The 72089-nt window shown below is 27.3% G+C and overlaps 5 protein-coding genes across 5 annotated transcripts in view; 2 read left to right on the top strand and 3 right to left on the bottom strand.

Moving 5' to 3' along the window:
• The window catches only part of LOC100202378 (uncharacterized), a 6701-nt gene extending 2525 nt beyond the window's left edge, over positions 1-4176 (bottom strand). The window contains exons 1-3 of the mRNA XM_065807472.1: positions 4083-4176; positions 3377-3479; positions 1561-1887 (exon numbers count right to left, since the gene is read on the bottom strand). Coding sequence (XP_065663544.1) covers positions 1561-1887; positions 3377-3479; positions 4083-4148 — 496 coding nt within the window. The 5' untranslated portion in view covers positions 4149-4176. The remainder of the gene's footprint in view (positions 1-1560; positions 1888-3376; positions 3480-4082) is intronic.
• Positions 4177-5651: 1475 nt separating this feature from the next.
• LOC136086208 (protein FAM200B-like) lies at positions 5652-6116 on the top strand. The gene has a single exon (XM_065808492.1). It carries the CDS (start codon positions 5652-5654, stop codon positions 6114-6116), a length of 465 nt encoding a protein of 154 aa, XP_065664564.1.
• Positions 6117-6477: 361 nt separating this feature from the next.
• Positions 6478-7374, top strand: LOC136086207 (SCAN domain-containing protein 3-like). The gene is made up of 2 exons (XM_065808491.1): positions 6478-6693; positions 6769-7374. Exons 1-2 carry the CDS (start codon positions 6478-6480, stop codon positions 7372-7374), a joined length of 822 nt encoding a protein of 273 aa, XP_065664563.1.
• A 15109-nt stretch (positions 7375-22483) lies between these two features.
• On the bottom strand, positions 22484-46900 carry LOC101240416 (NFATC2-interacting protein). The gene is made up of 6 exons (XM_065807471.1): positions 46595-46900; positions 45806-45877; positions 45594-45735; positions 38955-39099; positions 28333-28439; positions 22484-22999 (listed from the first exon to the last, which is right to left on the bottom strand). The coding sequence occupies exons 1-6, from the start codon at positions 46813-46815 to the stop codon at positions 22838-22840; spliced, it is 849 nt and encodes a 282-aa protein (XP_065663543.1). The 5' UTR covers positions 46816-46900; the 3' UTR covers positions 22484-22837.
• A 409-nt stretch (positions 46901-47309) lies between these two features.
• Positions 47310-57864, bottom strand: LOC100210170 (malate dehydrogenase, mitochondrial). Its single transcript, XM_065807470.1, has 10 exons — positions 57691-57864; positions 55895-56018; positions 54035-54166; positions 50494-50563; positions 50350-50389; positions 50189-50253; positions 48208-48445; positions 47832-47984; positions 47613-47681; positions 47310-47533 (listed from the first exon to the last, which is right to left on the bottom strand). Exons 1-10 carry the CDS (start codon positions 57763-57765, stop codon positions 47471-47473), a joined length of 1029 nt encoding a protein of 342 aa, XP_065663542.1. The 5' UTR covers positions 57766-57864; the 3' UTR covers positions 47310-47470.
• Between the last annotated feature and the right edge of the window lie 14225 nt (positions 57865-72089).

Raw genomic sequence — 72089 nt, 5'->3', positions numbered from 1 at the left:
ATCAATGAGATGGTAGTCAACATCAATGAGATGGTAGCCAACATCAATGAGATGATAGCCAACATCTGTGAGTTGGTATCCAACATTGGTCTGGTATCAATTTTGTAAGCAATAAAGAGCTTATAGAAATTTTTCTCGACTTTAAAGTCTGTCATGTTAAAATTACAGGAAAAACCTTATTTTTATACTTGGGGTACAACAACAGTATGAAAATTCCTTATCTACTATAATTCATTGTATTCATTGTTGTCTTGTCTGCTATTTACTGTTACAATTTACTGGGAATTGTAAAATGATAAAAATATTGTAAGAACTGGTTTGTAAATTCTAAAAACTTTAGAGTAAATAAAATCACAACTTCTTTCAATATTGTCTTTTAATAAGTCAGAATTATTAAACAACTGACAGATTTTTTGTTGAATAAAGCAAAAGATTTTTTGTTTGAAGCAAAAAATTACTTAGAATAAACAAATTTTGAATAGGTTCAAATAACTGAATGGTATAAGTAGTAACATGACTTACTTCATTGTTGTAACAAAAAACTGTAATAACCAAAAATTTGTTTTCCCTTAGGTTGTTTGTTCATTTATGAAGTTGATTTAGAAGTACACTGGATGTTTTCATTCAGTATACAAAAAATATTTTTTCAGAACTTTTGAGAAATTTTTCATGTGGTTTCCTAAAATAAGCACATAAAAAATTCTTCTTTAACTTAAAAATTTGCAATAAAAAGGGATTTGATTCCAAAAGAATCCAAAAGAAAACAAAAAAACAACAGAATCATTAAATGATTTTAATTATGAATTACAAGGTGCCAAACCTTTTTTAACTAAAAACCTTTAAAAAGATAAATTAGCTAACATAAATAATGAACAAGAATATTTTTTTTAAAATTCAAAACTAAAAAACAATTTTTTTTTCTTCTCAACAATCAGCCACATTAAATTATTATGTTAAACTAATTTGCTTACATCTAGTTTATCAACGTTGCAGTTCATTCAACACAAATTGGTAAATTTGGAGCAAATTTTGAAAACTAATAAAACTTAAAAAAATTTTTGAAATTTTTTTTATATATATATTTAATTTTTCGCCTACTTTAAAATCTGTAAAATCACTTTCTGTTTTGTATTTTTTACTAAAATTATTAGACATTTTAGATTATATAATTTTGAACAGAATATTATTTTTTATCATTCATTATGCATGGAACACTACATATGTTTGCCAGTATGTTAAAGATTTTGTGAATATATATATTACCCCGTTAACAAAAATAATTGTTTTTGGGGTAAGCAATCTAAAAATATAGTCAGTCTCATATTAGAAAATTTAGTTGTTTTTGGGATCAACAAAAATGGTCGATTTCATATTAGAAAAAACTATTGCTTTTGGTATCAGCAAAATATAATCAGTCTCATATTAGAAATTTTTTTTGGAGATAAGCAACCTATGGTCAGTCTCATATAAGCAATCTTTGGTCAATTTCATATCAGAATCCATGGTCAGTTTCATATTAAAAAAAGAAAACTACTTATTAAGGTTGAAAAATTTTTTTACTTGTGTACCAAATTCCAGTACTTCCACTCAGTTCAGGATGATAAAACACTGATAAATTCATATTAGGAGAATCTACCCAATCATTAACAGTTTTAACAAATTCGTTACCACTTGGACAACATGCTCGAAAGGTTACCTCAGCACCTGGCAAAACTAACATGGATGACCATGTAAACGAGCGGGTTCTCACTTCTCCTCCAGTATTTTTTCCCCAATTCAAGAAATCATTTGGTCTTAACCTCATGAAACTGCCATTAGAAGAGCAGTTATTATAATTAAATTTAGCAAATAAAACAGCAGGATATTCTAGTGTAGGCTGAGGTAAATCTGTTAAAAATAAAGAAAAAACACATATAAAAATAAAGAAGCAACATATATAAAAAAATATCATAAAGATGTAAAGCAACAGTAACTCTCCTAAAAAAACTTGAAACTTTATTTTTTTAGTAAAAAAAAATGAGTAAATTAATTATTTTCTGTTAAGTTGTTAACCACAAACCAAAGCTAAAAAACTGTCTTTGTTTTTATTTTTCAGAAAAAATAATTAATTTCAATTAAATAAAACAAACTAAAAAACTTATAATAGTTTATTTATTTCAGGTAAACAAAAAAAAAACTGAAAAACTTGATTTTCGCAAATGTCTTGTCAAAAAAATAAATAATAAATTTTCAAAATTGTTTTGCATTCACATCTTTTTTAATAAACTCTACTCAAGTAAACTAATTTAGAAATTTATCTAATCAAAAATTTATTTATAACAATAAAAAAAATGGGGCCAAACTGAAGCCTCAAAAATTTTACCAGTGTAATAAAAAGTCTAATGCATATGAAATATTAAAAATGTAACATAACTCAAGTTAATATGCTTAAAAAATAAATTGTATCAATATTTGTCTTCTCTAAAAATTTATTTTTAAAGCTATATGAATAAAAAAATATTTTAAATACTTAAAAATCAATATATATAACTTTATATAGAAGGTATAGATTTTAAAGAAAATATGATTCTATAATTTAAAAAACTTTTCCAGGTGAACTATATGAAGAGAATTGTAATAACAAAAAGTGTTTTTTTTGTTTTAACAAAAAAATGTTTTTTGTAATTTGTTGTTTGTAATGTATTTGCAATATATTAAAATTAAACATCTCTCTTATCATACCTCTTTAAGACTTGATCGAAGAAGTCATTCTATACAAAACATAAATAACAGTAGCCTAATTTTTCTATATTTTTTCATTGCATTTAGATCTGAATAGAATAGATCATTATCAGACATAAAATAATGCTATAGTAAAACTGTTACAAAATAAATCATAATAAAATATCTTTAAATAGTTTGATATGAAGCTCTTTTACAGAAATACTTTTCAAACTCTTATTAGTATAATGGTGTACATTTGTACTTTAGCATTGAATAAAGAAAAACTGTCATAAAATTTCCTAGGCAAGAACTTAAGATCTACAAAGTCCTGGTAAAAATATTAGTGTTGTAGAGGTAGAGCATTTGCTTTGTAAGAGAGATATTCAGAATTCAATCCCTACCACACCCTCTGCACAGAAGCCTTGTTTAACAAGGTTTGTGTTTCGGAGTAGGGAGGGTGTTGTAAACAGCAATAAAAAATATAAAAAAATTTAAGTAGCCTCCTCATTTTAACATTAAAAATAGATAAATAAAGACTAAACGATTTTTGAGTCCTTCTTGAAACTTCCAATCCCTAATTTAATTATTTATTTTCAAAATATTGAAAAATAATAATAATTTTAAAAATATAGTCATGTGTATTAAGTTTTAAATCATATACATAATAACTTACCAGTTGTGTCGCAAAGATAAGTTGTATTATCTGCATAAGTAATAGTTGATCTCCGAACTCTTATGTTTGTAGTTGCAAATGAAGCATCCAAATCAGAAAAGCTCTAAAACACACTTATAAAATATATTACTATATATAAATTAGCATAAACTTATCAACCTCGTTTTATTCCCTTTTAACATTTTATGCAATTCATCATTGTCTACCACACAGAGACTGTAACTTCAATTGTTATTTATAACAAATTTTGTAAAGTATAAAGTTGGATTGTTAATTAAAGAAACGGACATATCTTCCAAAAGCTTATTATAAAAACTTGTTGTTGCATTTTTGGTGATACTCATAATAAAATTATCTTAAATCACACGTGTATAGTTTAGATTCATTTTGTGGTTTACCTTTTTTCTATTACTCTTTTCTTTTTTTATACAGACATATATTATTGCCTCTGCATAATTAGGTCAGCACTATATTAATACATAATATGCTTCCTTTATCTTTTACTCCAAAGCATTATTGTTCCACAAAAAAAAAACTAAATGAATAAAGGTTTTTTGAGCAGAAAACATCAATTGCAGTAAAACACTTTTTTGACACTTTTTTGTTGTTTTATAATTTAGTGAACTTTTCAGTCTTTTTTATTATAAAGGAGATTTATTTTATCATAACCACTTGTGTTGTATACATGTATTTATAATTAACTTACTTGTATATCAACCCAACATAAAACGTTGTAATAAAAGCTGATGCAAGCAAGAAATCTTTTCAACATTTGAAAAAATATTATCCTAAGATATATATATATATATATATATATATATATATATATATATATATATATATATATATATATATATATATATATATATATATATATATACATATAATATATGTATATATATATATATATATATATATATATATATATATATATATATATATATATATATATATATATATATATATATATATATATATATATATATATATATATATATATATATATATATATATATGCGTATATCTGAGAACATAATTTATCTCTATATATAAATTACAAATTCAATAATTCAAATTTAAAGTTTTTTCTCGGCATCATCCCAACGTAAACATACTTTGTTGCTATGAAAAAAAAGTTGTCATAAAATATAGCAGAAGAGCCGTAAAACTAAAGATGCGAATCTGTAAACGTTGAGCCGGTGTAATATGAGATTTTTACACCCAAGTTTTTTTTTACTCCCCAGTAAAAATCTTATATTAAATTTTTGCTCACTAGTGAAAATCTCATATTAAATTTGTATTCCCATTATGAGATTTTTTTCCCATAAAATATTTTCCGGCAAAATGTATTTTTGCAACCAAACCAAGTTGTATTTTGTGAATACCTTTAAACCAGTGATTCCCAACGTGGGGCGTAGGAAATTTTCAGGGGGCAATTCGATTGTTCGGGGGCAATAGAAAAAAAAGGACTTTTTCACTCTAGATTTAACCACATATTTAAATCCCCAGGAAACATCCATTATGAAATGCATCATGCAAAATTTTTTCGCTGGAATGCATTCGGAAAACTAAGATTTGCTTCAGCAAACTAGGATTCGGAAAACTAGGATTTGATTCGGAAAACTAGAATTTAGACTAGGATTATCAGTTGCTTGCATCGTTTTGTCAATGTGCGTTACCGTTAATTGTGTGCTTATAAAAGCAGTGCTGTGCTTACTAGAAATAAAAGCAGTTGTTCGAAATTATCGTTGTTTTCAAATTTTTAATACATTTTATAAATAAATATAAGTGATTTTTAAATATAATTGGTAAGTAAATATAATTGTAGATATATTTAATTAATTGTTTAGAATTTAGATGCCTCATAGAAAAATAAATAAATAAGTAATGATTGTTATGAAGACAATTCCCTCTGGACAATCATTTTAAACGCTAGTTCAGAATAACGATTAGCGATTGCGGAATAAGCAATTTCCTTTGGAGAATTGTACGAAAACTTATTGCGAAAGTATTCTTTTGAGAGACTAATTCCATTCGAGGAATTCTCACTTAAAAGCCATAGCGCTAAACATAATAACAGTTGGAATAACAAGTCGAGAAGACTACACACAGTTTATTATATAACTAGTTGTTTATAATTTAATATTCAAATATAGAAATAAATATAATACAAAAAACAACGTGGATTCTCTTTCAATAATAAATAAGAATACGAAACATTACAAAATATTTATTTTTAATTTCCTAATTGATTTTAAAATTCATTTTTTAGCCCATGAGTAGTACAAGCAAGAAAATAATTCGGCAGTACTCGGAAGAGTATTTAAAATTTGGTTTCATACCTGCTGTCCATGATGCACGGTTACCTTTTTGTCTATTATGCCAACAATGCTTGAGTAATGAATCAATGAAACGAGGTCGTCTTGAAGCATATTTGAAGGCAAAACATAAAGATCAAATTAATTCAAATTTGAATTACTTTCAAATTTTAAAGAAAAATTATGAAAAAAGAGCAACTTTAAAGTCTCTCTTTACTGCTCATAATGTTAATATTAATCGCACTCTTGAGGCTAGCTATCAAATTTCATTACTCGTTGCTAAATCTGGGAGAAATCATACAATAGAAGAGCAGTTAATAAACACTTCAATACCAAGATTTGTTAAAACTGTTTTTGGAGAAGATGACCAAGACGTGAAAACCATGCCACAAAGTAACAATACTGTCAGCAGAAGTAAGTAAGAATACTATCAGCAGCACTAGGTAACAATACAGTCAGAGTCGACGAAATGAGTAAAGATGTTGAAATACAACTTATCGAAAAATTAAAAACAAGACTTTTTTCGGTGCAAATGGACGAATCAACATTGAGAGACAGCGAAGCAGTATTACTTACATATGTCAGATACATTGATAATAATGATTTTGCTGAAGAAATGTTATTTTGCAAATCATTAAAAAGCAGCACTACCGCTAAAGATATATATAGTACTCTAAAAAGTTATTTAGATACAAATAAAATACCGATGAAAAATATAACGTCCTGTGCTGCTGATGGTGTTTCTAATATAATGGGCAAAAAAAAAATGGTTGCTTAAAACTGATGAAAGATGAAAACCCAGATATGATTCTTGTGCACTGTGTTATTCACAGGGAAAACTTGGTAGCTAAAAATCTTTCTCCTGTTCTAAATAAAATAATGAGCTTGTTTGTAAAATGCATTAATTCTATTAAAGCAAGTGCAAAACAAGAGCGCATTTTTAAACTATTTTGTGAAGAAAACAACAAAGCCCATGTGAGACTTTTACTTCACACAGAGGTAAGATGACTTTCGAAAGGGAACTGTTTAAAAAGATTAATGGAACTGTTTGATCTGTTAACAATCGATTTTAAGGCATATTTGAGTTATTTAACCGATGTTTTCGAAAAACTAAATATACTGAATAAAGAACTTCAAGGAACTAATAAAACTCTTGTCGATGCAAAAGCGAAGATATTTGGTTTTATAACGTCTATTGAACTATTTGAAAAAGACGCTTACCAAAAACAATTTGAAAAGTTTCATCGGCTTCAAAAATGTGAAGTAACTGATACCGCTATACTTAATATTGTCGAGCATCTGAAAAATTTATCAGCTGATTTAAAAAGAAGATTTTCCAATTTGAAAAAAATTGATTTCCCAACTTGGTTGATGCAGCCAATGTTAGTTAATTTATCTCATATTTCAAACATGCAGTACCAAGAAGAATTAGCAGAAATGCAGAATGACAAGCCCGTTAAAACTTTATTTAATATAAAAGGATCGATGACATGGTTTTTTGAAGAGACCAAAATTAAATATCCAAGCACAACAGAATGTGTAAGAAAACTATTATTACCGTTTCCTTCTTCATATTTAGCCGAATGCAGATTTAGTGCCATAAATGATTTGTTACTTAAAAAAAGAAATTGTTTGGATATAACACAACGGGGAGATCTAAGAAAATTGGGGAGAAGCTAAAAATAATTGGAACCCAGTATAAAATCTTTTTGTAACCAGTATCAAGCACAAGGATCTCACTAAATTTCATTTATGTTAGACTTGAATACCTGATGTATTTTATTTTATTTATTTATATATTGTTTATAATATTTTGTTTACTTGAATTTTTTTGTTTAATAAATAACTTTTTGTGATTTCTTCCTGCAGTATATCATTTATGCTACTTATGAAAAATTTATAATATTCAAAATTCATATCTAACATGGGGGGACATTTTAAGTTTTTATAAGCTTTGGTGGGGCATGGCACTAAAAAGGTTGAGAAACACTGGTTTGCATAGTTTTTTTATATGTATTTATATATATTCTTTCTATGGAGTTTCAAACAAAGAGTTAGTTTAAAGTGTCCAACGGCGGTATTTTGTTTATTAATTATGCCTAACATTTTGTCAATCGATTTAATTGCTACAGAAATTTTAATTTTGTAGCGATTTAAAACTCGCTTCTTCATAACTGCTTTTCGAAAAGCTACAACCTTCAAAATTTTAAGAAATATTGTCAAAATACAACAAAGTCGTAAAATACATTTTGCCGGAAAATATTTTATGAGAGTAAAAATCTCATAATGGAAGTAAAAGTTTAATATGACATTTTTACTATATTGATTAGTAATGACAAATCCAATAACATGGTTAGAATTTTGTATTTATTCATTGAAAATAAGTTCAAGAGAAATAGGGTTGAGCGATAAATAAACTGTGCAAAAAGTCGAATCTTTATAATCTTAAATCGTTGTAATTTCAAATTAGTAATACTATTTTTTTAATTTAGAATTGTTAGTTGTGGTTTCTTGATGACAAGACCACATGGTCTTCTGCAAGTTTCTTTATTTTGACAACGTTCCTTTTTTATATTTATCATTTGTGCTAAATTTATTATTTGCACTGAAAAATGTTCTTATTACATGTACGATATTTTATTTTATACATTGTAAACAAATCAGTTTTATACATTGTAAACAAATCAATTTACATTTATGATCACGTAATTGTAAAGTTTTAACAAAATAACAAAAGAAAAAAAAAAAAGTATTCAAAAACATTTTTAAATATATTTTTTTTAGATCTGGTAATTTATTTACTACAGGATTTCATGTCGGCACTACTTAACCAACGTCAAGTACAGTCCGCACCAAACGAATAGTACAAGCAATAATTTAGTAAGAAAAATAGGCGTATGAACGTATTAAATTTAACACAATAATTAATACATATTTAACATAATTTAACACAAGAAATAAAATACAAAAAAAGGACAATAATATTCCGTGACGTTACTGTATTGTTTTCCATTTGCATATACGCGACGAGACAAGTACTCCTAAATGTTTTCAATTGGGTTCAAGTCTGGTGTCAGCGCTGGATGATCAAACAATTGGATGTCATGTTCTGTTACAAATTCCATCACGGTCTTTGCCGTATGTATTGAGGCGTTATCTTGCAAAAGGTATACTTGGTATGCCATAATTGGCATGCTGCTAAGGCATTAATTAATCATAAAGTGTAACATTATAGTCTTCCGCTGTTTGTTTTCCTTCTAAGAAATTTAAATCAGATAATCCAGCCTTGGAAAATGCACCCCAAATCATGACACCACTACCACCATTTTGTCTGGACAAGAAAGTCTCGGGCTCTTTTCGTTAATCATTCCAATAATATTGATATCCGTCCGGACTATCAAGATTAAATTTATTCTCATCAGACCAAATAATTTAGTCCCAATCAGGTGAACAAGACAAATGTTTGTTCGCATACGTCATACGTTTCTCCATGAGATGTTTCTGCATCGCTGGCACTGACGTTTCCCATACTTCAAATGTTTGGCTTCATGTAATGTTCTTTGTATCGTACGCAATGACACATCAATATCCAGCTGGGCGTGTATCAATCGGGTACTACAGCTGGTATTTGAAGCCACTTGTAGTATGTGACGTTTGTCACACTTGGTTAATTTCGAAGCATTTTCATTGAATTTTATTTTCAAATAAGTTTCAGGATCCTTCAAAATTTTCTCGATCACTTTCCGACTTTGCTGTATATGTTTCAATATCTCAGACGTTGATACATTGGCAGCCTTGAATGCTTTGATCATAGCGACTTCTTCAACATTTAACTTAGTTCCACGTCCCATAGAAGTCCTCTGTAACACATATGATTAGTTCACATATGATGGCCCTTTGGTCTACGTTAATATATGTATCACTTACCTAATGTTAGCAATTCGTCTGTTGCAGTCAAATGTTAAATGACTAACGTGTGCTATCCGTTTGTCACCAGAAAATATCATATGGTCTACCATATTTTGACGTGGAAAAACATTTGGCACCAAAAGCGTTTCTTATTACTTCTCTAATTATGACTATTTTTAGATATTTTAATGTTTAAAACAGTATAAAATAAATAAAATGTATTATATTTTAATGTGTGCTATTTATTTGGCGCGAACTGTAGGCAAAACTCTGCTTTTGTTTTTTTGCATCCTGTTACAAAAGGGTTAATAATTAATTGTTTATAAAAGCATCGCATTATAAGAGCATAGCACTAAACAATAATATTTTAAAGAATGTAGCAATTAAACTTTAAGTAAATTTATGAATTAATAACTTTTTAGTTTTCGACGTTGTTTTTAACAAAAAAAAATTTTATAGCTTATTTATTAAATTTTCATTAATATTTTAGATTAATCATAGAAAGAAAGTCGTTTAGAGATACAAATTTAGTTTATCAGCAGCAGACGAAGATTTTGTTAAAGGCAAACTATTAAAAAAAAAATTAGTAGATACAGATAACTCCCATATTCAACCTCCACAAAGAATAGCAGTTACTTCTTAAAGCAAAGGAGGAATCTGCAGCATTTTTTTATTGTAACTAATAGTATCAGGAGTTTTTCCGTAGGTTCATTTAATCTTAAGACAGCTACTGCATGTATATAAGAACGAAGAAATATAATCTAAAAAGTTGTTCTTTTTTGACTTTTTTTCTTTTTCTTTTGCGGAACATCTGACTGATGTTCCGCAAACGAACGTTTCTGTCAGTAATTTTGCTCAGCCTGTATTTTTATTGTGACTTATATGTATTGTTTTACACCAAATTAAAGTACCTTCTCCTAAATTATTTGTTTGAAAGCTGCAAGATTTAAACTCCCATTTTTCAATAGCTGTTTTGTTAGGCAAAGTACAACTAGTTTAGTGTTTTCTTTGTGTAACACGTAGCTTGAAAAAACCTATAACTTGTTTAACTATATATGTTAACTATAAATTTTAACAATAAACGACTATATATGTTAACCAATATGTTAACTATATATGTTAACTATATATGTTAACAATATATTTTAACTATAAACAACTATAAATGTTAACTAATATGTTAACTATATATGTTAGCTTGAAAAAACCTAAAACTTATTATTATTATAGGATGCATACTGTGTTCCAAGTAAATATTGCGTTTCCTACTACTACATTATTGCGCAGTAAGTAGTCAAAACATTTTCTAGTGATATCAAAATTCTAAATCAGCTAAAAGTTATAAAACAAAGAAAGAAAAATACAGAAATACAAAAATACAAAAATTTTTCGCTACTTATTGAAACAATAGATGTATTTGTTATAAATTTATTTAAAAATAGATGTTTTTATCGTAGAAGAAATTAGAGTTTTATATTGTTAAGGGCTTCGTGATAAGTTCATTACGATCTTCTTAAAGTCCTGCCCGTATAATATTATAAATCTTATTGAAAGAAAAATTATGCGGCAAATAAAATAAATAAATAAAAATAAAAACATAGAAAAAAATTTATTTGCAAAATAAAAATACGCAATTATTTCGTCAAAGTTAAACAATTTTGCAGAACCAAAATTTTTAAACACATTCGGTCAAATCTAATTTTTTTTATTTAGAGAAAAAATTTTTAAATAGTAAACTCTACATGAAAAAAAATTAAAAGACCCTTATCTCTCTATATGTCTTAATGTAAAAGGTCCAATTTTTCCTAAATTTCAAAAAAAATTATACTTGTTTGATCTTTAGTGTGTATTTTAAATGCCCTCGAACATCGATAATATGCTCCTGAACGTGATAATCGTCAAAAGCCGTGGCGCAGTGGCTAGAGTTCTTGCTCGAGATCAAGAGGTCCCATATTCGATGCCGACTCTAGAGAGATAAGCAATAAATGTAAAAAAAAGAGACGTGAACTTTCGGTTAAATGTTGCTCCACGGTGCTCTGCCATTAAACTGTTAGGACTTCTTTGAGTACCTTACCCAGCTAGCACACATACATTAATAAAACTTTAAAACAATGTTGCGCGTTGAGTTGGGCCAACATTGACCACCAACGTTGTTTTTATATCATTTTGATCACAAATGCGACGTCGCCAACAACCAAAAAACAGCGTTGGTATAACGTTGAATTTTAAGTCGTTATATTTTAACATTAAATTTTAACGTTGTATTTGAGTAGCCGAGGTGAAGTTGTAGCGTACTTGCTTCAGAAACAAAGGATCCGGGGTTGAAGCCTTACCGCAAGGCGATTTTCGCAACATTGGCGTGAACTTCCTATTAAATGCTCATTCGCGGTGCTCTGTGATAAAACCGTAAGGACTTCTTGGAGCACCTAAATAAAATTAAAAAAAAAAGTCGGTTTTGCGTAGTATTTTACGTTGATTCAACGTTTTACTTTACAACGTTGAACTTTGTATTTAAAAGACTAGTACCTACTGCGCTCAGCTGATCTCAAAAAATTTGGTTGCAAATTTTTATCTATATATGAGATTGTAATTTAAAGTAGATCACATGTGCGGCCTAGTGTTTTTCAGCTTGTGTAAAGGTAAGTGTTAAAAAAAATGCTGCGCATTTTAAGGGGTTTTATTAAAAAACACTTTGAAAAAAAGCAAGCATAAAAAAATAAATTTTCATATTTCTTCTTCTTATTTCAATGTTTGATGTCATTGGACTAATATAAACCTTTAAGAAATTAAAATGTTGTAAAATTGTCTTGCTGCCCACATATTTCATTTTTATATGATTTTTACATCTTCACCAATATTTGAAAAATAAAATATTGCCATTTTTGTCGTAAAATTGATATACTGAGCTCAAAAATCACAGAAAAGAAATTTGTATCAGTTTTAGAGTGCTGGGGATCTCTAGATTACATTTACAAAAAGAAACTACTTCAATTTAAAATTTGATTTTGAAGGGTTTGCTCACCTCTGGCCCACTGTGCATTGTATAGAATCCAACGTTAATTCATACACATTAAATTAGCGTTGGATTATAAACATTGGATCAATGTTAATTCGCATACATTGGATCAATATGGGGTTATACACTTTTATTGAACTTCGATCCATATACATTGATCAACGTTGTATTTAGATCGAAAAAACAACCAACCTTTGCGATGTTTTTACATACGTTGGACCAATGTAGTTTTGCCAACTATTTTTAATAAAACTAACATTAGATTAACGTTGTAAAAGAACTGTCAATAATTAAAAAATTTTTTTTTGTGTGTGCAGGATTTAGCCATAATATTAATACTTTATTTGAAAACAAAAGAACAACGTTCTAACTGCATAATGTGCAATTTATTTTTTTTACAAATTAAAGTGAGTTTTTTGCAAAATATTAAAATCGGACAACATAGTAATAAAGCATTGTAAGTAACATCTTAAATAGTTTACATGAGTTTTTTTTCAGTATTTAGTAATTTTCAGATCCAAAGATATTAAGAAAACCTGAATACAAAAAATCGCCGTGAATTTGTTGCTTCTTGTAACTAGTTTAGTTACAATAGGTGGTGATGGTAGGATTTTTTATGCTTGCCAATCAGATATATTACTTGAATTAAAATCTTCAGTTGTAAGGTCTATCTGATTTTTAGACTAATTGACGAAGAATACTGCTGGACAACTTGGCATAGCAATGGCATGGTATGATGCACTAAATGCACAAAATGGCGAAGATAAAACAGAGGGGTATGGAAATAATTGAGTAGAAAAGTGAGAACACAAATAGTCTACATAATATTTTTATAAGAGTATTTTGATGTGCCTGTAACCATTAGTCACACGCTGAACTAAAAATTTTATTAAATAAGCCAAACTGATCTGTTAAGTGGTTGGAGTTCGTGTCAATGTCAAGTGTTACTTTCCTTAACTTTATCAATTAATTAAAAATTCATATATATAAAAAAGTATCTCAAAAAAGCCAAAAAAGGCTAAAAAGTAGCAAAAATTTCTGCACTCGCATTAGTCTTATTAAAAATATAATCAATAGACAACAATGTGTTAACGATTAACAACTTAAAACAACTAAAAACCAAATGTTGGGTCCGTCAATGATCTATTCTAGCTCCTTTTCTATTTTTAATTTATGTCAACAACTTTTCTCAAGTCACCTCAATGTTAGATTGCATTATTTTTGCAGATGACACCAATATGTTTTAGCATTCTAGCTCCATCAGTTTTTAGCCTAGGTTAATGACATTTTATAACCACAAGCTTAGAACTTAACACATGGTTTAGCAAACAAATTTTATTAACTCAAACAAAACTAAATACATCTTTATTTACTCTAACCAAAAAAGAAGAAGCTTACCTGTATCATCCTTACCAACTCTTAGTATAAAGAACACAATCATTAAACAAACCCAATCATCTAAATTTCTTTGTGAGCTTATTGACAAGAACATATCATAGAACTCTCACATAAGTTCCAATAATACAAAAATTTCAAAAAACATTGATCTACTCTATCAACCAAGCCCTTAACTATTTTTCAAAAATTTAAAACTTCTTTATTTTTCCTTTATACACAGCTATATCTACCATACGCCAATATAGCATAAACATGTACCCACACAATTAAGTTAAGTTCTCTCTATAAAGGGGAGAAACTTGCTTAAAGAATTATATTAATTATATTATAAACTTGCTCAAATAATTATAAAGGTAAACTTACTCACATAAACCATGTACTAAAACCGGTTAATGCTGAATGATAAATGCATTGACCAATTCAATGTATATCAAAATTGGTGATGCGCCGGGTACTTCGTTCGGACCCAGGGACCTGGTAATTCGACTGTTTTACCGGGTACCCGTAACCGGCCATTTTGTAGCAGTACCCGGCGCCGGGTATCTAAAAAGAAATTTTCAATAAAAACAACCTTAAGTGCAGTAGATATTTGTTTAGTTTAGTTTTGAGTTAGTTTAAACTTTAACCAATAAATTTCTTGATATAAGTCTATGAGTGTATGAGTGCAGTAGATAACCAAAACGCCTTATTTACTCAATATAGATATGTTTCACTTAAAATATTTTCAAAAATATATTTTTGAAAAACAATCAGAACATATTGCAAAAAGGACGGATATTTGAGTAGCTTCTTTTTCTTGTGTGAAAGAATTTTTCGAAGTTGATAGAGTTACCTTTAATTTTAAAGCTCTTGATATTTTTGGCATTAACAACCTCATATGGCAAGTTATTCCAAATATTAACAAACCCGAGGGAAAAAGAGAATTTACGGACACCGAGTTTACACATTAGTTTGAGTAACTTGAATTTTTGACCTCGAGTGTAAATATAGTCGTTTATTAAAAAGAAACTTGATACGCAAACTTAATTAGCGCAAATTAACCTGCGTTATTTTGTCAAAACAATTAGAGATTTATTAGAGATTTATTAATTAGAAATTTCACAAGCTTTTATTCCATCTTTTTATTATGGACCCTGGGCTGGGTACCCGGATTAGGATTCGGTATTTTCTGCCGGGTACCCAGAATCGGGGACTCGGCATAAACTGGTTCCCGCACATCTCTAATCAAAATATGTTGTTTATGTTCAAACATAAAATGGGAACTGTCTTAAGTTGATTTATAAATAATTTTTTTAAAACTAATATAAATAAATTTATCACTAGAGCAACTGAAAACTTTATAAAAACATTATAGAAACTATATATATGGATATACACTTATCTCATAAAATTAATAAAAAAAAGGTTTCTCGATGACAAGACTTCACACAGGTTTCTGAGAGTTTCCCTTGGCTACATAACAAAGGTCTAATATTTTACTCTTATCTTGTTTTCTCAAAACATAAATTGTAACACTATTTTACTTTATTATATTATTTTGTATATAAAATTTATCTTAATATTATTTTAGTTAAATTTAAAGTATTTTGAATGTATTTTTAATAAAAGTAAAAAATTGTAGAAACTTTGTAGTTGTAAAATAGGAAAAAAATGATTTTATATCTGTGATTAACATCATGAGCAAAATTTTAAATTTTCTGAAGACATGGCGGTTAATAAAATTATTTGGATTCTGAAAAATCAACTGTGGATCTTGTTTTGTCTTGGAAAACAGCATTGAAATGTTTAACTATTTATATAATTGTTATTATAGATTATATCAGCATTATTAATAGTAACGTTTATTAGTAATTGTAACGGGATCTAAACTCGAATGCCTCCTCGAGCAACAGAGTCATGCAGCAAGAATTATTTATTTTCAAAATCACTTCACAAATGCTAAACCTCTTCTAAGAAGCATGAGAACTCTTAATATTTATGAAATAAACACTCTCAAAGTCACACAATTTGTGTTTCAACATCAATTTAAAAAAAACTCAAAACATCAAACCAATACAATACTCGATCTACAGGAAGATTTGTAAAACTTTTCCGTCAAAAAACAGGAAGATTTGTAAAACTTTTCCGTCTTTTTTATATCAAAACTTACAAGATTTCTTATCGTGGCCCAATTCTATGGAACCATTTTACAAGCTTTAGTCGTAAACTTAGAGAAGCCAATACCGCTCAAAAGTTCAAAAGGAACATAATTTAACTTATTGCCAATCAAAACTCTTTACTTGATTTTTTCTAACAATACACTTTTATCCTCTTTTTATTTACTAAAAGTTACTGATGATAAGGTTTTTTCTTCTTCAGGTTCTGTGGTCTTGTAACTACTTTATATGATGAAATGTATTTGTATTTAACATTTTTGACGAAAATCACCTGGAATTGTAAATAGTTGGTGGCAAAAATAAATAAATAAAATAAACGTAATAAAAAAAAGTTCGTTTTGCACCTTTAAAAAATTAAGCATACAAATTAAAGCTAAAACTGCCGAAAACTTAAAAACTTTTTCCAATGGCCAATTTTTAAAATGTTGGAACTTTGTCTCTAAACCTTTCATCAGCAGTAACATCGTTAATAAAAATGTTTATGGCCTGATCTGATCGAAAACGTTTTTCTATTTTTTTCTTTTGAAAAAAAAACATTGTATTTTGGCCTTTTCTTTATGTTTCATAAAATTAGAAAAAGATTATTTTATCAGTAACTCAAAATGTTTTATTTTCTCACAACTTAAAAAAAACAAAAAAAACACAACCCTTGGTAATAAACAAATTATTGTTTTACAATTACGATCAATTAATGATGAATTGATTTTAATTTTGATATTTATGATTTTTCAACCAATTTGTTTTAATAAAATTTTCAAACTGAACTTAAATCTTCTATAAATAAAAAACTCTTAGCTGTATTGAAAAAGTTTCAATTGTACAAATAGATGCAAAAGCATTTGGTGAAAATTTGATGCGAAATTGACTTAAGGTTATTAAGATAACGAAAGTTTATAAGAGATTAATAATATATAAATAATTAGATTAACATTAAATAGATTAACACTTAATATATAAATATACCCACAATTTTGTCAAATATTTTCTGTCAAATACTCAATTTAAAAACTATTTTTCATATAAACCAAGATCATATCAGGGGCAGATCCAGTATTTTTTTGTGTTTGAGCTAACTTCCAGACACGAAGCAAATTCCAAAACATTAATATGTCTATACTTATGTTAAATAAGGATGGTTTGCAAAAAATTGCAATGATTGGATTCTGGGAACAAAAAACCCTAAAATTTTTGCCACTTGACCTAAACGTGAGAGTTGTGAGTGAGAGAGCATGTCGATAAAATATTTTTTTTACTATTTTCAACTAAATATATATTTATTGTTAAACTTTAAGTTTTATAGTATAATCTCTAAGCATTAAAAAATTATGACCATATAAAGTTTAAACTCCCTCTATTTGAGAGGATTATTTGAGAGGTATCTTCTTGATCATTCTATTCCTAGTCTTTTTTTTTTTTGCACCCGCAAGCTTTCGATGTCCGATTTTAATATTCTGCAAAAAGTAGGCGCCTTTGTTCGTGTTGAACACCTTCAAGGAGTAGATATACTAGGAATCATATTCATATTTAAAATTTAAAGTATGCTTCATTTTCATTAAAGTTTGAAACAACATCATAAACTCCTAACTCCAATTGGGTTAACAGAAACATACTTTGTTTTAGATTAAAAAGTTTTTCTTGATCTAAATCAATGCATATAAAACGTTTAGATAACCGATAACAGAGAATGGAAAGGTGGCTGACTTGTAGATAGACGTTAAATTAACGTTACCAAATACCATCAACTGATATCGCAGAAGCAGTTTCAGGTAAAAACAATTTCAGTACAATCATTTAATTACTTTGTTGAAATTGTTTTTAGTCATTTGTTTAAGGTTATATAGTAAAAAAAATTTTTTTTAATTTCTAACTTTTTCTACATACCAAAATTAGTTTCAAGGCTAAATAATGCTTAATTTAATTTAAAACGCTGAAATAAAAATTTATTTACACTTTTTTATGCTGATTCAGCATTAAATGCAAAAAAATTATTAAAAAAAAAACTCTTTCAGCTTTTTTATGACATCACACTTACAACATTGTTTAATTATAGACTAATAAAAAAAACCTTATTAGAAAAACTAAGAATAATAATTATTTTTAAAATGGCAGCTCTTTTAATTATAAAGGATATTATTGATGCCAAAACCTTCAGTAAAATATAAATATATTCAAATGGAAACAAGTTTAAGGTTAGTTCTAGTAAGGTATTGCAGTTCTATCTATAAAGAAATAACCCTGAAAATTTAAAATTAATTGCATATCTGTTTAAAAAGATATGAATGATTTAGTTTTCGCAGTTAGACAAAAAAATACAATTGAGAAATCGAAAAACTTCAAAGTTTAAAAACAATTATTAATTAAAAATTTCCTGAAACCTAAGAGTCTACTTCCTCTTTTTCTCTCTCCCTATCAATGTAACCCTTCCTGATATCAATGTAACCCTTCCTGATATATATTTTTTTCTTACTAGCCATTTTTTGCTTAGGAGTTGAACTTTTTTTTGTTTTCTTTACTCTCGATATGTCTTTCTTAAATGATTCTTGGATCATAAATTTTTTAGGCAAGAGCTACAAATAATCAAAAATCCTTGTAAAACCTCTCAAGCGATCATTGTAATTTATTTCAGCTGAAGCAACACCTAGATCTAGGACCTTTTTAGTAACAAAAATATTTTTTGGACACTTTTTCCAGATTATCTGGTTGAAAGCTTCGTTTGGATTTTATGTTGCACCATCAAGGCATCTCGATAATAAATCATCTGACCATAGTGCCAAGAATGTATCCTTAAGAATGTTTTTAATGGCAATAGTGGCAAAACAGATTTTTTCATGCTGTACAAAATATATTATGGTCTCCGCTCCATGCTGCTAAAGTATTTCGCCTAATGCTCATTCCATAATAGTTTTGCATTTTGTTAATAATCTTATCAGTCAATTTTCCTTTCCCTGATTTACTTTTTCCGTCATCTAACTTTTTACCTTTTAAGTCACTTCGAATTTGACGCAATTGGGTGCCTAAGTGTTTTTGGACATGACCAACACACTCTATCTTCACTGGGATAAGATCATCTCCATAAGGCTTTGCCTTCACAGCATTCTTGTATGATTCAGTACCCCTATCTTCTATATAATGAGAATAACGAACATTGTACTTTGTCATTGATTCTGTAAAAAAAAGACAAACCACCTGAACAAAACATCCACAACAAAACTTTGAAAACACCTAAAAATCAACAAATTTACGGTTAATTTTAGCAACAGCATTGCATACACCATTTAGTGATGAATGACTACTTCTGCCATGAGCCATCAACTCACATTTGTATATCTATAATATCAGCTATAAATTCAGCTGCGGTTAGACAAACAATTTTTCTAACCTCTTTCACAGCATCTTTCATGCTATCACAAAAAGCAGTTTCATAAAATGGTAGGAGGTTAGAGGTTATTTCATTATACGACTTGAAAGTTATTGGTGGGGGAATATTCAAAACTGAAGCAAATGTTTTCATGCCTCGTGATTTTGCCCAATTTCCCTAAAGGCCATAACAGTTCTGATGTTAATTTCTTGAGATTTAACTCCTTTGAGATTTTTTTTTTAGAGGAAATTGTAGATATAAGTGGACTTTTTTTAGAAATAGACGATTGTGCCCCTCCAGTTAGAAACCGTGTCGTCGGCCATGATTAAAGAAGAAAGTACAATCACAAACTACACCTTCGATACAAAATTGTACTGAAAATCCTTTTATTTTTCCATCAAGTTCAAAATCTTTTGATTTGCAAGGACCAATGTTATAAAATAAATCTTTTAACATTGGGAAATGCAAAAAAAAAAAAGAAAAAGTTGTCATGTTTAGTTAAAGGTTTATCGGCGATGAACCTTTAACTAAACATGACAAAGTTAAACATTTTAGAGGAAATGTTTAATTTTGATGAACTGGTACATGGCAATGTATCTATTCCATCATTGTTTGTTCCTTCTGCAGGCTGTTCCACAACTTTTTTTGTTTTGTTTATTGTAAAAGTTTACGTTACGTAATTTACGGACGACTCCTAAGTTTTTACCATATAACTACCTTAAGAATATTAAAAATGTATATTTTTCGAATCCAGAAAAACCTTGACATGCACATATTAAATCAATTATGTGTTATATCATGGTTAAATAAAATTAGCCAACTTTTCTCATGCATCTTTTTTAGCAGATGGTCAGAAATAAAGTTCTTTCTTGTAAAACCTTGTGGTCTTAATAAACTATTGATTCATGCAACCTTTTAATTGTGTTTTATTATAGTTTAAATAGATCATATAATAATCTTTTAATTTTTTACATTAAAATATAAAATTTTCAATGACAAATAAATATTTATTTTGTATATTTCAAGTAAGTTGTTGCTCAAAAACAATCATTTTATAGTTCAATATTGTACTAAACTTTGATTCAATTGCTTTTTATAGCAATTGAATCAAAGTTTAGTACAGAAGCAATTCTTTTAATCGTACAGCCCTGAAATTTTACAAATAATCTTTTGCCGACAAACAATAGCTATATTTGTTACATTTGATTCAATAAGTATTTTAGATTTACGATGCCCCACCTCCCCGTTGGTTAGATCTGGAACTCCGAAAAAAAATATCGGAAATCGAGAGGGCATCAAAAAGTGTTAAGTATCAATATAAATTTAATTAAAAATTTTTACAAATATTCCACTTGTTAATTTCAGACAAATAAAAATGCGTCCAAAAAAGAACAAATACATCAACCGAGAAGAAGACCCAACCAACATTTAAATTAATAAAAAAAAAATATGCTCCAAATATTTTTGTTAATTATTATATACAGAATTCAAAATAAATTTTTATTGATTATTAATCATAATCAATAAGTGTAATAATTCAATTTTGTCAAGACTAAAAAGTAGAAAATAAAATAAATTAAAAAAACTTTTTAAAAATAGCTTTCTATTCAATCGACTAAAAAGTAGAAAATAACTTTTTTCTGTTTCTGGTACTCGTGGAAATCATGTACTTAGTAATAATCACTTTTGTAAAGCCAATACTGGAAGACATTGAAGGCAATTCATGTACGTATGTAAACAAACAAACTCATCGAAGTAAAGGAATAGAAAGTTTGGCGCCTTTTAAGTCAGATGCTTTCAAAACCAAATTCGTTTTAAATGTACATAAAGCTAAAGGCGCCAAACTTTCTATTCCTTTACTTCGATGAGTTTGTTTGTTTACATACGTACATGAATTGCCTTCAATGTCTTCCAGTATTGGCTTTACAAAAGTGATTATTACTAAGTACATGATTTCCACGAGTACCAGAAACAGAAAAAAGTTATTTTCTACTTTTTAGTCGATTGAATAGAAAGCTATTTTTAAAAAGTTTTATTTATTTATTTTATTTCGTTTCTGAACACACGGATTTTAAATTTGTCACAGTTAACTTTTTAAGTTGTAGTTAAATCGCAATTCTAAATCAATTTAGAGTTTAGTTTTGTGTAGTTGTAACTTTCATCACTTCGCGTTTTTGAAAACCCATTTTTTATTTTGTAATCAAAAAGCTGGGGAAAATTTACAAAATGGTCGTTGAGGTAAATTGTCTTAAGGTTCGCGAGTCCTGTATAGTTGAAAATGTATATTAGAAAACTTTAGTGACGATGATTAGTGGCATATTTAAAATTATATTGTTACAATCAAGTTAATACGTTTTTTAACTTTTATATTTAGTTTTTTTACAAATATTTATATTTACTTAATATATATAGTTAACTATTTTAGGTGCTCCAAGAAGTCCTGACGGTCTTATCACAGAGCACCGTGGAATTATCACAGGGATTTAATCAGAAAGTTCACGCTTCCTTCTTCACCAATGATGCATATATGGCCAGAACCGGCTTTGAACGTCGGTCCTCCAGTTCTGAAGTCAGAACTCTAACCACTACACCACGGCTGCCCATTATTTTATTTAAATTTAGTTTATTGGCTTAACAAAAATATTGTTAAATAAACATTATCAACAGTTTTCATAAAAAAATTCATTGGAATAATTTCATTAAACTTGTCTTTTTAAAATTGACGTACTAACTTACGCGGTGAATATAAACAAATAGTCTCAGGACGAGGAAAGAAGGCACACTATATTTATATATATATATTTTTATGGGCCTTGTTGGGTAATAAATTATTTTATGTCATAAAATATTTGACCCCTTAATACACTTTTATTGTCATAAAATTTTTGAACCTTAAATACGCTTTCCTACTATGCTCATCAGTTTGATATCTTCTAAAAAATCAACCAGAAATATCCCAAAAGTTAGTTCAATAGAATTGTTCTCTAAAAATATTTACAAAATTTACAAATAAATACAAACAAATTTTTTTTTTTGAGCATTGGAGACTCAGAATTTAAACTCGACAAAGAAAAAAGCTCAACTCGACTTTAAAAAGATCCAATTCATTCAAATTATTTTAAAAGAAAAATTAACATCCAATCATTTTGAAAGAAAAATTAACGTCTAATAATTTTGAAAAAGAAAACGGAAAACACAAACATAACTCATTCCGAAAGAAAAATTAAAAACACTAACATAACAATAACAAAAAAAAAAAAGAAAAATGTTCAATTAAGCCTTCTATGAAAACATTACATAGAAGGCTTAATTGAAAATTGCATCAATGACATCACCATCTTCGATTCCAATATCTATTGCAGTTTTATCTGGATCAATTCTATCACCATCAAACGTAAATGATGCCGTTTTGATATTAACATGGTTGGACTCACAATATATACTCAAAACATCCGACAACTTTTCAATCTACAAAAAGAAAAACTGATTACAATTAATTAAAAACAAAAAATTACAATAATTGAGTTAAGTTTCAATCGGCTGAGATACACAAGTTCGTTGTTTTACACTAACATAAAATCACACTGATGTTAAAGATTCATGAGAACTAAAGTAAGAATGTACTAAAAAATCTTAGCGATGTAATGCTAAAAAATCTTAGCCACGGCTAAGACTTTTTAGCATGAAGTTATTTTTTGTCAGCTTCCAGTGACGGATCCAGGATTTTTTGGTGGTGGTGCGGGAGGGATGTTGATACCAAAAGGGATGGGGGGGGGGGATGTTGATACCATTATAACAGCAGGACTATGTCCTTTCAGAGTTTGAACAATTAGTTCACCTAACCCTTTACCACTAAGATCATTATATATATCTATATATATATATATATATATATATATATATAATATATATATATATATATATATATATATACACACATATATATATGTATATATATACATATATATATATATATATGTATATATATACATATATATATATATATATATATATATATATATATATATATATATATATATGTATATATATACATATATATATATATATATATATAATATTGTTTAAACTTATATTAATATCTAAATGTTTTCTAAAGTTTTTGAGTGCGAAAAAAAATAAAGTACCAGAAAGTAAAATTGTGCGGCGCAATGGTATCTTTTTTGTATGATTAAATCAAAGTGAAAAAAAAAAGAATGAAACATTAGGCATTTCTCATGGAAGAATTTAAGATCAAGAGCGCAGATTAATTCAATAGTTTCAATATTTTGATTATTTCAGGGTATGTATTTTCTGGTGTGTGTGAGGGGGGGGGGGGGGGGGAGCATACCCCCCCCCCCCCCCCGATGCATATCCACCCCCTGGATCCGTCACTGTCAGCTTCAATTTTTTCATTAAAGTTTTTAATTTTTTTTTATTAAATGCAAAATGTAGCAAATTGGATTTGAACAAATTATTTTGTAATGGTACAAGGCAACGCAGCCTTTTGTTAATTTGTTGCGGTAACTGAGAAATGACCCTGGAATGGTCTCAGAAAAATATTTCATAGGAATTGATAGTTATAATAAATTGTAATTAATCTCAGGGACAGTTTATCGCGTTTTTTGTTTTGTTTTTTAGTTCTGGATTTAAAAGTAAGTCCCAAACTAAAAATTTAGATTTTTTTTATTAGGCTCAAAAATTTTTTAAGCAATAATATTTTGATGCAAAAAAAAAATAGTGATAATTTATTTTTAACATTTTCTTTTACTTTTTGTATATTTTATTTGAAATTTTATCTAAAGATAATAATGCTGATAACATAAATGTCTATTTTAGAGCATTTATGGATGTCACTATTCATTATTTCATTTATGGATGTCACTATTTTGTACCGAATGTTATTTTTGGTAAAATACCATATGTGCTGACACACTGTAAATACTGTCACTTGGTAAAGCGACAATACTTTGATGGTATTAGCACAGTTTTTCAATTAAAAGATCATATTAAAATTTAAAAACTTTAAAAAATTTAACAATTTTTATGAAACAAAACTTTCTTCTGCTGATTGTTTTTTTTTGAGTTGATTAAAGTTAACGAGTTAATCAATTGAAACTTATTTTTTACACATAACAGACAACGATATAGTGTTTCAATAAGTACTTTTCGTTGAAAAAGTTGTTACAAACTCACTGTTGTAAAAAATGGCTAATAACTACATCGAGCTAACCCCCTTCACCCAAAAAAAAGGCTTTGACGGCAATTTTTTCTGACTCCAAAAATGTAAAAATTAAAATCTAACTATTTTGTCCCAGCATGTAATCTTGATTTTTAACATTTTTCACAGGTTAAATTGAAAGCTTTCCAAATTTTGCATTTTTAGAACTTTCAAAACACACTAAATGGAGAATTTATTACTCCAAAACATAATTTTTTTTTGTTTAAATTAAATATAAATAAAGTTACATTTGACTCAAATAAAAAATAAAGTCCTAAAATTTAATGAGTACATTGAATCAAAAATCTTTTGGCAAAATTTAAGTGCTAAAGAAGCCAAATAACCTGAAAGCCAAATAACCTGAAAAACCGTATAACCTCAAAAATTCTGAAAATCAGCAGTGCATATGTTAAGAAGAAATTTTCACATGCCAAGCGTGTTAACAAACTTTCAAAATGCCAAATTTTGCCAAAAAACCATGAAGATTGTTGGAAATTGTTGTGCCTGAAGAAGTGCTCTCATAAGTTGAGACAACTCCTTGTTAAAAAAAGCTTTAAACATTACCAATTGAATATTGATTTGAGTGATACCAGAGTGTGAAGAGGCATCTGTGACTCATGTCAAACAACTCTTTGGAAAAAAGATAAAGGAAATGATATTATGAAGATGTTATTCTGCCACCTTTGTTTTCTCATCTATAAAAGTCAAACCAGCAACAAGAGGTCAAGACTACAACTGCCTCATTTGCCAAGTAGGACATTTAAGACTAAATAAGAAGAGCCCATGCAGACTATTCTAAACTTGAGGAAGAATGCACTCCTAAACAATGTGGTGATTGTTTGAGTCTTGTTGGAAGAGCTCTGTTACATTGTTGTATATCATTTAAATTTATGGAGAATCTCAAGCAGCTAGCTAGAGCAAATCCACTTGCTGCAGAACAAATAGCAACTCAAGTCATCTTTTATCAAACTTGCAACTATTGGGGACATGGTCAAAATATCACATCTAATAGGTAGCCCATCCCTTAGAGTTAAGACAGGTAATACTTTTTATAGTGAAACATAAAAGTTATTAAAATTTTTTGCATTTTTAGGTGATTCAAGTGCCAGAAAACTTTTTAACGAACCCAGCATCAAAACTGAATATCTTGTCAAAGTACAGCTAAATACAGTACTGTCAAACCTTGGCATGAAGAAGTTGAGGTTAACCATCAACAGAGTCAGTGACTCTAGAAATGTGGAGACAAATTTCTAGTTAAGTTTGAAGCCATTGGCGCAGTTTACTAAAATCAGCACTCATGCTTTATCAGAGAGTAGAACCCACTCCACTGATTATGTAGCTGTGAATTGAAAGGATCATGTACTGTTTACTGTTTCTAAACGAAGTACTCCTTTCTCAAAAATTTTTCCAGAACCGTATAGTCAAGATTCTCAATCTGATTCAAGGTCATGACCATATAAAAACTTCTAACTCAGATGTTTGCCAAAGACAGCAGTGTCAAGCATGAAATGTTTGTGGCTATTTCACAAGGACTACCAGAAAACTTGAGCAAATGTGAAGCAGATGTCCCTAATCAATCTAAATAAAGTCAACTTTGTTGCCTCATGTGACCTGAAACTTGTCAATATTGTTTGAAAAAGCAATTAAAATCAAAAGTCATTTATATCAGTGTAGATTTTTGATTTATAAAATAAAGTAATTTTTTGAATTGTGAAGATGTTATAAAAGTTTTTGTAAAATTTTCTCCTGTGGTCGCAAATAATGAACTTTTGTAACCTAATTATTTAAAAACTATTATTAGAGCTGGTTCTAAAAAACACTTCTGCAAAATAAGACACCCAATGGCATGATGGGTGTCTTATTTTAACAAAAATACTTTTATCCTAAACTATAACATTGGACCTCAAATGAAGTGAAACCTTATAGAGATTTCATAAACAACGATCTTTTTTAAATATAACCTTCTTAAAGGTTACTACAGGACAAAATATTGTTTTTTTTTATAACCCTAACCAACATATTACATTCCAAAAATCAGACAAACCACACAATGTCATTGTCAACTTCAATCTGACTGCATATTAGCTCAACTGCAACTTCCTTCTTCTGTGAAACTTTTATGCAAAGACCATGCTATGAAAACAACTACAAACTGATCTTACAATGATTGTAAAGATTTTGAAGTCATGAACTTTAAAGTCTTCTAATACCAAAGTACTAATCCAACCTTTAACACAACCTGTTACAATGCTGTTACGTCAGCAGTACTTCTAATTATAATACTTTGAATTTGAAACTTTTTTATAACATTAAAACATACAAAAGCTTGATCATATCATTTATCAAGCTCATATTTAAGTATACCTAACAACACATCATGTAACTTTTTTTAATTCCTTTATTTTCAATCTCAGTCTGGACTAATAATACAATACCTGGGGTTCTTTAAATATACACTTCACTTATAGCCAAAACTTCTATTGTACTAATGTGTAAAGTTTAATGATTATTTTTATATTTTTCTTTTATCTTTTTCCTTTTCTGATTCAGATTCACTTACAAACAAAAAGTTTATTTTGTTTTACTCATGTATTTAAAGTTTTACTTTAATTGACATGATTATAAAAAAAATGCCAATAATCCAGTCTGTATACCAGCAGTATTTCTAAAAAATATTTAATTGTAGAATTTTAGAATAACTATCACTTAAAGCTACAACTGTTACAATTTGTTTTTGTTATTTGTGTGTTTTTTATATCTAATGCAATATTTAAATGACTCTTGTACTCCAATATCATATGAGCTAATAAAAATTGCTTTTTAGTTTTTGTGTTAGAAAACTATTTTTGGTTGAATTAATAAACCCTCTTTGATTTCATTAAGTGATCTATTTCAAATAATTCTTTTTTAATGCTAAAAAACTTCTATGCAGATTTTGTTTATGTTTTCTTTGAACAATATGATAAAAGCTTTAAGCACAAATTATGTAAAGCACAGTTTTCTAACAACAAAAACAACACATTAAGCTAAAATGTTTTTAAATCACACACTAGCTCATTCTTCATTACAAGAGAGAAAAAAAACTTTTTTTAAAAGTTAATAATTTGCAGTAGTGAATTATCTTGGAATGTCACCTTTTTTATGCAACATTTTTCTGAGAGCCAGAGAAAAACAAATTGAAATCTATGAATTGAAAATAATTTGAAACTGTGAGCCATAGAAAAAAATTGAAACAAAAGAACTTTCAGAAAAGAAAAAAAAATTGAAATCAAAAAAACTTTCATTCTTTAGGCCACCCTTTTTAAAATCTTGAAAATAAATTTAAATTTAAGTGTATGAAATAGTCGAAAGACTTTTCAATTATTTTTTTTGATTTTTAAATAATCAAAATAAAATTGTTATACATATGTTAATTTACAATAGAGCTATCAATATGCAGCTAATAACTTAGTACATACGCACATTAACATAATATAAACCCAAATTCTTAGTAGTAGCTTTCTTTAAGCGCAAACAAGTTCTTAGTAGTAGCTTTCTTTAAGAGCAAACAAATTAAAATAATAAATATACAAATTACACATACCGGAGAGATTTTAAAATCAGTTTTACTTTTTCTTTTTGTATCTGATTCTGCTTGTATACTTATTGTTATTTTGTCAAGTTCTTCATTATTTTCATATATCATACATTCTAATATAATATATAATAATAACAATAATATATAATAATAACAATAATATATATATATATATATATATATATATATATATATATATATATATATATATATATATATATATATATATACACATATACATTCATACATACATATACAAGAAATGTCTCTTTAATGTGTGTTAAATGTGCACATTAAAGAGATAATAAACTTAACATAAACACAATAAATATCTCTATCATAGTGACAAATGCGTGACAAATTTCATGTATTTAGAAAAGTTTAAGCTTTTCAAAAATCTGTCTCTCCAGTTAATTAAGCCTGTTAGCAACCTGTTTGTTGAAAAGAGTAATTTTATTATAGATATGTATATTATGTAAAAACTAGAAAACTCATGAGGACTTTTTGGAAAGATGTCTTTTGTTGCTCATAGGAAAATTAAAATTTTTAATATTAAAATAAATTTGTGGACTTCATAAAGAATGTGGTTAACTTGTGCCCATGGCATATTTTTAACAATATTAAGTGTAGCATTATTACATAAATCTTGAAATTTATCAATTTTAATTTTACCTTGACAAGAAACTATACAAAATATTACACTGATTTGAAAATGTAAAAGTAAAATGCTATATTTGTACATAGGAGTGCATAGATCTTTTATAGTGGATATTAATCCTTCTAAAAATATTTTTCGATCTAATTGTAGATGTTCTCATCAGAGTTATGTATCTCACATATCTAATCGCAGTCCAGTGTTTTCTTTTTATTTTAGTAATAACCCTGTCTCCTGCATTACGTATTGGTTAACCAAGTGGTCTTGTTTTTTTAGCCCAAAATCTATTATCTATGTGATACTGATAAAGTAGTTTTAAAATCCAGGCAGTCCCATTTACATATAATTGTGTAATACATATGTTTTTTTGATCAGATTTGGTTTGTGGTTTTTTAGTCAGTCTTTATCATGTGGGAAAATATCCAGTTTTTGTAAGAATGATACCATTTTTATTAACTTGATTTTTGTACAGTATACATGTTTACTTCTGATGATTGATCAACCGGGAATTTTTCACTAACTCTCTCAATATATGTCCATTCAGTAGTTTTTGTTTTGCAAAGTATACAATCTGCACCTCTGCTGATGATTAATTTAAATCCCTTTATTAAATTAAAAGTCCTTCATTGTATCTTGAATACAAATTTTCACATTGAGATTTTTGCCAAACTGACAACGCTTTTCTTCAGAATATATAACTCTTTTTGAGCATTAACAGTCGTTGGGACAATAAGATCTAGCAAATTAGTTTCACCAGAAGGTTGCATCTGGGAATCGTTAAAAGGATTTCTTCGTCGTAGCAGATAATGCTCCTTGTCACACTTGTTTTGAAAGAGTGTTTACCACCTCAGTTTAAAATTTGTTACGTTTGGGACTCCACAGTCTTATTTTAAACTATCTGGTCTAAAAGTAACATTAAAAATGCGAATTACATATTAACTGTGTCAGGTTCTGGGATTGTTAAACAACAGATGCAATATTTAGAAATGATTATTATATTTGAAAAGGGTATTGTATTTTTCGGCACAGGTTACTGCAACAAAAACTAAAAAAATGAGAGGTGATTGTGTACGCCCATGCAACGTACGACCACACATTACACAACGATTTGAAATATGGAAGACGTGTAAGTTTGTGTTCAACTAAACATTAAATTACTAAGTACTCTTACTGAGGCTTCAAATTTAACAGTACAAAAAACTTTGTACTAAGTATCTAAATTATAAACTTTTTATTCATTCAACTTTCGTGTTCTCAATTACACCGTATCTTTCTAAATAACAACTTTTAAATTCTTAATTACTTATTATGTTTCTTAATTATAACTTTCGTTCTCTCAATTACTTTTTGAAAAGGTGAAGTTCGAAACATCAATTAATTCATAAGTATTTGCATGATAAGTATAAATAATTAGTATATAATCTTAAACAAGCTTCTTTTGACATAATCTATTATGCTAAGTTAAAAAAATTAGGGTTTGTTTGATTTTTGCTATATAATAATGAAGCATTGTATTAAAATAAAAAAAAAGATATTTAATTTTACTTCTTAACAATTAATAAACTGAAAAAAGAATAAATTTATTTTTAAGTAAGCAAACATGATTAGTCTATAAACAGGGTTGCCACTCCAATTTTAAAAGTTTATCCCTAAACAATTCCCTCTATTAAAAATGATTTTGATGCTTGATGATTTTTTCTACTATCGCTATGGCGATATTAGTTTTAAGGAATAAGACCATATTGAAACATTTGATTTGCTTTCAATCATTTTGTTTGATTTCTTTAATGCTCGTTGCCCTACTCCATCACAGCCATCTTCAAAACACAATTGATACTAATAACTATCTTCCAGAGATCATCTAGGTTATATTTAAAAAACCCAGAAAACATTTTGCAAAAAAAAAAAAATTTGGAAAAAATCCCAAAATTTTTTTCCTTTAAACTAATAGCTTTCTTAATTTATTTTGAAGCTTTTTTTTCTTTTTTTGTATGAGTAATAACTTAAAAAGATTTTAAACATTGCAAAAACATTTATTAAAACTTTTATTCATGGAAGACTTCTGGAAAAATTAAAAGTTAAAAAAAATATCTGGAATTCTAAACTATTGTTTCCATTAAAATTTTGATTAAAGTTATTGTTTCCATTTAAAAATTCAACACAAGCAATAGTCTAATTATTTTATGCATTAACTCTATATAAGAAGTAACTACATATATAAGATATATACTCTATATAAGGTATAACATACCAACCCAATAACTGGTTAACATTCAACTCTGGACATTCATGATTAATTAATGATAAAGTTATTTTAGCCATTTATGCCATTGACAAGTTCCGTTTTCATCAAACCACTCAGTTCTGTAAATGATTTTCTTTGTTTTGAAACAGACGGTTTTGTTATGTAAGCACCCTCTACTTCATAAATAAAATCTTTTGATGCTTGTGAAAGTATAAATACGTACAGGTATGTGTACCTTAAAATGTATGCGCACCTTAGAATGCTGGTAATTGAATTTTAGTCTCTTATATTTTCAAATCAATTGGAATAAGGTAATTCATTTAAATGACTTTCACCCATTTCTCTTGTGCACAGTCCATAGAAACTCTCCCTTGTCTCTTTTGAGTTAGACTGTGGTGCATTGCCATGAATCTTGACCAGAAAGTATGCGATAGTTTATTTGTGAGTATTGCTTTTCTGTATTAGGTAAAAGCTTGCAGTATAAACAATGACTTTTCAGGTTTTTATTAACATGCATACGATACTTTATATTATATTTAAAATGACTGTGGACAATTCTTTTTTTGTAATACCCTGTAGAAATCTGTTTTTATTTTTTGTATACAATACTATTGCATTCTCCTCATCCTATGTCAAAATTGAAAGATGGTTTTTATTTTCACCACTTTTAGCACCATCTAAATGCGATTTATAGGTCCAAGATCAACATTATAACCACCTTGTTTAACAGATTTGTAGCCTCGACAGTTTTTTTTTTTTTTTACAAAAATTCACAGCATTTGCTAAAATGTTTCCATTCAATTCTATTTCGTCTCTGTAAGAAGCTGCTTGATATTTTGTTTTCTTAATATTGAACCTAAGCTAACCTAAGTTTTAGGTTTTAACCTAAGATTGAACTTTTGGTTTTACAGATTAAGTATATTAAAATGAGACTTTGATCTCATTTTAATATACTTTATCTGCAAAAACAAAACTAAAAAGTATTGTGAATAATTAAATATAACGCTTTAGTTCTTTAAAAAAATCTTACCTACATTTTAAGGTACAAAAAACCTACATTATGAAGTACAGCTGAAAAACTGAAAGTCATTTATACAATCTATTTACTTGAATTTAACATTAAATTAAGAAATTATTACACAAAATTTCAAGAGTCACAGTAAAAGAATAAGACTAATCGAATGATGAGTAAAACCAGAATGAATTTTAGTAGATGGCACATGAGAGGCTAGCTCTTTAGAGCAACGCCCATTATAGAATTTATAGAAAAGAGAAAGAGAAGCAACATTACAACGATGTGACAATAGTTAAAGGTTAGCTGCAAGTCCAACTATGTTTACAATGCACTTTTGCACCTTGTCTAAAAGAAAAAGGGCATTATTCGAAGATCTGCTCCAGATATGGCAACAGTATTCCATATAAAAATGGATTTGAGATTTATAGATTTAATAAAAAGAATCCAGAGTAAGAAAGTAGCGAGCACAAAAAAGAGATGCAACCTTAGCAGATGCTAATTTTGCAATGGATTTGATATATGATTTCTAAGAAAGAGTTAATCCTAGAAGACGAAGGGTAGATGACTTATCGAGTACATTACGTTCATAAATATAGGAAGACCTAGATTGTTGCGATAACAATTAGCTGAAAAAAAATTAAAAAAAGTTTTATCTGAGTTAAAGTTTACCAGCCACTGAGAGCTCTACGCTGTAGCAGAGGTGAGATCCTTTTCAAGAACAAATACCCAAATTAATGTAAGTTATTAGATTCAAGTTAAAAGAATAGGTGTTAGGTAATTAAAGATTCAAAAACCTTGCTTATGATATCAAATTAAAAACAACTTTTAAATAAGCTGTTTACCAATTTGCATGTTGTGTAAGGTCTATTTGAGTGTAAACCATCTGAATTTACTAAATATTTATAGATATATAAAAAATATGGAAATACACTAACTTCAGTATTGCACACCTCATGAAATCAGCTAAAAACGTATTTATTTATTTATTCACAAATTAATCTATTTTTAGTTTTTATATTTATTGTTATTGTTCTACAAAATATTGGAAATTTTTATTGAAATTGTCCTATTACTACAAAAAAAAAAAAAAAAAAAAAAAAAAAATTTAAACCCATTGGGAGTTACACAATATAGGCTGTGCCATTGGGAGAATTAACACCCTGCTTACTGGGATTGAAATGTGGACAAACAATGCAAAATGCAAAAAAACTTAATATCAATTAGGATAAAATGTAAATAAAAGTCCATTAAAACACTGTTGGGATCTATTCTCATCAGATTCTTGCTACCTTGAATGTTTGGCAGCTGGTGTAATTATTTTATGGTTTACAAAAATAAAAAGAACTAAAGATTTAATGATGAACATGTAAAAACAGATAAAAGTAAATGAAAGCTTGCTAAATTACAAACAAAACATTTACATCTTGTAGATTTACGTGTCAAAAAGAATGAGAAAAATATTAACATAGATGCAGATAAAATGTTTAACCATTATGACAAAGAAATTTGTCAACTTTCTATTAAATAAATACTGAATGCAGCATTGTTAATTTTAATACTGGCAATCGCCATGATTTTATTGTTAATTTTATATATCATTTTATATATATATATATATATATATATATATATATATATATATATATATATATATATAATATACATTTATATAAATATATATATATTATATATATATATAGACAATATTATATACATATAAATAATATTATATATAAACATATACATAGACCCCTCCAATTATCGCCTGATCAGTTTTCTTAGCTTTATTAGCAAGATCTTTGATCAACAAACTTCTCACATCCCATCTTGATTCAAATAACTTAATCAATATGGTTTTTAACCCTCTCGCTCTACAGCTGTGAATGAAAATTTTTATTGTGCATTAGATGGAGGCAGAGAGGCTAGAGCTATTGCTCTGGACATTTCTAAAGCTTTCAACAAAGTTTGGCATACTGGACTTCTCCATAAGCTTGTTTTATATGGTGTTTCTGGAAAAGTTTTCGAGATTATCAAATCGTTTTTTTCTAACCACTTTATTGAAATCATCCTCAAAGACCAACACTCTTCTCCACCTCCAATGACTTCTGGGGTACCTTTAGGTTCTATCCTTGGGCCTGTTTTGACTCTCATCAACATCAATGATCTTCCTGACAACCTTTTATCTAAAGTAGCTCTTTTTGGTAATGATGCTTCATTCTCCTTTCTTGACAAAAAGTCTTCTCTTTTCGATTTTACTTCTGTAACAGATTGCTCGCATTGGCTTGTAAATTTTAACTCCAACAAAAGTAAATTATTTACTGCAAACAATTATTGCAATACTGTGGACATTCCTATATTAATGAATCGCAACCCTCTCACTGAGTCCTCTTCTTTATGACCTTCTTGGATTATCATTCACTACTGACATTTTATGGAAACCATTTATACAACCAATTGCTAAATTAGCATCCGCTAAGGTTGCTTCTCTTTATCATGCTTGCCATTTCCTCCCTCCTGATTCCATTCTCTACCTCTACAAATCTCCTATTCGTCCATGTATGAAATACTGTTGTCATATTAGGGCTGGTTCTTCTAATGATGCTTTTTTTTTTCTTGAGGAGGTCCAAAAACGCATTGTAAACATAATTGGACTGCTGAGCCTCTTTGCATCATCATAAAGTTGCATCTCTTTCTTTTTTCTACTAATACAACCATGGCCGCTGCTCAAAGGAGCTATTATCTCTAGTTTCATTAAGTAAAACTCATTTTCATTTGACTTGTCATTCAGTGAAGTCTCATTTGTTTACTGTATCTGTCCCTGCATGCTCTAAAAACTTTTATTCGCCTAGTTTTTTCCCCCACACTTAAACTCTTTGGAGCTCTCTCACATCTTTATGTTTTCCTGACTCATACAACCTTTAGCTTTTCTTCTGTCAACCATTTCCTTGCACTATAACTCTATTCTTTTTTTCTAGTAACTCCCAACTTAATAGTGGTTGCTTGCAGCCTTTTTGGGAGTGAATCACAATAAAAATATATATTTATCAGTCCTTGGAATTAGGAAAATTGAGGTCAGCAATAAATTGCTGACCTTAAACTGTTAGAGGTGCGCGAAAAAAATTTGACACAAAGTGGTTACTATAAAACATAGAAATGAGGCTGGCAAATTTTTGCCTACCTCAAACACTTTATGAGCCTAATTCAGAGGGCTGATATATATATATATATATATATATATATATATATATATATATATATATATATATATATATCTTTAGTGTTGATATCGTGTGTAAGAGTATATGTTATATCATCAGCATCATCAGCTCGTAAAAATTTTTATGAGCTGGTAACCACACTCCACTCTCGCTTTTTATGATGCTGGTAACCACACTCCAGCGAAAATTTCTAATAATAATAATAAATTATTAATTCGTATTAATTGATGTTTTCTTACTAATATATATATATATATATATATATATATATATATATATATATATATATATATATATATACACACACATATATATACATATATGTATATATATACAGGGGCTATTCTAGGACAATAATTTAAGCAGTGATACCCCGTGCCGGCGTCCTAAGGAAATTTGCTGTACGTTGGCATTTGTTTGCGAAAAAAAAAAACGATATTTGCTGTAAAAAAAAACTTAGTTTTGACAATTTGACCACAGCTTTTTGCATATCAAAAATGCGCTGAATAAAAAAGATTTTTGACTATGCATTTCAAATCAAAACTTTTATCTTAACAAATGTTTTTATAATAGCAAAATACTTTTAAACAAAGTAACAAATTACTGATAATGATTTTTTTTAAATACCAATGAAAATTGTATATAACTTTTTTATTCATGTTATATAAATTATATAAGTATGCATTTTATTAATGAACATAAACAAAATGATTTTTTAAATTAATTTATTTTGATTTTGTAAACAACTTTTTTAAACACCAGTCTTTAATGAACTTTATATAGGAATCATTAAAGCTAATACACTTCAAAAACATAAAAATTTTGTTAAAAAATAACGAGTTAATGAATATTAATTTTTTATCTTTAAACTACAACTTTTATCAATTTTATAAACAACTACTTTAAACAAACGATTGTCACTTTAAATTTTTTATTAGATTGATTAAATTAAAGTTAAATCATCATCATTTTTAAATGCATTTATCTTGTAATTGTATGGAAACTTTATTAGTTTTAAATAAGTAAAAAGAACAACTATAATTTAAATTCGTGAATATTTTAAGCAATCATTCTAACAATCAAATTGTTATATTATTTATAAAGATTTCCCATAATATAATAAAAACATTCGCAAATATAAAAAAATTTTCATTCCATTAAAACTAGAATAAAGTATTATTAGTGCTTTTGTTTTTTAGGTTTTACTTTTGTTGTTTGTATGTTTATTTTTTGTTTGTTTTAGTTCTGGTTAATTTCTTTTCATTTTTTCTTATGCTTAATCTAGATTAGTTTTTTCAGCACATTTTTTTATTGATTATAATTTATTTTAAATGTTCAAAATTTAAATTCAATGTTCAAAATATTTTAACAGTTGTGGTTGAATTGTCAAAACAAAGTATTGCTTGCATGACATATAAAGAAAAGCCTTGGTGAAACAAACTGATACATACATACATACATACATACATACATACATATATATATTTTTTTCTTTTTCTGATGAATCTTTGTTGATGAAACACAGTGTCAAATGGGAAAAAATTTAGTTAAGTGATTTTCTATTAATATATAATTGCTCTGTTCTTTTAAGAACATTGAGCACTCTATTGTGTAGAATACTTTTTAAAGTTGTTTAAATATATATATATATATATATATATATATATATATATATATATATATATATATATATATATATATATATATATATACTAATATATATATACTAATATATATATATATATATATATATATATATATATATATATATATATATATATATATATATATATATATATATATATATATATATATATTAGTATATATATATATATATTTAAACAACTTTAAAAAGTATTCTACACAATAGAGTGCTCAATGTTCTTAAAAGAACAGAGCAATTATATATTAGTAGAAAATCACTTAACAAAAATTTTTTCCATTTAACACTGTGTTTCATCAACAAAGACTCATCAGAAATGCATTTCTGATGAATCTTTGTTGATGAAACACAGTGTTAAATGGAAAAAATTTTTGTTAAGTGATTTTCTACTAATATATATATATATATATATATATATATATATATATATATATATATATATATATATATATATATATATATATATATATATATATATATATATATCAGGCCTTGTTAAGAAGCGTTACGCAGCTCGCATTTTGCTTGCGAAAAGGCGATTTGCCCACACGCTCAGCAGTTTTGCGCTACGCAAAAACTTATATCTTTTAGAATATTTAAATTATCTTTTGATTATCGTTAATGTGACGTTTATTCAGAAGAAATAAAGTCGTAAGTAAAAGCATTTAACCGCAATTGTAAACTAATAGATTTTTTTGTTAAAGAAACAGTTTGTTTCATTTTTTTTTTTTTTAATTAAAAATTAGTTAAAAAAAATAAAGTGTTTAAGTTTTATCTTAAGGAATTAAATATATAAATTCCTTTTAAATATAAAAATTATTTTTAGTCATAATAGTTAAAAAAATACACGATTTATTTTGATGTAAAAATTTTATTAATAACATATTTTGTTTATTGTTAATTCAATAACGTAAAGTTTTAATGACGTTCATTTAATTTATGAAAATAAATTATGATCACGAATATGTTATCGGTAACTGATAAATAACAAAAAAAAACTCTATTTTTTAAAAACATTATTTAAAAAGAGTTCACAAATTAAATAAGAAAAAATTTATTAACAATTGATAAGATAACCAAAAACCAAATGTAAAATCATAAGAAAATAAACAAATATTTTACGTTTCATGAAAAAAATACTTTTTTCAAAATAAAATTTAGTTTATATTTGAAAAAAATAATAAAAATGATTTTTTTAATAAGAACTTTGATTTTATTTGTAACTTTTGTTATAGTGAGAAAAAAAAAACTTTTTGTATGATTTTTAACGCGTTAATAAAATAACTTTAATTACAATGCGGTACTTGTAAAGACGCTAGTGACGCAATATAACTTCTAACGATGCAAAATATATTTGCTGAGTTGAGTTACTTAAAAATGCGTTACGCGTTTTCGCTACGCAGCGAAATCTCGTAACAAGGCCTAATATATATATATATATATATAAATGGTGATTTTAATGTTGTCAAAATATATATATATATATATATATATTTTGACAACATTAAAATCACCATTTCCAAAACCTCTACCTGTCAAAAAAAAAACAAATAATGGTAGAAAAATGGTAAATCTAAGGTTCTTATTGACACTCTAGAAAGAAAATGTAAATAATTTGTAAATAACTTAATATTTAACTAAATAATAATTTCCATTAAATTAAATGATTAAATTATTAAATATGAATACAGTTATTATCTCGAGTTTTGGAGTTAAGGAGTTAAAAGATGGTTGTAACCATAACAAAGTAACCTCCTGGACTATAATGGTCCTTTGGGGCTTGGGGAGGTGAATAACATTAGACAAAAAAAAAAAAAAAAATCGACACTTACCAATAATATCACATATTGTGATGTTCAGTTTTTGAACTGAATCATTAACATCAATGGTGGTGAGCTTATTGTTTAAAACAACACATGTTATCGGTACTTTTTCTTGTTTAGCTATCTGTTCAATTATCTTTAAAAATGGCTCATTCTGTTAAAAAAAAAATAAAAATAATATATATATATATATAGGTCACTAAACCCTTATTTTTGGTGTACAATAACTTTAGAGTCGGGTGTCAAATCTCTAATCTGACATCGAGAATCCATAATTGCATAATAAAATTGCATTAAAAAAACTGCGATATATAAACTCTAGAGCAATAAAACTTAATTTTTTATAACTTTTACTTTTATCCATTTACAAATTTCGATAGATTGTGTTAACTAAGTTGTTTTAGGAAGAAAATTAAAAAAATTGGAGCTTTTTTTAGTTTAAAAAAGAATATATGAGTTATCTGTACCAAAAATATTTAAAAAAATTGAAATTGCTTTTTTAATTACTATTATGAGAAAAACCTGGGAAAAAGGTTTTTCTCATAATAGTTTAGAAGCTTTAACCCACCTACAGCTGTCAAACAGCTGTAGTTGGGTTAAAGCTTCCCTTCCTCAATCACAAACTCAATCTTTTGTAACAGGACGGACTTTGATATTAGATAAGTCAAACAGCTGTAGTTGGGTTAAAGCTTCCCTTCCTCAAGCCTCCTAAGGCTGGAGTAGCAATGCTCACAAATGCCAGTTGGGACTTTTGGATCATTAAAGTGTCATGAAGCTGGTTAAAAAGCGACTAGCCTTGCCAAGACACATATGTATATCGTTATTCTAATAACAAGGGTATAAATAACCCCTTAGAAATATTGTGTTTTAATATAAAGAAATTTATAAGGATAAGTTTACATGTTATAACAGATGTTTCAACTTAATTGCATTCCAGATATTAACAGTAGCTGCATCACAAAAAACTTTTCTATCTAAAACTAAGAAATAATTAGTGGGACATACCAAGTATAAAAATATAGTTTGTCAAATATCATTAACTTTAGACTATTCTGCAGTCATTTGTCACAATTAATTGGATTAACAACAGAATAAAAATAAAACACATCTCTTTGAACAATTTTAGCAACTGATTTGTTTATAATGTCATCACCATCTGATTCAGAGGAGGTTATCTGAGCCAACTATCATATTATTGAAGTCACATTCAAGTCTGAGATTTCATTGTCATTTTCAAGCATAACATTATTTTAAGCATCAACAATATCTTTTGTTGAGTTTTAAGATAAGTATTAGCTTTATTTTAATAATTTACTAAAGAATTTTTTGCTATATTTTAGAAAAATATCTATTAAGAGCTAATGTTCAAATGGATGAATGTTCTTGAATATATGATTGACCATCGCCACTAAGGCAAGTATTGTCACACTGTTTTGAAAAAATATTTTTGTTTTGTTTGTTTTGAAAAAACTACTTAGAGCAGATATTATTTAGATATCAGATATCAGATATAATTAATTATAATCAGACATTATTTATTCAATTCAAAGATTCAATTTAAAGAGTTTAGTTAAATAAATTTAGTTAAAAATTGGCAACAACAAATCATTTAGATCAACTTCAATATTTTTTTTATTACCAAGTTGTATTTTCAATATATATTAAGCTTAAAACAACTTTTTTTGAAAATGTCTGCTGACACCCTTACACTAAATGAACACTAAAATTGTTCTATATAATAAAATAATACTGGATTTTTTATTGTTACCAGATTAAAAATTTTTGAATAAAAATTATTTTTAGGGGTGTCACAAAACCCTTACAGGAATTCCAAACTGTTGAGACATGTTCATATTAAAGAAAATGATAAGAAAAAAAAAGCTTAGGATAAATTTTTTGGATTAAAACAAAAAAATAAATGCATAACAAGAAAAACTAACTTTTTGTTTTAGCCAAAGCTTGCCTTCTCCATTTTGTGATAGGCCAAATAGTCTTCATAATATACGCCTCAATCTACAGACTTGGTAATTTATTCAAACGCATTTTATTCCTAAGAGTTTTAATACATAATGAACTTGACTTCTTTGTTTGTTTAAAAGATTGATCTTTAAAAAGAAAGGTAAAAATATCAAACAGGTCCCTAATAATATCAAAAATTTTCTTTTTCAAAAGAATTTTCAAAATGTCATATTGGGTCTCAAATGAATCGAAATTACATTTTTATAAATAAATTTATTTCATTTAGATTTTAGTAAATAGAAAATGACATTTTAAAACTTAAAACAAAAAAAGGGAATTCAGCAAGATTTTATTTTATTTCTATGCTCAAAAAATAACTATACATTTAAGTTGAAGGTATTTCTACAAATATACTTTATTTAATGAACTTGTTAACTTGAAGTGTACATGTGGTAGTGGTGTAGTGGTAGAGCATTTGCCTGGTAAAGAAAAAGTTCAGAGTTCGATTACCACATTTCTCTGCACGTCGGCCCTCTCTTATTTTATACCCTTATCAAAATTAAAATAACTATTAAATATTAAAAAACTATTAAAATAAAAACTAAATAAACCACAAAAAATAGCTATGAAAATTGTTAATAACATGTAAACTATTTGCGTACATAAACAAAAAAGTCATAATGCATTTTTAATTTAAATGATAAATTATAGCAACTCAAAAAATATCAAGAATTTTATTCTGACGACATGCTCAGACACATTTAATAGACTGCTACACTTGTAAAATGATACTTTCTAACTGTGTTTAAAAAAACTTTTAAAACTATTTTATCAGTAAAACCATATCTGTTGGTTTAAACATTATATATACTGTCATATGAGGCTACTTGGACCCAAATTTGATACATGTTTGATGTTCTCTCTCATATTTATGTCAATGTAAAAAAAACTTGTTGTTGCTAATTCATGGACTTCTGAATTAGTAATGATGATTGCAGAGAAAAAAATATTTGGGTGGACTTCAGTCCCCCCCCCTTTTTTTTTTGGGGGGGGGGGAGGTTAAGTTTGGGTTCAAGTAGTCCAAGTAGCCCCTACTTGAACCCATAGTGTAAAAAGTATGTTTTTTCAGATTTTTTTATTGAATATCACAAAAAAACTATACAAAGAAAATCGGTTTAAACAAATTAACACTGCAAATAATGTTAAAGTACAATAAGATCTGTTATACTTATGTCGAGCATACTTAGTACAAGGTGATGAGTTATTCTCGAACCACCCACTTTTGGAGCAAGATGGGCCACCTTCTGTCCATGTGGTCCAAAGAGACTCGGCCTTGTAGATCTCATGAGCCAGCAATTCTCCAGCTGCATTACCACAGTACATAAGCAAAATTGCTGATTTGGATCTATTGATAGTTCTTTCAGGGTATTTTCCTCATTTTTTTCCCCCAGGGTCATCTGTTAAATTGGCTTTGTCTAAATTCCAAATGTTTTCTGCTGGTACATTTTCTGTTTCATTATCTAAATTATCAAAGTATTGTGACTGTTATGCTATTGCAGCCCTGACCCGTTTGAGGTTTCCGGCAAATCTCTCAGATAACTGATGATGTCTTCTAATAAAGGCTTTTACCCATTCGACACCTGGGGGATTTTCATTGAAACATTGAACATCACTCTCTAATCTATCTTGATAGGATTTCACAATAATTCGAAGATCAAATGAGGTCAGTGGGTAGCCAAAAGTCGAAACTTTATTCAAGAGATCACAAAATGATTGTTCTTCAGGCGTGAAGACAGCTGGGTGCCCTCCATGTTTCTTTGTGATAGTAAGGCATCATCTTTGAAGAGCTTTCTTAATGCTGGAACAACAGATTCTAAATTGTTCTTCAGCAAATCATTGACTCATAACTCCACGTTCAATATTAATACAGGCTTTCTCTAAGTTTTGACCGGTATAGTCTTAGCTCAAGATCCTAATTTTTATTCATACCCGCAAGCTATTCTGGTAGAACCAGTTATAAAAGCACTAAGTATACGCAAAAAGATGTATAGCAATAGCTTTAACCAACCATCATCATTGTTTAGGTATACATTTTATAACCTAACAAATATTAAAAACATGGTTAAAATAACAGATATATCAACCCCTTTTAAATATACTATTACACTTTGGGGTTTAATGTTAATGGAAACAAATTTAATCATTTTCAAATATAAGCTGCTACAACAACATTCGAGTTCAAATAGCCCAATTTTGAACTTCAAACATAAATACAATTTTTTTTATCAAAGTAATAAAAATAAAAGGCAATTATAATAATTGCCTTTTATTTTTATTATCAGTTATTTTTATTATCAGTTATTATCAGTTTTATTATCAGTATATTTAAGTATCAGTTGCTACATTTTGTAGCAACTGATACTCCTTTTAAGAAATGTTGTCAAATACTTTTTATCTTTTTTGGTTATGTCTGGACAGACAAAAGTTTTCACTAAATTTTTACCATTATTGTAGTTTCTTTTAAAAAAATATTTTTTTGATCATTTCTTGCAAAAAAATTAAACCCTTTTTTTTTGTTACTTGATTTGAGTAAGTGTATAATTAACTTATTTACTTTCGTACCAAATAACTCTATATAAAATAAACAAATAAACATTTTATTTTTTTGAGTTTAACTAGCCATAACGATATATATATATACATACACACACAATGGGCAATTTCACAAGAAAGAGGAAAGAAAGAAAAGAAAAAAAAGTCATAAAAACACATACTAAACTCATCAATTCTTTTTTTTAACTATTAAAAGGTACTTTTAAGCAAAAAAGTTATTTAAAAAAATCATTTTATCATACTATAGCATGGTTTTAAAGTTGTATAAACATACGTTGACACTTATTTACAATCATATTGTGTAGCGTTAAAAATCATATCCTATATCCATAATTAAGAACTTTGATAACGTTATAGTAAATTCTTTAACATAATATACATGGTTGCTAATAACTGCTAAAAGTTTTGGACTTATGTCCTTTTCGAAATGACAGGTTCAATTGCTTTATTTTATTTGTTGTTTTAAGGTATTGGATTTTTTTTTGTTATGACAGTCATGACAAAAAAACAAACATAAAATGCTTGTAAAACTTCAAGTAAAAACTCAGCATATAATAATATCAATATGTGCTGAATACACACACCAAATTATTTTTTTATTATGCTGTTCACTGCATTAAGTCTGACAAAGTTATTTTGTTCAAAAGTGGTAAGAAGTAAGTGTTACGACCCTCACACTACTTAGAGTTTTTGAAAAATGTTGAAGATATTGGTGCTTTAACTTTTACATACTAAATTATATAATATTTCACATTTATGGAAAGTTTCAAGTCTTTTCCATTTTCGGTTCATTTTTAAAAGCTTAAAGAGTGCCAAGTGTTATGACCGCCACTCTAACGAAATTGCCAATATATATAAAGTACAATCTCTCTAATTAAAATCTCCTTAATTTGAAAACCTCTGTAATTTGAATAAATACTAAGTAACCATGAAATATCACTGTAAAAAATCAACTTTCTATAATTCTACTGTATGTATGTTGGAATACTGTGAACTACTTAAGAAAGACTCCTGTGATGCAATGCAGTGAAGATTAAAGGCTAGTTGTTGTTGAACCACTTAATAAATATGTTTTATGATTTTCATAACTTTGATCAATTTAGTTATAAACATTTAAACTTACTTGTACACTCTTGCAGCCAACCTCCAACCATTATCATATAATGGGCACTGCTCTAAAGAGCTAGCGTCTCTTGTGCCACCTACTAAAATTCATTCTCGTGTTCCTTGTCATTCAATTAAGTGTCATCCTTTTTCTGTGACTGTTCCTAAGTGCTCCAAAAACGCTTATTTGTCTAGTTTTTTTCCTCGAACATCAGCTCTTTGGAATTCGCTTCCTTCATCTTGCTTTCCTGATTCATATAATTTGCAATCCTTTAAGTCGTCCGTCAATCGTTATCTTGCTCTACAATCTTCATCTTTTTTCTTTCAGTAACTTCCAACTTAAATTAGTGGCTGCTTGCAGCCTTGTTGGAAGCGAAGATGTTAAAAAAAAAACAAAAAAAAAAAAAAATGTGACTTGTACATTGAAGCATGATGTTGATGGTAAGCATAACATATTTAAAAAGTTGTAGTTTTTCATATTGTGATTATTTTTTACAAAATTTTGTTTATCTGTTTAAAAGTTCATTTTTCAAGTTGCCATTTCGATTATTATAAAACACTAGCAGACTTTTCAGCAGTAAGTAAATACGCTGCATGGCTGCCTTGCTAATACAAAAAATATTACCTGAACAGCACCTTAATTTTTTAATCATTATGATTTCAAGCAAAAATTTTGCTAACAATATTTTAGGGCATAACTTTTGTTACAATAAAGATATTTCTTGTTAGATTTTAACATACTTAGTTACCTATTTTAACTTAATTACAATTAAAAATTTAGCTAGGATTTGGAACCCCTTCACTGCAATCGTCTTTAGAGCTAGCAATTGGAATGCTTTTTACTAACTAAAAAAAAAATTATATAATAATCTGGCTCTTACTTTATTCTACAATAATTTAAAACAAGTATTATTATTCTTTATTATTATTATTATTAATTATTCTACAAGTTTATAATTTAAAACAATTTACCTTTTTAATAAAAAACTTTTTTACTTCACCATGAAGACAAACTTTAATTTGACATAATTCTTCAGACTTTTTTTCCCAGATTTGGTCATCTGGTGAGGAAGGCACGACACATTCTTTTCTTAACCGTTGTAAGACTTCTGAACTATTTAATAACTTGCTTATTTGAAAAAGATTTAAAAATAATATGAATAATATTTCTATTATAAGTTTACCTTTCCAGTACATCAAGTCTAGCATGTTTAAGAGGAGGTGGAGGGGGTGATGGTGAAAGTACTGAATTGAATCTAAAATGTAAAAATTAAAAAAAATATTTTTTTAACACTTTTTTTTCTATGGTTCTTTTCAGATATTGCATGTGGTAAATTTCTTTTTTTTTATAACAATAATACAACTATTCTGGTTAAAAACTATTAATTCTATTAGCTAATTAAGTCCAGATAAAAGTTAGTGAATTAGCAAACGTTATCTGCAGAGCTCAAACATCCACCTTTTCTGCAGAGAACAGAGTTATTTTTTTAAAGATTATTTTAAGTTTTACCACATAATAAATTCAACAACTAAATTTAAAACTATTACATTTTCATTCAAAACAGAAAAAACTCTATAAAATGGTGTTTTAAGGGCACGATCATTTAGTTTAAAGTTTTTACTGTTTAAGTGCCACAAGCACTTTTGTTTTATTTAATTGACCAAATTTAGTTTTATTAATTTGACCGAATTTACTTTTGTTTTATTTAATTGGCTAAACAGTATTTTCTATTTAATATTCTCCACAGTGGTTATCAAGTATCACATTATTTAAATGTTATTTTACCATCACTGAACCTTCATGAACATCATATTACAGTGTTCTTGTCTCACTAACATTTTCCTTGCAAGTAAAAATGATGCTATTAGCATCAATTTGCTTTTCTATATCTACAAAACATTTTAGGTCAACACAGAACAACAATGATGATATTATAAGTTAAAAAAATGCTGAAAAACTACCAAAAGTATACCTGATGGAATTTTTTTCATCATTTACAAGGCTAGTGTCATTAAAAAGGCTAGAATCTAAACTCTGTTCTGATTCATCTTCTGAAGTTCTAGATACATCATCATCTTCTGATGAGGAAAAATTCATCACAACCTCATTATGTAAAAAAGTCAGCAATTTTTTGCTGCCATAGTTCAAAATTTCTTCATCACTATCAGCTTCTTCATTGCTATCTTTTTCCATTTATAATATTAACTGAAAGATTTTATGTAACCATGACTTTATGTATGTTAATATAACTTTATTAACTGAACAATTTTCATAATAAACTGAAAACTTAAATACAACTAATAGTTTTGATGCAACTGAAATTAAAAAAATAATTCAATTTTGATGCATTCAATATTACTTGCATTCAAAAATTAAATGCATTTAATACTCAATGAATACAACCAACTGAAAGACGCAACCAATAAAATTAAAATTTAATTTTATACCAATAATGATATCAGTTAATAAGCAAAACAAATAATACCTCAAAAAAACCTATAAATCATAAGGATTTTTTGTGTGTGTGTGTGTGTGTGTGTGAAAAAGGAATTAGAAAAAAACATCAAAAGGAAGAAATTAAATCACTGAGTTATCAAAAAAATGTTAATTCTACTTGGTGGAAACAAATGACTATAAAAGTCTTTTGTTTGGTAGTGGACTAACAAAAAAATAATACAACTGTTATGTAAGTTTATTGATTTTGTTTATTTGAAAAATAATTTCGAAAAATACATTTTTAAAATATCTTTTCTACAGAAAACTTCTGACAAAAAAAGTTTTTAAAAGATATTAAACACTTGTTTAAATATTTTAAATTATATCACCACTCAATGTAACCAAATCAATTTTAAAGGTTAGCTTTTGCAAACTGGACCCCCTTTGCAATATCTTTTTTCAGTTCTGGCAAAAGCTATAAATGAAAAAAATAAATAAAAGTTATTCTATGTATACGGCACATGTTTAATTAACTAATATAAAACTATTTTTACCTCAACTAATTTCTTTTGCTCAAACTCTGAAATTTCACCAATACCTAAATTTTTTTCAGCACCCTCGGGCTAAATAAATAAATTTGTGAGTGTAAAACTATTTAATATTATTATAACTATTTACAGACCCACTATTAAAAACAAAAATTATTTATAAATAAAAATAAGAAAGTTAAATGATAGAAATCTTAAAACAAAAATATAATAAAAACAGCTTACACCAAGCAATAACGGAGTAGCAAAGAAGGAAGCTTCTGTAACAGTGGATGCAACATAAGCACACTCTACCACACCCTTTGCACCATTCATTGCTTCAAGAATAGAAAAAGCAAAACGAGCACCAGCATAAGCCATAGATAAAGTAGCAGAGCCCTATTATTAAGTTATAAAAAGTCTGTCTACCTATTTTTTATATTCTTTTTATTTTTATTTACACAAGTTTTACATATTTTTCTATACTCTTGGTATATTTTCCAATATATTTCGCATTATTTTACAACCTATTATTACAAACACATAGAATATATTAAACTATAAAAACAAAGGCAAAATTTAAAATTTCTAGCCTATTAATTATACAATTTCAAAAACTTACAGCACCAGCTTTAGCCTCAACTACTTCAGTACCAGCATTTTGAATTCTGGTAGTTAGGGCAATCACCTCTTCATTAGTAAATGAAACTTTTGGAGTGACTTGAGAAAGTAGTGGTAAAATAGTAACCCCTGAGTGGCCTCCTATGACAGGAACACTGGTCTTAGAAACATCAAGTTTTTTTTTTTCAGCAACAAATGTATTTGCACGTACAACATCTAGTGTAGAAACTCCAAACAACCTTTAAAAAAAAAGACCAATTTAATAAACCACTTTTTCCGTTATTACTTTTTCTACTGTGTTCACTTTTAAAAATTTTGTAATGCTACGGAAATACTATTCTACAAAATCCTTATTATGGTACGATCTAAAGATGCTTTAAATTTATTATTCTGTCCATTATTAATTTTCTTTTATTTCAAAAAATTACTTAATTTGTTATTACTACTGTTGGTGAAAGTTTTAAATGTTTCATTGGATTTAGGAAATTAGGTTCAACTGTTTTTTAGAAACTCTTTTTTTTTAACATTATGATTTATTATGAGATACAATTTTAACTTTGCGCGTGCACAAACATGCTTTTAGCCAGTATCACTTTTTGACTAAAACATAATCTATATAAGTTACAAATTTACAGGTAATCCAGTATAACCTAAATAGAAAATTCTGTAATATTTTTGATCTTGAAAGAAAGTTAAAATGTCTAAATATGTGTAAGAACGTCTACTAATGTCTAGAAAACCTAGTAATGCCCTAGTTCAGCATATTAAAAAAACCTTTCTCCATTCGTTGTATTCGACAATGTGAATACATTATTAAATTTTTATTTATATACTTTTATCATTCGATTGCTTTCACCCTTATTAGGTAGTAGGAAAAGTGAAAGGATTACTTGTGTGGTATCTGAAGTGGTAAAAGGTACAAATGGTTATTCAACTTCATTGGCATAGGGTTCAAAATAACAACCAGTCCAGCAACTAATGTTTTAAAGGTCACTGATGATAAGATTTTTTTCTTCTTCAGGTTCTCCGGTCTTGTAACTATTATATATGATGAAATCTATTTGTATTTAATATTTTAAAATATTTTATATGATGGAAATCACCTTGAATCATAAATGGTTGCTGACAAAAAATAAATAAAATAATAAAAAAAAATGCTTGGCTATTTAAAAAAAAAAAAATATTTTGATCTTCAAAAATTTTGATTAATCACATTTGATCAGCAGAAATTGTGACCCAAACATTTATAATGAGAAAGTAATATTTTGATAAATAATGATTTCTATATGTATTTATTTCAATGATTTCTATATGTTTTCCTTGACAGTTCAAATAACAAGAAACACAGGAAGTATATTATTGGTTGGGAAAACATTGTTTTAAGGCCGTAAAAACTTAAGCAAAATAATTTAGTTCAGTTTTAAATTTTTTTTTAAGATTTAAGATTCATTACAAAATTCATCAAAAAATTAGGACATGTAACTAATGAAAAACGTTTACATTTTTTTGTAAGATTAAATTTGTGTTTTGTGATTTACAAAAAAAAAAAAATTTCAAAAACAATTGTGTGAAAAAAAAAAAAAAAAAAGTTATTCAAGTGTTAACCACTGCAGTTTTACTTTCAACAAGGCTGCCACCACCCACTATTTAAGTTAGGAGTTTCAAATACAGCAAAATAATACAACTTTGATGAATGAGGAGTTAAGTAAGAATTAGTTTTGGTTGATGGAACTAAAAATATAGCTTGAAATCTGTATTTATTGTCAGAAAGTAAGTTAAGTAGACTCAAGATGAGATATTAGAAATTTGTATTTTTAAAGACTTAAAAATATTGCTAATAATAGAAAGAATACTGATTGGGCGATAGTTGGAGGTATCAGAGTGCTGATATAAAAAATCACTATTAAAAAGTGTTGTCTAAAAAATAAATCAACTTTTTAATGAATTCTTTAACTAAAACAATAAAATTTGAAAATGCTTACTTATTTGGATTAAAGACTCCATGCTTTTTATAAACCTCTGCTGCAATAGGAACTGTAGAATTGACCTTTAAAAAAAAATTATTTAAGATTTATTAATTAATATTTAGTAATTTAAAAATATTTATAAAAAATAAATAATACAAAAATATATGATTTCTTACAGGATTGGTTATTATACCAATGATTGCATTAGGGCAATTTCTATTAAAAAAACATGATTATATAATATAATAAAATTTTTTAAGTGTTTTTTTTTAATGTTCTAATGTTTTAATGTTTAAATTTCAAAATTATTAAAAAACAACCTTGCACATGCATCAACTAGCTTCATTGCAATAGATGCATTAGTATTGAATAAATCATCACGTGTCATTCCTAAAATAAAAACAACAATTTTTATACAAACATGAATATTTAAAAAGTTTTTCTTACAGTAAACAAATGTACATCATTAACGTCTTTAATTGAACTTAACTACATTTTGTCAACAGATAATTTTCTAAAATGTCATTGTCAGGTTGTTATGCATATTGATATAAAAATAATTGAACTTAGCCAACTTTCTTTTTGCCTTTGAATGGAAGATTTTACCATTTTTTACCATTCTTTAAATTTTTTTTGGTTTTAAAAGCATATGGTTAATTTCAGCTAAAAGCATTGAAACCACAAAATTCCATTTTTTTAAATATGACTTTAGACTTTTCTTTTCAACCTCAAATTACTTTGAATAAAAACATTTTTTGTTTTCATTCAAAGTAATTTGAGGTTGGTATCTAAGTTTACAAATATATTTGGATTTTTTTTAACGCATATTTGTAAAACAGAATAGCTTTATTTAAAAAGAATAATAATTTGATGAAATGATAATTATAGTTTATCTAAATTGCAAGGTTCATTGATTTCAATGACATCACAAATGGTGACAAAAGTTTATGAGGTTTATTAAAAAAAAATTAATGAAAAAAATGAACAAGAAAAATTACAACAGTTGAAAGAGGAATGCTTTTAATTAACAACAGTAAATAATAATATAAAGAGCTTGCAATAAGAATTATATAGATACAAGGCAACAATTGATTTTATTGTGAACTTAAACTAAAGCTGTTGAAAAAATTAAGATATAGCTATAAAAGATATCATATTTAATAGGCTATAAAAGATGACATTTAATAGGCTATAAAAGATATCATATTTAATAGGCTATAAAAGATGTCATATCTAACAGGCTATAAAAGATGTCATATTGAATAGGCTAAAAAATGTCATTTCATAGGCATTAACGAAGTCAATTAAAAGTTGGCTATCTTAAACAATAAAATTATTTTAGACACTTTTTAAAATATTTTAATCTAAAATATTTTAGATATTATAAATATTTAGTATTCTGAAAATACACCTTGACCAGCAAGAATTTTTTGGGAGGTCAAAACAGAAATTTTGATCGCTTTGGTAGCTGACTGTTGAACGCCTGTTATTTTGTGTGTTGAGTATGCCAACTTGAATCCAAAATAAGCAAAATTATACAAAAATTTTAAAAACAATACAAAAAAGTATATATTAAAAACACCTTAAACACCATTAAAAAATTAATTAACCCTATATTATGCACATTTTTAAAAATATTTTAAAAAAACAAACAATTCCAATGCAAATTATTAAACTTTAGAGTGTTGTTTAAAATTCTAACGCAAGTTGCAAAGACTTCAAAAAATCAACTAATCATGATAAATCAAAGAGAAACTGCTGCAAAGTTGATATTATTTTCAAATAAAAAGAGTAAACTGTTTTTTCGGAATGTTGCCTTTTGGCAACATTAACTAAAAACCATGAAAATAATAAAACATAAAGGGTTAACTAAAAACAATGAAAATAAAAAATTTGAAATTTTATTTTTTTTATAAAAAATTATTTCTCCAATAATACATAAAATAATAATTTTTGTATGTGAGAACAAATGGAAAGCTGTTATCAACTAATCTGGTATTTGTAATGCTAAAAGTTTTGCATTTTGGTGGTACTCACAAACACATACTTAATGGAGACCTGAAGAACCTTCAAAAGGAACTTTGGTCTTTTTATCAAAAACCACTTTGGTCTTTTTATCAAAAGTCATTTGAAAGATGCAATGCTTATATTGATTGTTTATTACATAATAGTATTCTTTATTACATAATCAACTTGTGTATTGTGTTGACAAGTCAAATAACTCTTATTACTTGGTATAAGATGTAATCTAAATTTGAAAATGATAATCAAATAAGTCAAATTAATGGGGGTGGGGGAGGGGGTGGAATAGTGAATGTATTGGAAAAATATTATAAAATTTATAGTCATGATATTAAATATTAGGTAAATTAGACTATAAATAAGTTTTATATGAAAACATTAAAAATTAAATTTCAGTTTTTATGTGTGTATGTTTAGTGGTGTGTTTAGGCATAAAAGCACTTCATACATCAGACAAAACCAGACACGCCATGTAAAGAGAAGTGTTTAATTACATTTTTTCCCTAAGTTCTGGGAAAAAATATGAACGTTAAAAAGTAAATGGATGGGGGTGGGGCAGGAAAGAGCTAGGGCTAGTTAAAAACTGAGTTTAATTCAGGCTTAACTAAAGACTTATTTCTAGTACTGATTATGAAATACTTTTAAATTTATACATACTTTTAAATTTATACATACTTTTTATTACAATATATAATACAAACTAAAGTACAACAATAAATTTTTATTGTTTTTATTGCATCTTGGGTAATTTTCATTGTTCTCATTTTGTAACTTCCTTATGATTATCCACTATTTCTTTTTCTGAAATCATTGCAATAAAGTCAATTAAATTAGAAGAAAAAAAAAATCTTATTAAAACCAGTGTTGATCCAAGGTTACCAATGGTTTGAACTGGAGGCACATTTTCCTAAGTTTTAGCTACAGCATTTTTAAAGGTGTATAATTTTTTACTGAATTGTATCTTATAAGTAAATTTCTAAAAATTTAGAAGCCTACCATATATAGAAACTAAAAAAATATTTCTTTTCACTTCTTAAACTGCAGGTGTTGTATATTGACTCATCAAAAATCAACTTTTTAAACTTGCAAACGATTTTTTCTGTTTTTTAGGTAGCCATTATGGAAAATATGTGGCATTCAAGAATTCAATGTCAAAGTAAATCTAGAGTTGCATACAATAAAAAAAACTAGAAGGCTTTCTGAAATTTTGTTTTTAAAATATAGAGCTTCAAAGTATGAACAAAACACATTTTTGCTATTGAAGTTTTTAATTTTGGAAAAATCATAAATTTCAAATGACCATATCTCATGAACCACAAAAGATTTTATGCTGAAATTTTCAGGAATTGCTTTTTTCATTGATATTAACAAACCCACTAAGTTTCACCAAAACCTGAGGAAGTCCATGTTGAAATCCTAAAATTTTGGTCCATTTGGAATGGTATGATCCAAAACCATTCTATTCAATAATAAAATTATGCACAAAGTTTTACTATATATCAATAGCAGACACTAAACTAAATCGTCACCATTACAATATTTTGTAAGATTCATTATTATTTTTTAAGTTTAGTTAAACTATACATAGATAAATAAAACTTTTTTGTTAAATTTTTGTCTGCCAAAAACTTTTAGACACTCAATTTTAACACCCAACACTGTTTTTTACTTTTTGATCTAGAAAACTACTAATTAACAACCACTCATACCAATCCCACACACAGCAAGTGTATGGGATTAATAACCACTTCTAAAAATTCAGAAGTGGTTGTTAAGCCATACACAGCAATAATTAAAGAAAAAGCTCATAAATTGATTAAATTATTAAAAAAAAATTACCTGGCTTTCTAGGGAGGCCTGCTGGTATCAAGACAAGATCGCATCCTTTTAAACATTCATCAAGCTTTTCTGGTCCAAGATATGCTTTCACTTCACTTAAAGTTTCAACATGACTGAGGTCACACGCAACACCTAAAATATTCAAGATTAAAAAATTTAGTTCTAAAAAATCAAATTTATAAAATACAGTCATTGCTATGAACAAGTCAAAAAGTTTAAGCAAAAAGTACAAAATAAAGAAATAAAAATGAACTTAGAGAAGAATTAAGTTTGTATATTACACCAAATTGAATTAGAAAATTTGAGAATTAATTGATAAATTAATTCTATTAAGTTATGTTAAATATAAATATTAAAAAAAAAAAAAGTTTAAAAACAAACGATTCCCTACATAAATGCTTATTTATGTAGGGAATCATTTATGTCCTTTTTATCTAAAAACTTTAACTTAGAATGTTGTAAAAAATAATTATATTTGCCCATGTGTAACTTGGGCAAGTATAATTATTTTTGACAACATCTCAAACAATAAGTTAAAGTTAAACAACTTAATAAAGATAATGAACCTTGTACAACCTAACAATAATGAACCTTGTACAACAGTAATGAACCTGCAACCAACTGTTGTACAAAGAACCTTAAGATTCCTAAGATTGGTTTAAATATAAACCACCTTATAACAAATATATTATTTAAATTTGCTGCACACAAAAACCAATACGAACTTCTTTATAGTAGCAATGATAGAATTCTGGAAAGCTATACAACATATTACCCATGAAAACACTAACTTTAAACAATCAAGAAAATAAATCAGTGGAAAATAGTTTTTTTATAAAAATATTGTAAAAAAGTTCATCATTAAACAATTTAAACTCATTTAAAACAACTTATCTAAACAACTAATTTTAACTCATTTAAAAAATAAAAACTTTTTTAAAAGCTTTTAGATAACTAGATTTATATTATAAGAATTAGAATTGAGTATACTTAGTATATGTAATACTTGTAAATATAACACTAATTTTGTTTAAAAAGTTAGCAATACTTGCTATAATTTTAGGACTCTACTCAAATTTTAAAAAGTCTTACTCTCATCCATTTTTAATTAAGGCATTATATAAGTAAAAATATTATCAATAACTTAAAAATACTTTTGTATAAAATTGTTTTGAAGGCAAATTTTATGCCTATTTCATGCTTATATCCGAGTCATAATGTCAAACTGATTCTATTTGGGCAGGCAAGGCTCTTTGGCTGTAGTAAAAAATTACCTTACCTAGGAAAAGGAAAACTCTGATATAAGACATGTCAAAACAACACAGTGTAGAAAATGTCTATGTTTTTATTTCCATAGTTTCACAATCTGGATCTATGGAAATTAAACTGAAAAATCATTATTTTGATTTTATAACCACCCAGTAAGATATCCCTTGTTTAATTTTATAAATCATTAGAAAAAACCCAATTAAAAAAAGTAATATTGTTAGTTTTGAAGCAGTTCAAAAATTCTTGGCTTTTCTCTTTTTAGAACCTTAGTTTAAAAAAATAGAGAAAAAAAAAAGAGTATGGTCTTGTGCAGCTACTATTATGCAGCTGCTTTTTTGCACCATTACATGGCAACCATACCTAGCATTAACATAGAAAAAGTATCCTTGATTGGAGATCAAATTTATGTTCACCAAGTGTCAATAATTAATCTAATTTTAAAGAACCAATTATTTTTATAAAATCATTTGATTTTATACCATTTTTTTAAAATAGATAGATCCTATACTTCTATTTAAAAAACTCTAGCGCTGTAAAATAAATCCAATATTATTTCATGACTAATAAAAAATAATTTTAAAATTAAATTACCTGGAGTGTATGGAGCAAGATCATAAAGAGACAGTTGACTAATCATTGGTGAATGTTTAAGCAAAAGTGAAAGCGGTTGACCAATACCACCAGCTGCTCCAAGAACAGCAACTTTCTTATTCAGCTATATAAAAGAAAACAATTTTTAAGTATTTATAAAAAAAATTAAATTACAAAACAATCGAATTACTTAAATCAAAATAACTAAAACTCAATAAAAGTAATATAGATTCTTCGTTTTGAAAATAATTTAAATATAAATTCTGCATTATTTAATGTTTAAAATGCTTTAAACTTTATTAGTTTTTTAATTTATAAATATTTTTTCTGTAAAATATGAGTAACTCTTTGAACCTTAATCATGTAACTTCTTAAATCCTTAGTGGCGTGCAAATGATTGCAGATTAGTTCAGACTAGAATCAACTACCTTCTATAAAATATTTCAAAAAAATTTCAAAACAAAAACAAAAAAAACAAAAAAGTTTTTTTTAGATAAAATGTATGTAACTAACAATGTAACAAACTTTATTGCTTGTACAACTTATTGAATAGTCAATAAAATGCTCCAGTCTTGAAAATTGCCTTGTCAACTGCATTTTTAAAATTAAATCACTGGCTCTTTCAGCTTTAGAAGTTAGGAAGATATAAAGTTATTGCATTTTTTGGGTTTAAAAAGCTAATTATTTTTTGACATAACGCCTCATACTTTTGTATTGAAACTTGGCTGCGTAATAGCACCAAGATAAAGTAAAAAAACATCAGAAGATGTCACCTCACTGCGAATTTATAAAAACTTAATATACTTTATCAAAAGCAAAAATCAAAAATAAAAAAAAATTAAAATACCTTAAGGAAAAAAAGCATAATATATATAATTTCTACACAAAAATCCTAAGCATCATTTTTTCAAAAAAACATAAATACTTGGTTTGAATAGAGGAAAGGCTATACATGCCTTTTTCACATGGAATCTTTTTTTAAAAGTTTTTTTTTATTTAAATAAACTGACCTTTAAGTTTTTAAACGCTGAGAACTAAGAAATTATGTATAAATGTTAAAAAGATTCCCCCGTTAATAAGATTTAAAACTTAAAAAAAAAGTTGTTTCTCATTCTTGCTGCAAGTTTTTGTATCAATAGTGGTCTTAAGACTCAAATAATATACAAGTGAAGCTATATAAAACTTGGCACTTTGGAAAGAAGTTGAGTCAAACTAATTGATGCAAAAAACCTCAATGTTTTTGCTTAATTATAAAAAAAGATATAAGAGAGCAAAGTTCATAAAAATTATGCGCTTTTTATCAAACATAAATATTTTTTGTTGCACTGTGGAATCAACAAAACAAGTTAATAAATCAAAATAAAGTTGAAATATATGAAACAAAATATATCAATATTTTGGCGACAAATTAGTACACAACAGGACTCAATAAAATCTAAAATTTAATTAAACTAAAATTTTGTTTCCAAACGAAACATCTGTTCCTAAAAATAATATTTTTGGGGCGGACCCAACAAGAAAGAAACTTTTTTAAACAGATTTGTTCTCCAATTCGACAAGAAAGGTGAATAAATTTTGTTAATAAAATGCTGAATAACAATGCTGAAACATCTCAGTACTTTCAGAAAAGAATAAATCACAATAATTGAGTTGCTTCCTTAATAATGCAACTTGAACTACTCTCTAAAGAGTTCATAAAATGAATTTATTGATTTTGATGTGTTATATCTCTAGTTTACTGATTTGGGATTTGAAAACAATGATCACTTTAAATATGATATAAATTTAAAACTAACCTGTCCACTCGATGTAAAATTTCTAACATTGCAATAAACCAAACGAGATGAACTTTTCATTACATTACTTAGCATTTTTCAGAACTTTTTTTTGGAAAAAGTTATCAATGCAAACTGAACGCGTAGTTGGGTGTTCTAGAACGCTTAAAACTCAGGCTTGGACTTTACCGGTGTACGACTGTATACAAAAGCAGTATGTTTCATTTTGCCCGTGAGCATATTTACATACTCCACAAGGCGATAGCACACATGCGCCCGCGCACGATTTTTCGTACTTTTTTATAAAGAAACATTTTTAAATTACGTACTATATACTATACTTTATTTACCTTTGTGTTTACATTTGAAGTGTCGCTTTATAAATGTATAGTAATCAAAGAACACGTAAGTATATTAGAATAACATTTTTTTAATTAAAGTACACAACTATACAAAGATCGTGAGGGTTTATTTTAAAAGAAAAGTTGAATGTAATTAATGCCCTTCTCCATGACTTTTGGCGTTTGCTCTATCTTGGGATATATTTAAAGCCAAATTTCGTGGACGTTTTTGTGGTTTGTTCTTTTTTATACACTTAAGTGGACGACCACAGCGTTGAAAAGATCTTCCTGATCTTTCCTTCCAGATCTTTCCTTCCAGATAATCCTTTTTTTTTTTGTTTTAGTAATATAGTCAGAAAGAAAACAATATATAGGTACAGTAAGTACTTCTTCAAAAATTTAAAAATATGTTGCTTTATAAAAAAGTACGAAAAATCGTGCGCGGGCGCATGTGTGCTATCGCCTTGTGGAGTATGTAAATATGCGCGCGGGCGCATGTGTGCTATCGCCTTGTGGAGTATGTAAATATGCTGCCCGTGACAATACCGATTTTTTAAACAAAATATAAAATTAAATTTATGAAATCAGCGTAATTAACGAAGTTGAAGTTTCAGATTTTCAATTTAGGAAGACATTAAAATTTAAACCACAAATTTTTTTGCAAATACAAACTTATATGCATTGGCGAAAAATAATGTGGTCTTTGTTTTCACATTCTTATATAAAAACCATACGCCACACCACGTACGCCACTTATTTAGCAAAGAGTAAGAGTATGGTTGTAAACTTGTAATTTGAACTCCTATAGTTCGAAAGATCATTTAAGTCTCAGTCCCTTTAGGATTTTGTTTTTAAGAATTAAACTCCTACATTTCGAGAACTCTTCTAATTTGAGCATATTTTGAGAATCCTTGAGGATTCGAATTAAATGAGTTCTACTGTAGTTATTAAGTTTATTCATTAATTATATTGACGATTATAGTTATTTTAACTTTCCACTTTACTAAGAAATCCATTTTGCTTACGAAAGCTTTTTTGGTGTATGGTTTATGACGGAAATAAACACATCTAAACTTTTTACAGTACTTGTGTTAATAAGATACGATCAAACAGTTACAAGACAAACACAAGGATAATTTTTTAACAAAACTATACCAGAAATCAATTAATCATTAAAAAAAGGAATTAAGCAAAACCATGACTAATTTAACTGCATCGCAAGAAAAACAGATAAAAAAGATGATAGATAGCGCAATAAAAAATTTCGAAGATGAAATAAAAAACTTAAAGTCTGAGGTTGCAGAATGTGTTAAAGAAAACAAGTAACTGAAAAGTAAAATTGCAGAAATGGAAAATCAAAGGAAATCAATTCTGATATAAAAGAAACTTTGTGGTCGAAAGTTGTATCAGGGGCTGCCAAAAAAACGAATGACCAATTGTCACTTCTTTTTGAAACCACAAAAGAACGTAAAGAGCAGGAACGCAAAGAATTAAATGTCATCATCTATGGTTTACAAGCTGACAAAAATGACAAATTACAAGTAAATAACTTACTTAGTGCTATTGAATCCGATGTAACTAGAGTTAGATCTATTCGCCGCCTTAAATCTAAAGGAATCATTGATCCTTTGTTTATCGAGCTTGAAGATGTAAATAGCAAAAATATGGTTCTTAAAGCATCAATTAAGTTAAGAAAAATCGAAAAAATATGTAAATGTGTACATAGGTCGTGATCTAACAGCAAGTCAAAGATTCATTCTCAAAAATAATTTGATAGAACGAAACGAAAAAAACGCGTCAAGAAGTGAAGAAGAAAAAATAAAGTTTCATTACGGTATTAGAAATGATAATCTTACTAGAATTTTCCACAAATATCCACTAGCAACCACTAATTTAGAACCGTCATCAAAAATAACCTTAAAACAAATGTGAATAATGACTATACTCAAATAAAATCTAAACATATTCAAGATCAACCTTTCGACAAAAACACTTCTTACTTTGACTCGGATAAAGCCAATATTTTTCTTAAAAGATTTAAATTATGCTTTTCTGATCGATTCTCAGTGTTTCATCTAAATACTCGTAGCATTACCAAAAACTTTGAAGAACTCAAAATCCTACTACATAATCTAAACTTTAACTTTAGCTTAATTTGTTTAACGGAAAGCTGGATTTTAGATACATCATTTTATCAAAATTCTAATTTTATTTTGTTTTTATTTGATGGAGATTTTAACGTGGACTATCTCAAATATAGTGAAAATATTAAAATACAACAATTTTACAATCGCTTTAATGAGTTTGGAATGGTGCCTATAATAAAGAAACCAACAAGAATCATGCAAAACTGTTATTCTGCAATCAATAATATTTTCACAAACACTCTTTTCCATTCCATATTTAAATCAGGCATTATTCGAAGTGACATAAGTGACCATTTTCCAGTGTTTGCAATTTTCAAAAAACCAAAAATTATACTAAAGAAAAATTCATTCTTAAAAAAAAGAATCTTTACCACCCAAGCAAAAAATATGTTTAAACTAGAGTTGTCTTCTATAAATTGGAACTTTGTATATCTCGAGACATGCGCTAACAAAAGCTACAACCTATTTCTAAATAAATTTCTTAATTTGTACGACAAGCATTTTCCTAACAAAATTTACCGAATTAAAACTAAAAGACTTCTCAACCCTTGGTTCTCAAAAAACTTTTTAAAGCGTTCGAAGCGAAAACAAAAGCTATATATACGTTTTATTAAATCAAAGAAAGATCGCGACAAGCATAATTACTTAAACCACAAACGTCTATATGAAAGAACTAAAAAAAGTAGCCCGAACTACATGTTTCAAAAACAAGCTATTGAGCCTAAAAGGTAACGGGAAAAAAACATGGGATGCAATTAAAGAGATTCTCGGTAAACAAAAAATTCACAATAAAGTCTTACCAAGCGTGATTACCGTTGATGACACTCAGATCTCTGATGGTAAATCAGTAGCAACAAAATTTAATAAGATTTTCGTCAACATAGGTCCAAACTTAGCCAGTAAAATTAAACACACTCCAGTTCATTTTTCGAACTATCTATCGAAGTCTGATAAAAACTTAGAATTTAAAAAACTCACTAGTAAAGAACTTGAGGATTCGATGAAAAAACTAAATACTAATAAAGCAACAGGTTATGATATTATTTCAGCAAGCATTATCAATGATTGCTATGGATTTACTAAAGATGTTTTATTAGATGTTTTTAACAAATCGCTCAATACAGGTGTTTTTCCAGATAAACTTAAAGTTGCAATTATTACACCCAATTTTAAAACAGGAGATGAAAGTCTGGTTTCAAATTATTGACCTATTTCAGTGTTACCAGTTTTTCTAAAATCCTCGAGCGTATCATGTATAATAGGCTATTTTCCTTTTTGGACAAAAACAATCTTCTTTATTGTAACCAATATGGTTTTCGATCAAATTACTCTACGGAGCATGCACTTATGCAACTAGTTAAAGATATCACTGGAGCATCTTCTCATAACAATTTCACTTTAGGTATATTTCTAGATTTGTCAAAAGCGTTCGATACCGTTAACCATCAAACTTTACTAGATAAAATAAAATATTATGGAATATGCCATACATACCATAAATGGTTTACCAGTTACTTAACTGATAGAAAACAGTTTATTTCTCTAAATGACGGTTTTCAGACAAACAAACTTAAAATATTATGTAGGGTTCCACAGGGCTCCATCTTAGGTCCTCTACTATTTCTAATATACGTCAACGATCTATATAAAGCATCAAATACTATGTCTACCATCATGTTTGCAGATGACACCACTTTATTTCATTCTCACAACAACATTATTTCTCTATTTCAAGTTGCAAACAAAAAACTAGAACAAATATCAATCTGGCTTAACGCGAACAGCCTATCTTTAAACACTGTTAAGACTAAGTTTTCCTTATTCTATTCTAAACGTAAGTTTCAATATATTCCTAAATCCTTACCAATGCTATATATAAATAACATGGAAATTGAGCGCTCTTTCACAAATAAATTACTTGGTGTCTTAATAGATGAAAACTTATCCTGGAGAGATAATATTAAATATATTAGCAATAAAATCTCAAATATTGGTATTTCATATAAAACCCGTCAAATCTTAGACAAATCTACACTAACTCAGCTATATTTTGCATTCGTACATAGTTATTTATCGTATGGCAATATTGTTTGGGGTAGTACAAACAAATCTAAACTCAAATGTCTCCTCAAACAACAAAATCGTGCAGCACGCATTATTTATTTTCAAAATCGCTTCACAAACGCTAAACCTCTTCTAAGAAGTATAAGGGCACTTGATGTTTATGAAATAAATGTATTCGAAGTTACACAATTTATGTTTCAACATCAGTTTAAAAAAACTTCGAAGGTTTTCGAAAATACTTTTCCTAAAATATCAAACCGATACAACACTCGATCAACCGGAAATTATAAAAAACCTTTCCCTATATCAAAACTTACAAACTTTGCCATTTTCTATCGTGGCCCAATGCTATGGAACCATTTTACAAGCATGAGTTGCAAACTAAGAGAAGCCAATACCTCTCAAAAATTCAGAAAGAACATAATTGAACTAATTGTCAATCAAGATTCCTTACTTGATTTTTTCTAACAATAAACTTTTACTGTCTTTTTTATTATCAAAGGTTACTGATGATAAGATTTTATCTTCTTCAGGTTCTCCAGTCTTGAAACTACTATATATGATAAAGTGTATTTTGTATTTAATATTTTTAAATATTTTATATATCGGAAATCATCTTTAATTGTAAATAGTTGCTTGACAAAAATAAATAAATAAATAAAAAAAAGTTTATACGAAGGTTGTAAAACGTGAAATGTATAATCTATACTTTTAAAATATTTTAGGGTGATACACTACCAAATATTCAAAATTTTAGTTTATGTAATTTATCAATTATGTTTTTTTTTGTACTTTTCATAATTTGACACTTTTAATTGTTTCTATATCTTTTACACATTTTAAACAAATTTTAAATTTTACGAAAATAAATAAAACTTTACTATTAATATGTTTTGATAAAACTTTGAAGGTTATCAATCAATTAAGAAGTAGAGTAAAACAGGGTAAAATGAAATATTTGTGAAAATGTTTATTTTTTTCTCTCAATAATATATTGGGTAATCTTTTTGCAAAATATTTTTAAATCACGTTACTTTTCTGAGATGATATCAAATTTTATTTTTGATGAAAAAAAATTTGTTATAAATTTTTAAGTTTTCGTATGCGTAATAAGATTTTTTTTGTTATTTTGTTAAATGAATTTAAAACTCTCGGAAGTTAAATGTGATATCATTGAACTTAAAAATTTTCTGGTATAACTTTTTACGCTGATCAAGAATCTTTTTTCAAAATTAAATTTGCTATTTACGAAAAAAAGTTATAAGTAAAAAATGTTATAAGTAAAAGTTATAATTTATATTATATAATTATATTATATAATTTATATTATATAATTTATATTTTTATAAATAATTTTTAATAAATAATAAGTAATTAATTAATTAAGTAATTAATTAAAATAATAAGTGATTAATAAAAAAAAAGTAATTATAAAAATAATTTATATTATAAGTAATTATAAAAATATTGTTATAAGTAAAAGTTATAAGTAAATGTTATAAGTAAAAGTTATAAGTAAAAAATGGAAAAGGAGAATTGTGGTGTATATACGCTAATAATAAGCGAAGCTATAGCTCACTTCTTAAATGCGGTTTTTTTTTTATTAAATCTTAAGTGACCAATAAATATTTAACTATAAATTTTTTGTATTGAAAAACTTCGATGAAATTTTTCTGAATTTAAATGAATGACCTTTACTGACTGCTTTTATTAAATGATTCTAATGAATGAATGAAATACGCTAGTTACTCTCTTGTTAAATGTTTTTATCAAGTCTCAAGTGACCAAGCTATCTCTATAAATTCCAAATGGATTTTTATTAAATCTATTTTAATATAAAATATGTCTCGAAACAACTTGCATGCAAAGAAAAAAGAAAAACTATAACTGAAGAGCAAGTCCTATAGTTCGAAAGATCATTTAAGTCTCAGTTCTTTTAGGATTTAGTTTTTAAAAATAAAACTCCTACATTTCGATAACACTTCTAATTTGACCATATTTTGAGAATCCTTGAGGATTCGAATTAAATGAGTTCTACTGTAGTTATTAAGTTTAATCATTAATTATATTGACGATTATAGTTATTTTAACTTTCTACTTTACTAAGAAATTCATTTTGCTTACGAAAGCTTTTTTGGTGTATGGTTTATACTAAGGTTGTAAAACGTGAAATGTTTAATCTATACTTTTAAAATCTTTAAGGGTGATACACTTTCAAATATTCAAAATTTTAGTTTATGTAATTTATCAATTATGTTTTTTTTTTGTACTTTTCATAATTTGACACTTCTAATTGTTTCTATATCTTTTACACATTTTAAACAAATTTTATGATAAACGATCGCGAAGTTAAGAGGCATTTACTCACCTTATGTACACAGATATTTTAGTTTAAAAAAATCACAAACTCGGATAAAATTTACAAAAAGTAAAAAGTGTGAACTGTGATCCAATGCAATCTGTTTGTAGATAAATTATTTTTAAGATTGAATAGAGAGAAAAATTGTAAATTTTCGTATATAAACTTGTAAACTCAATAGATGAATCTCAACTTACAAGTACTGTATTCAAACTAGAGATGCCACGAATATTTGGCAACACTTAATTATATTGAAGACTCCGACCTGCTTTGTTGTAGTGCAAAAGTCAACTACTCTATGGGCATTTATAAATAGGTTGTGTCACAGCATACATTATTTGTTGACTGATACACCAAATATTTTAACAATAGTTATGCCTAAAAGTTTCATACTTAATAAAAAGTTAAAAACCATTCAGAAAAGTTCAAAAATAACCAGCTCAGGTATATCTTGCACTTCTGAGGTAATTTTAGATGTGGAATCAACAAAACAAGTTAATAAATCAAAATAAAGTTGAAATATATGAAACAAAATATATCAATATTTTGGTGATAAATTAGTACACAACGGGACTCAATAAAATCTAAAATTTAATTAAACTAAAATTTTGTTTCCAAACGAAACATCTGTTCCTAAAAATAATATTTTTGGGGCGGACCCAACAAGAAAGAAACTTTTTTAAACAGATTTGTTCTCCAATTCGACAAGAAAGGTGAATAAATTTTGTTAATAAAATGCTGAATAACAATGCTGAAACATCTCAGTACTTTCAGAAAAGAATAAATCACAATAATTGAGTTGCTTCCTTAATAATGCAACTTGAACTACTCTCTAAAGAGTTCATAAAATGAATTTATTGATTTTGATGTGTTATATCTCTAGTTTACTGATTTGGGATTTGAAAACAATGATCACTTTAAATATGATATAAATTTAAAACTAACCTGTCCACTCGATGTAAAATTTCTAACATTGCAATAAACCAAACGAGATGAACTTTTCATTACATTACTTAGCATTTTTCAGAACTTTTTTTTGGAAAAAGTTATCAATGCAAACTGAACGCGTAGTTGGGTGTTCTAGAACGCTTAAAACTCAGGCTTGGACTTTACCGGTGTACGACTGTATACAAAAGCAGTATGTTTCATTTTGCCCGTGACAATACCGATTTTTTAAACAAAATATAAAATTAAATTTATGAAATCAGCGTAATTAACGAAGTTGAAGTTTCAGATTTTCAATTTAGGAAGACATTAAAATTTAAACCACAAATTTTTTTGCAAATACAAACTTATATGCATTGGCAAAAATTAATGTGGTCTTTGTTTTCACATTCTTATATAAAAACCATACGCCACACCACGTACGCCACTTATTTAACAAAGAGTAAGAGTATGGTTGTAAACTTGTAATTTGAACTCCTATAGTTCGAAAGATCATTTAAGTCTCAGTCCCTTTAGGATTTTGTTTTTAAGAATTAAACTCCTACATTTCGAGAACTCTTCTAATTTGAGCATATTTTGAGAATCCTTGAGGATTCGAATTAAATGAGTTCTACTGTAGTTATTAAGTTTATTCATTAATTATATTGACGATTATAGTTATTTTAACTTTCTACTTTACTAAGAAATCCATTTTGCTTACGGAAGCTTTTTTGGTGTATGGTTTATGACGGAAATAAACACATCTAAACTTTTTACAGTATTTGCGTTAATAAGATACGATCAAACAGTTACAAGACAAACACAAGGATAATTTTTTAACAAAACTATACCAGAAATCAATTAATCATTAAAAAAAGGAAATAAACAAAACCATGACTAATTTAACTGCATCGCAAGAAAAACAGATAAAAAAGATGATAGATAGAGCAATAAAAAATTTCGAGGATGAAATAAAAAACTTAAAGTCTGAGGTTGCAGAATGTGTTAAAGAAAACAAGTAACTGAAAAGTAAAATTGCAGAAATGGAAAAATCAAAGGAAATCAATTCTGATATAAAAGAAACTTTGTGGTCGAAAGTCGTATCAGGGGCTGCCAAAAAAACGAATGACCAATTGTCACTTCTTTTTGAAACCACAAAAGAACGTAAAGAGCAGGAACGCAAAGAATTAAATGTCATCATCTATGGTTTACAAGCTGATAAAAATGACAAATTACAAGTAAATAACTTACTTAGTGCTATTGAATCCGATGCAACTAGAGTTAGATCTATTCGCCGCCTTAAATCTAAAGGAATCATTGATCCTTTGCTTATCGAGCTTGAAGATGTAAATAGCAAAAATATGGTTCTTAAAGCATCAATTAAGTTAAGAAAAATCGAAAAATATGTAAATGTGTACATAGGTCGTGATCTAACAGCAAGTCAAAGATTCATTCTCAAAAAAAATTTGATAGAACGAAACGAAAAAAACGCGTCAACAAGTGAAGAAGAAAAAATAAAGTTTCATTACGGTATTAGAAATGATAATCTTACTAGAATTTTCCACAAATATCCACTAGCAACCACTAATTTAGAACCGTCATCAAAAATAACCTTAAAACAAATGTGAATAATGACTATACTCAAATAAAATCTAAACATATTCAAGATCAACCTTTCGACAAAAACACTTCTTACTTTGATTCGGATAAAGCCACTATTTTTCTTAAAAGATTTAAATTATGCTTTTCTAATCGATTCTCAGTGTTTCATCTAAATATTCGTAGCATTACCAAAAACTTTGAAGAACTCAAAATCCTACTACTTAATCTAAACTTTAACTTTAGCTTAATTTGTTTAATGGAAAGCTGGATTTTAGATACATCATTTTATCAAAATTCTAATTTTATTTTGTCCAATTACAAAGCCATTAGTTTTGAACGAAAATCTTTGAAAACAGGTGGCGGTATATGTGTCTATGTGCTTGAAGAATTTACTTATAAAATTAGATATGACCTGTCGTTTTCTGAGCCAGATTTCGAATCTTTCACTTAAGAAATTTATAACAAACCATCAAAAAATATTATCGTAACAACTTCATACCGACCACCAAACGTAAGTTTAAACAACTTTAAAAATCACTTAAATGACTATTTTGAAATCGCATGGAAAAAAAAGAAAGATAGCTCGTTTTTATTTATTGGAGATTTTAACGTGGACTCAAATATAGTGAAAATATTAAAATACAACAATTTTACAATCGCTTTAATGAGTTTGGAATGGTGTCTATAATAAAGAAACCAACAAGAATCACGCAAAACTGTTATTCTGCAATCGACAATATTTTCACAAACACTCTTTTCCATTCCATATTTAAATCAGGCATTATTCGAAGTGACATAAGTGACCATTTTCCAGTCTTTGCAATTTTCAAAAAACCAAAAAATATATTAAAGAAAAATTCATTCTTAAAAAAAAGAATCTTTACCACCCAAGCAAAAAATATGTTTAAACTAGAGTTGTCTTCTATAAATTGGAACTTTGTATATCTCAAGACATGCGGTAACAAAAGCTACAACCTATTTCTAAATAAATTTCTTAATTTGTACGACAAGCATTTTCCTAACAAAATTTACCGAATTAAAACTAAAAGACTTCTCAACCCTTGGTTCTCAAAAAACCTTTTAAAGTGTTCGAAGCGAAAACAAAAGCTATATATACGTTTTATTAAATCAAAGAAAGATCGCGACAAACATAATTACTTAAACCACAAACGTCTATATGAAAGAACCAAAAAAATAGCCCGAACTACATATTTCAAAAACAAGCTATTGAGCCTAAAAGGTAACGGGAAAAAAACATGGGATGCAATTAAAGAGATTCTCGGTGAACAAAAAATTCACAATAAAATTCTTACCAAGCGTGATTACCGTTGATGACACTCAGATCTCTGATGGTAAATCAGTAGCAACAAAATTTAATGAGTTTTTCATAAACATAGGTCCAAACTTAGCCAGTAAAATTAAACACACTCCTGTTCATTTCACGAACTATCTATCGAAGTCTGATAAAAACTTAGAATTTAAAAAACTCACTAGTAAAGAACTTGAGGATTCGATGAAAAAACTAAATACTAATAAAGCAACAGGTTATGATTTTATTTCAGCAAGCATTATCAAAGATTGCTATGGATTTATTAAAGATGTTTTATTAGATGTTTTTAACAAATCGCTCAATACAGGTGTTTTTCCAGATAAACTTAAAGTTGCAATTATTACACCCAATTTTAAAACAGGAGATGAAAGTCTGGTTTCAAATTATCGACCTATTTCAGTGTTACCAGTTTTTCTAAAATCCTCGAGCGTATCATGTATAATAGGCTATTTTCCTTTTTGGACAAAAACAATCTTCTTTATTGTAACCAATATGGTTTTCGATCAAATTACTCTACGGAGCATGCACTTATGCAACTAGTTAAAGTTATCACTGGAGCATCTTCTCATAACAATTTCACTTTAGGTATATTTCTAGATTTGTCAAAAGCGTTCGATACCGTTAACCATCAAACTTTACTAGATAAAATAAAATATTATGGAATATGCCATACATACCATAAATGGTTTACCAGTTACTTAACTGATAGAAAACAGTTTATTTCTCTAAATGACGGTTTTCAGACAAACAAACTTAAAATATTATGTAGGGTTCCACAGGGCTCCATCTTAGGTCCTCTACTATTTCTAATATACGTCAACGATCTATATAAAGCATCAAATACTATGTCTACCATCATGTTTGCAGATGACACCACTTTATTTCATTCTCACAACAACATTATTTCTCTATTTCAAGTTGCAAACAAAGAACTAGAACAAATATCAATCTGGCTTAACGCGAACAGCCTATCTTTAAACACTGTTAAAACTAAGTTTTCCTTATTCCATTCTAAACGAAAGTTTCAATATATTCCTAAATCCTTACCAATGCTATATATAAATATCATGGAAATTGAGCGCTCTTTCACAAATAAATTACTTGGTGTCTTAATAGATGAAAACTTATCCTGGAGAGATAATATTAAATATATTAGCAATAAAATCTCAAGAAATATTGGTATTTCATATAAAACCCGTCAAGTCTTAGACAAATCTACCCTAACTCAGCTATATTTTGCATTCGTACATAGTTATTTATCGTATGGCAATATTGTTTGGGGTAGTACAAACAAATCTAAACTCAAATGTCTCCTCAAACAACAAAATCGTGCAGCACGCATTATTTATTTTCAAAATCGCTTCACAAACGCTAAACCTCTTCAAAGAAGTATGAGGGCACTTGATATTTATGAAATAAATGTATTCAAAGTTACACAATTTATGTTCCAACATCAGTTTAAAAAAACTCCGAAGGTTTTCGAAAATACTTTTCCTAAAATATCAAACCGATACAACACTCGATCAACCAGAAATTATAAAAAACCTTTCCCTATATCAAAACTTACGAACTTTGCCATTTTCTATCGTGGCCCAATGCTATGGAACCATTTTACAAGCATGAGTTGTAAACTAAGAGAAGCCAATACCTCTCAAAAATTCAGAAAGAACATAATTGAACTAATTGTCAATCAAGATTCCTTACTTGATTTTTTCTAACAATAAACTTTTACTGTCTTTTTTATTATCAAAGGTTACTGATGATAAGATTTTATCTTCTTCAGGTTCTCCAGTCTTGAAACTACTATATATGATAAAGTGTATTTTGTATTTAATATTTTTAAATATTTTATATATCGGAAATCATCTTTAATTGTAAATAGTTGCTTGACAAAAATAAATAAATAAATAAAAAAAAGTTTATACGAAGGTTGTAAAACGTGAAATGTATAATCTATACTTTTAAAATATTTTAGGGTGATACACTACCAAATATTCAAAATTTTAGTTTATGTAATTTATCAATTATGTTTTTTTTTGTACTTTTCATAATTTGACACTTTTAATTGTTTCTATATCTTTTACACATTTTAAACAAATTTTAAATTTTACGAAAATTAATAAAACTTTACTATTAATATGTTTTGATAAAACTTTGAAGGTTATCAATCAATTAAGAAGTAGAGTAAAACAGGGTAAAATGAAATATTTGTGAAAATGTTTATTTTTTTCTCTCAATAATATATTGGGTAATCTTTTTGCAAAATATTTTTAAATCACGTTACTTTTCTGAGATGATATCAAATTTTATTTTTGATGAAAAAAAATTTGTTATAAATTTTTAAGTTTTCGTATGCGTAATAAGATTTTTTTTGTTATTTTGTTAAATGAATTTAAAACTCTCGGAAGTTAAATGTGATATCATTGAACTTAAAAATTTTCTGGTATAACTTTTTACGCTGATCAAGAATCTTTTTTCAAAATTAAATTTGCTATTTACGAAAAAAAGTTATAAGTAAAAAATGTTATAAGTAAAAGTTATAATTTATATTATATAATTATATTATATAATTTATATTATATAATTTATATTTTTATAAATAATTTTTAATAAATAATAAGTAATTAATTAATTAAGTAATTAATTAAAATAATAAGTGATTAATAAAAAAAAAGTAATTATAAAAATAATTTATATTATAAGTAATTATAAAAATATTGTTATAAGTAAAAGTTATAAGTAAATGTTATAAGTAAAAGTTATAAGTAAAAAATGGAAAAGGAGAATTGTGGTGTATATACGCTAATAATAAGCGAAGCTATAGCTCACTTCTTAAATGCGGTTTTTTTTTTATTAAATCTTAAGTGACCAATAAATATTTAACTATAAATTTTTTGTATTGAAAAACTTCGATGAAATTTTTCTGAATTTAAATGAATGACCTTTACTGACTGCTTTTATTAAATGATTCTAATGAATGAATGAAATACGCTAGTTACTCTCTTGTTAATTGTTTTTATCAAGTCTCAAGTGACCAAGCTATCTCTATAAATTCCAAATGGATTTTTATTAAATCTATTTTAATATAAAATATGTCTCGAAACAACTTGCATGCAAAGAAAAAAGAAAAACTATAACTGAAGAGCAAGTCCTATAGTTCGAAAGATCATTTAAGTCTCAGTTCTTTTAGGATTTAGTTTTTAAAAATAAAACTCCTACATTTCGATAACACTTCTAATTTGACCATATTTTGAGAATCCTTGAGGATTCGAATTAAATGAGTTCTACTGTAGTTATTAAGTTTAATCATTAATTATATTGACGATTATAGTTATTTTAACTTTCTACTTTACTAAGAAATTCATTTTGCTTACGAAAGCTTTTTTGGTGTATGGTTTATACTAAGGTTGTAAAACGTGAAATGTTTAATCTATACTTTTAAAATCTTTAAGGGTGATACACTTTCAAATATTCAAAATTTTAGTTTATGTAATTTATCAATTATGTTTTTTTTTTGTACTTTTCATAATTTGACACTTCTAATTGTTTCTATATCTTTTACACATTTTAAACAAATTTTATGATAAACGATCGCGAAGTTAAGAGGCATTTACTCACCTTATGTACACAGATATTTTAGTTTAAAAAAATCA

The sequence above is a fragment of the Hydra vulgaris genome, chromosome 10 (assembly GCF_038396675.1).
Source record: "Hydra vulgaris chromosome 10, alternate assembly HydraT2T_AEP".
NCBI lineage: Eukaryota > Metazoa > Cnidaria > Hydrozoa > Anthoathecata > Hydridae > Hydra > Hydra vulgaris.
The sequence above is the reverse complement of the archived record's forward strand: the minus strand, read 5'-3'. Positions and strand labels throughout refer to the sequence as shown.

What these genes read in the sequence shown, in the direction of transcription:
- LOC101240416 (XM_065807471.1), bottom strand. Translation starts at nt 46,815, where the DNA reads ATGGAAAAAGATAGCAATGAAGAAGCTGATAGTGATGAAGAAATTTTG. An exon ending in AGACTTGATGTACTGGAAAG is followed by an intron (nt 45,736 to 45,805) that starts GTAAACTTATAA and finishes GTTATTAAATAG; the next exon opens with TTCAGAAGTCTTACAACGGT. An exon ending in AAAAGTTTTTTATTAAAAAG is followed by an intron (nt 39,100 to 45,593) that starts GTAAATTGTTTT and finishes TTTTTTTAACAG; the next exon opens with AATGAGCCATTTTTAAAGAT.
- LOC100210170 (XM_065807470.1), bottom strand. Translation starts at nt 57,765, where the DNA reads ATGCTAAGTAATGTAATGAAAAGTTCATCTCGTTTGGTTTATTGCAAT. An exon ending in GGAGTCTTTAATCCAAATAA is followed by an intron (nt 48,446 to 50,188) that starts GTAAGCATTTTC and finishes TTTTTTTTAAAG; the next exon opens with GTTGTTTGGAGTTTCTACAC. An exon ending in AGCAAAAGAAATTAGTTGAG is followed by an intron (nt 47,534 to 47,612) that starts GTAAAAATAGTT and finishes TTTCATTTATAG; the next exon opens with CTTTTGCCAGAACTGAAAAA.
- LOC136086207 (XM_065808491.1), top strand. Translation starts at nt 6,478, where the DNA reads ATGAAAGATGAAAACCCAGATATGATTCTTGTGCACTGTGTTATTCAC. An exon ending in GACTTTTACTTCACACAGAG is followed by an intron (nt 6,694 to 6,768) that starts GTAAGATGACTT and finishes ATCGATTTTAAG; the next exon opens with GCATATTTGAGTTATTTAAC.
- LOC136086208 (XM_065808492.1), top strand. Translation starts at nt 5,652, where the DNA reads ATGAGTAGTACAAGCAAGAAAATAATTCGGCAGTACTCGGAAGAGTAT.